Source organism: Lissotriton vulgaris, chromosome 5, assembly GCF_964263255.1.
Source record: "Lissotriton vulgaris chromosome 5, aLisVul1.2, whole genome shotgun sequence".
NCBI lineage: Eukaryota > Metazoa > Chordata > Amphibia > Caudata > Salamandridae > Lissotriton > Lissotriton vulgaris.
This window is the reverse complement of record NC_141693.1, coordinates 240798550-240870638: the sequence shown is the minus strand read 5'-3', so window position 1 is coordinate 240870638 and position 72089 is coordinate 240798550. Positions and strand designations below refer to the sequence as shown.

Below are 72089 nucleotides of genomic sequence, written 5' to 3'. Positions count from 1 at the left end.
TACTTCCTGCATTGCACTGTGTCTCGCCAGCATGATGTCTTCCGCAATAACTTGCTGCGGCTCAGGATTCATGTACTCCAATTCAGGGGCAGTGGCACGAGCACCCTGTGCGTCCATCTGCACTTACGGTGGCCACAGACTCTTCAGGGTGACACACAGTGACGACCCTTGTTGCCAATAATGCCATGTGGCTCGCGAGTGGAGCCCAACGCTATCTATGCTCCACTGCGGCCCAAACTTCCAGTCACTGCATGCGTGCTCTGTGCTTGCTCTGAAATAATACCCGGACACAGTGTTGCTGGTTACTCAGCCCCGGCCTCGATCTCGTCTCCTGATGTCACCTGGGGCCGGGGCTCCTTTTATTGTTCTATGCCCACATGATCACGGACCATCCATTAATCATACTATTACGGGGGTTAGGACATCAACACCCATGAGGTCAGGTGCTACACAAGTTGTGGACTGCTATAGCTTAGTATAGTCTCCGGATTCTGGATATAAAAAATGTCAATTATATTAACTGATTTAGATTCAGTTCCCTACATTACTTCTCTACTCTCCAGGATTAACGCTGGTACCTTGCTATTACCTCTTTCCAGGTTGCTTCACTAGGGGAGTTCACTGGCTAGAATTAAAAGTTGTGCCATAAATTAAGACATATAGTTACTACAGTGATTATTCTTTCTTTCTTTTGTTTTTTTTAAAAAAAACACCTTTATTGTACAGTTCAATAAAATTAAAAGCACGGGCCAACAACCGCAGGGTCAGGCCGCAACACAAGAATAAGACCCACTATACTATCAAATGACACAGCTCTTCAGCCGACAACCCTGAGGTCCGGCAGCGAATCAGGATAAACATTGTATTGAACTCACAACATGTTACAGGATAAGACGAAGGTTTCATTTTATGTTTACCCCCCCCCAACCTAAAAAGAAAGGAAAAAGAAACAGACATATCTGGTGCCATACATTCAAACACTATGATAAAGTGAGCAGGTACAAAAATAGAATAATCACAGATCAATTTAAAGGGGACGACCGAGACGCCTGCGCTAGCAAGCACAAAACAGGATGGACGACAAAGCAATCTATAACCCAACGCAATTGCCCGCACACAGACCCCGTCCACCCATTAACGCCAGGATAGAAAAAGAAGTACGGTTATAAGATACTGGAATACATACGAAATCAGGATAATACCCCAACGTTATGAAAGGAGAGCGAAAGGAAAGAGTAAGATAAAGAAACCATAAAAACTAAACTAACTAACAAAACTGTAGACCCATCCCCCCACCCTGCACCCCTGCATGTGGCTTTCGCCTAACCCCAACTAGCAGCGTGCCTGTCGCCCGACTAACTAAACTACAAAAAGTAAAAGAAGAATGGAGGAGGAGAATGTCATACAAACTCCCGGTCACCTTTCCCCCCGCCAGAAACGAACAACCCCTGTCCTAAGACCACAGAGTACTCAAAAATATTATAGACAGAGCCAGACAGGGGAGACGTTGAACACCGCCCAACCTCCCGCAAGCATTACGTTAGCGAATCCCTTGTCCTTTAAAGCCCCGAAATCAGACCAAGACCAACAGTCTCATCCTTGACCCCACCGATCTTTCATGCGGACTCCGTCCGGTAACACCATCACCGCCCCAGGAGAGACAAAGTTCGTAGGAAGTTCAATTAAGATTAATATGAGACCAGTCGAACACATTGAGTCTCTGCAAGCATCCACCACCGGTAGGATCTCCCTCACCGACATGCAGTCCAGATATCCTTTCCTCCGTAGATGTAAAAGAACCACAAGGGCGGGAAGGGACGGTAGTGACTTTCGGTTTTTGCTAGTCGTAGTCTCAAGGAGTGAAGAACCAGGTAGCTCCACAATAATCGGCTGCAATGGTGAATGCAGCAATACCCCCAGAGAAACAATTCCGCAAGTATTCTGCAAACAGGTCAATGGCGTCAAAACTTTATCACGCACGGGATCTCCATCCTCCTTTACTACGGGCATCATGGAGAATCAGTTCATTGAAAGTCATGCAATAGAACAGAGCCAAGACTCGGTCGCCCAGTTTCGATGTCACCAGCGATCATTTTATGGACAATGGTCTCCAGATGCAATTGAAGTGCCCCGATGGCGGCCATTACGGTCTTCAAGGACGGCTCACAGTTCGTCCGATCCACCTCCACTCGCTCGGTTCCAAGCATGGGCGGGTTCCTCAGAGCTGGGTCTCTCCGGGAGAAGAGGCAGGAGCGGAGCGGACGGCAACGGAGGGTGCATTATCGGTCAGCGGTACGCCACCGCGAGCGAGGGCCCCGGCCCAGCAGACCGGGTAGGTGGCGACCGGGTCGCCGGGGACTCCCCCCCCACAGCCACAGACGAAGCCTATCACCATTCCTTCAGTATAAAACAGACCAGACGCTCGCCACCAAAGACAGGCCAGGAGAACCTCCACTGCAAGAGATCGGACCCTGTCTGAGTCCCACGGCCGATGTTATTCAACTGCAACCCAGCTGGGCAAGTACTCAAGGCCCCGGCTCAGAAGCTGGGTTAGGCCGAGATCTTAAACACGACACAACTCCGTCAGTCTGGGCGATAAAATTCTCGGGACCACATCGTCAGATTCAGCAACAGTTCATCCACATGGGGGTCGGGCGTAAAATCAGGATATCTGGCAGGATCATCAAGCAGCAGACGGAGGTCGGCGGAGCCGGGAGCCTATGCGGCCATCTTGGTTGCTGTGTAGCTCCTCCCTCATACAGTGATTATTCTTGATTGCATTAAACCTTAATTTCTCATGAATCGTGAAATGTTCTACATACCACAGTTACTGCACAGTATCTACTGGAATCCTTGGTGAACATCTTATTACTCTGATGTACCTTATGTGTAAGCGCCTTCGGTTGTAATCAAATGAATTACTGACATCAAATAAACATATGCTACAGTCAAATCTTTAGCAACGTGTAGGGTCTTACTTGTCAAAGAAAAAACACAATGTATGCAAATCAAATAAACAAGTAAAAATCACTCGAGGTTAATTTTGCACTCAATGTTTTTGTTAAACGCACTCAAGGTTAATCTTGCACTCAACGTCTCTGTTAAGCTCACAAGATTGCTTAGGCAACTCTTCTCAAAGTCTCTGATTGTCATATTGCATTTTGTGATTAGTATGCAAAGTCAATAGCATTCATAAATGTTGGACAATTTTTTTTTTCCTTACAGATACCAGAAGCTTTGGGGGTAACGCATGCTGAGGCTCGGGGAAGGTTGTGTGTTGTTATCAAGGTTAGTTTTGTATTTTAGCAAGTGCACTAGCCGGCATGTTACTGCCTTTGATTTCTATCATTTGCCAGAGCAGCACAGAGATCCTTTTGGGTGAGTATTCAGGACTACAAGCAGCTTCTGAAGCTTGGGTACAGTTTAAATAACCGTCCGTACCCAAGATGGCCACCAGATTTGGTAATCTCATTGGATTTCTGAATTTAACGTCTAGACTTAGTTGGACATTGAGCATGTGGTTGAGAAGGCATTGGGCATGTGTTGGACAATGTATTGCACATCAGGAAGTGGATAGTCTTCCTCATCCTCCTCATTCTGATTCTCCTCGTGAGTTCCATTTAGGGGAGGTCAAAGGCTTCGTCATTGTGTGACCTAAAGCAACAGACATGCCTTACTCGTCTGCATGCCACAAACTGTGCAGGGCCGACACATAGCTGGATCAAATACAAATCCATCCCTTAGATTGACAGATGTAATTCATCTCTCCTAAAGAATGGAGATGCTTCAAACCATAACTCTGGATGCACTATGTGACCCCTGTCCCTCATCTGTACAACATGTTCACAATTCTCTGATCAGCTTCCGTCTTGCCCTGTCATTGACTGCCAGCCTGTCTGCTTCCTTCCACACTCTCCCGGGAATCAACTTCATCCACAACACATACATCCCTGCCCATCGCACTTATTCTCCTTCAAGTTTGCCTTCATGACTTTAATCAGTACCAACCCTTCTCCAGCACTAAGGGGCATATGTAGGTAGCCATTTGTGAATCGCAAATGCTTAAATTCTGCAAATTTAAGCGTTTGCGAACGCAAATCCTTGAAATGCTATGTAGGAAAGAAAAGTCGCATGCAAAATAGCTAATCGCAAAATTTGCGATTAGCAAAAATGCGAAAAATTATTTTGCAAATAAATGTGCGAATTCGCAAATATGCGTATCGGTAATTGCGGAAATCGCAAATACCGTAACGCAAAATGCGAATTCGCAAAATAATATGTAGGAAAAATTCGCTAATTGCGATTTTACGAAAATCGCAATTTTGCACTTCACAATTACCACCAACCCTGGTCAGGTGGTAACCAGGTACTACCTATATTAAGTGGCCCATGATGCATCTGTGGTTTCTCACAATGGCTGGGCTCTATGTTATAGCCAGGAGGCTGCGTATTCGTGAGGATGAAGAGAGAGGGAGACGCCAGGAGAGGATTTACAGAGCACGCATCACACTCTTCCAACGCACTGTGGAGGGCATCCATGTGCACTACAGGCTGCATCCAGACAGTATTCTGGAGTTGAAAGAGGAGCTCACACCCATGCTTCAGCACCCCACACACAGGGCCCACACCATTCCCCCACACATTCAGTACGTCGGTGGTTCTATGGGTGACACCAATGGCATTTACTTTGTCCTGGATTTCTCCCCATATCTTCCTCTTCCTTGCTTCAGGCACACGGAGTGCGGCTTTACCAAATAGTAGATCATGGTTCCTCACCACCTCCTCTTTTAGGACCTCTAATTCCCTTTCAGAAAATATCAGGGCCCTTTTCCTGGGAAGTTCTTCAGCCTGCTTCTCTCCCCCTTCATTTTCTGCAGCATTTGGATCCATTTTGTCAGTTTGTGCTCTGAGCAAGTAACACACACCCTCCGCTCTGTCTCTCAGCCAGCAACTGACTCAGGGACAGGTGTAGGCAATTAGGTGCAGCATGGAGACTCACACTTCCTGGTTGTGATGTCATCATCCTGCACCTGAATTGTACTTTCCCGTTTTTTGCGATTCCTTAATAGCAAATTCGCTAATAAGGAATCGTAAAATCAGTTATCGCAAAAAATTCTGCGACTTTGGGGAATCGCTAAATATTCGCAGAATTTTATCTACATACGATTTTGCGATTCGCAAACTGCAATTTGCGAAAAATCGCATTTTCCAATTTGCAAATTCTGGATTACCTACATATGCCCCTTAGTTATTCTCTCCTAAATTAATAGCCAGAATGTCCGGGCAACTACCCCCTCGACATCCTATTTAGCTGCAGTAATACGGCCATAACATACCCCTTCTTCCTTGTCAACGCACCTGTGCCTCCTGCACTCTCAGGCCTCGGTTAATCCCATGACTTTTCCCTCTCACTTGTCTTTCTGCTCATCTCACGAATGAATGTCCCAGAATCTAGATGAGATGATCATATCCTCTTATATCGGGCCCTGAACGGAACCTATGGTGAAACAATACAACAATTATGTATCATTCGCCCTGTGCATCCTCTTGCGGCACATACCTCCTATACCAGTCCGACGACCACCTGCCCAGTTGCAATAACCAGCTCTTGTCCAAGTCCAGCATACCTGCTTCCATTGCTGCCCCAATCGTAACCAGTGTATCCATTTATCCCTTGAAGTTAATTTCAAAACATGCAACTCCTTGTGCAACATAGCAAGTAACTGAAAAGCTGTCACTTTTAACCCATTCTGATGCCTAATGACCTTCCCTGCTCCAAACCGCACCGCTCATGCAGCCACGAATTTCATACAACACTGACGTTTAGCACACGCCTCCAAAGTTACCACACTCCTCTTTCCTGTTTGATCTATTTTCATCTTGCAACTTCAAAGTGCAACTTAAAATTGTTGGTGTATAACTCCACCTCAGATCATTGCATACCTCCTTTCATCCACTGTCCCAGCAATTCTGACACCTGAAATGCCCCAAAAAACATACAACTCATTAGAAAGGAAATAAAACACTCTCCTCTTCCTTGACGCATACTGCAGTCAATATACTCATCGCTTGACAAAACACCGACCACCACTACAGTTCCCTCATCTGCCCCCATTCCCTTTCTGTATTGCCCAACCTTCCAACAGTCATGTGCTCAACTCGCCTGCCAGAGGAGCATTACCCCACAGTAACTTACCCACTAATGTGATAACTGATAGTTTCCCTGTTATTGTCACCTTTGATACCCATACCCATGATGAAATTACCTACTTCCTCCCATCTCATCCACTTTTCATCTTCACAGTTCTCCTCCTCACTCCTTACTCCAGGAACTCCTTCCATGCCTGACCATAGGCCCTCCTCGTAGACTGTTCCAGGGAACCTGTTACCAACTGCACCATCCTCTCACACCGCTGTAGCTCTTTCGGCATGAGAGTTTTGTCTCAGTCCCCTCCTGAAGCAGACCACGGAACCTTCACCACTGTAAACGAGACAAAACGTCCTATATTCCTGGGGTGTGGTGTGCTTTAAATATTATGTTACTCCTCAGAATTTTATGCACCTGCATATCCTTCGCAGATTGCCTATACACACTGCCATAGTGTCTACATTGAACAAAGCCTTTCTGTTAGCAAACTTATCACCCCACAAAAAACTACCACAACCAGTGGAAAAAAAATCCAAAAATGCAATGCTTCTCCCCCGCATTGCCACTACTGTGGCCTCTGTTCTGCACACCAGTGCCCTTGCCAGTATAAGCCAAAACCCATTCCTCCAGTCACATCTATATCTTCCATTCCAATACCTTACACAGCCCAGTCAGTGGAATGGCATTCAAATGCTCTAAAAAGGAGTGCCACATTCTCAAATCTTTTTCTCTCCTGCCTTAAGTCTCACTCTGCGGTGTGGTAGGGCTCTTCCTTTCAGCACTAATTCCATCCTCCTGCAAAAATTCCTTGTCACCTGCACCACTCTACACGTAAAATTCATGTGTCCCAGTAGTACTTGCACTTCCCACATATGCATCCTTTTCTTTGTCAACATCATATCAATGAGTGCCACCATAGCCTTTTTTTTGTCCTCCGGCAACCGGGCCTCCATTGACATTGCACTAATCTCAATCCTCAAAAAAGGTCAGAACTGAGCTTGGCCCCAGTGTTTTCTCATCTGCCAAGAGAAGCTACACATCCTCCATGAGCTCCTTAAAGCTTGCCAATGTCAGTTGAAGTCCATGGAGCCCGGTTGCCGCACAAAATAATATTCATCCTCGTAGTGCGTCACCGTTGTACAGCCCATCATGAATGTGAAAGCTATTGCAAAAACAAACAGAATTTTTCAAATCAGGTGCATGAAATGAAGCATCACCATGGTCAGGGATTTGCCCACAAACCATTACCCCCCCGGTAGACTTATTCTCTGTCATGTTGTGGCACCCACCAAGGTAATATGTGTGCTATCAATTGTTCCAACCATATGTGGTAGGCAGCCCCGGACTGGCTATAGCGGACACCAGGCATTTCCCTGGTGAGCCGCCAGGGTGGAGGCAGGTTTTTGCCCCCTGGGGGACTGTTTTTGTTACCGGGGGCCATCAATATCAGCCCCCTGTAACAAAATCGGCAGAAACCGGCCCTTGCAAAAAGCTTGGCCATACCCCCTCCTACCCCCCATGGGGACGGCCAAGCAGTTTGCCAGGGCCGATTTCAGTTCCCAGTCCAGCCCTGGTGGTAGGCGACCCAAAGCATTAAAATCTCCCTTCGCATTGGTGAAATCCTCCTTTCATGGAAACTATATGAAGCTGTTGATACGTTTCATTATTGAAGAAAGAACTTCTTATAGCACACCACTGAAAGTTTTTGTGACATTCCACCAGATACTGCAACAGTGTATTGGAATGATCCTGGGGCCACAAAATTGAGTACTGTCATTAGTTTCACTATAGGTGTTATTGATGTGGGCTTCCTATTGTGAGTCAGAAGATCTGGCTCCAGCTGATGAGAGTTTGCCTAGTTAATCAGAATGTTTTGATTATATCCCGGTCTTCAATGTTGGCAAGGTCTGGAAACGGTCTCATAACTTGAGCCCGTCTTCTTCTCACTCTGCCTGGGATCATATGTCTGCATTTAAAATTTTAAAAATGGTTACACATTTTTAAACATATAATTGAAATAAAACACAAATTTCATTTACTTTTCGATTTTTTATTATTTTTTTACATTATTTTATATAGCATTTTTTTAATTACATTTTTTAAAAGTCTATTTCAAACAAAAGTGTAAATAATACATTTTAAATGTATTATTTACACATTCTTTTTTTTATTGATCTCAAATTCCATCTACGGAAGTATAAACAAAGCTGTGCAACTACCACCTTTAACCGCATTAATGCATTACATAATACATTTTTGACAAAACAAATATATAACATTAACATTTTGTATATTTAAACAAAGTAGCCACCATTTTGAGCGGTGGTGGCGTACTTAACATTCACAAACAATCTAAAATGGAGGAAGCCAGACCTCGCTGTCAGGACATTTGCAATTAGACGGAAGTCGGTAGAAGTTGACTGTATGGTGGCTGTGAAACTCCACCACGGACACAGCCATAGGCTAACATGTTTGAAAGCAACGTACAAATTCCCATGGATATGTCTGTTTCCACTGACAATCTTGCACACCGTGTAGATGCATGCGGCGTTAAACAATAAAGCTCACTTGCCTCCTAACAATGCCACCTAGAACACCTCCTCAACTGTTACTGCTGTTTCCTACTTCTGGGAGCTACAATGCCTTGCAAAGCTGGAGACAGGGCCCCAAACTTCTGACCAAATGAGCTGGAGATGCTGGCTAATTAGGTCCTGTACAGCAAGTTGTATGAGTTACCAGAGGAACTGGTACATGATTTAAATGAAAATGTCATTATGACTAACTTTTTTATTTTATATGAACACAGGCTAGAATGTCCCTTTTAGTTCCCCTGAGTGAAGTTTAAATTATACAACACTACTACATTAGTATGTGTTGAGTGTTAGGCGCTCCCTTTTTTGGTGTGTATTTCGATGTATATATATATATATATATATATATATATATATATATGTGTTGGACTGTGACTTCACTGTGAGGCGCATTGCATTGTCGTGCTGCTTCCTGGATGCGCCCGCAACAGAGGCTGCAGAAGGTATAGGACACTGAAGGAAGGTCTGTTTAGTCCCAAGGGGTAAGATCCTGGACGCTGGCAGCCTTTTCCAATTATCATCAAGAGGGATGCTGGATCTTGCAGTTCTTTGTCCTCCGTCAATCAGGAATATGCATGAGGCATAAAGGAAGGACTGTAACTGGCACCAGTATACTTGGCATCTGAAGAAGGAAATAATCATAAACGCGTTATACCAACACTGAATAAACCTACCTGATGGTGAGCTGCTGTGTCCCATGTTGTTCTTTAGGGAGGCGACGTTCGTTGGACATATGTGTGTGTATTTTTTTAAATGTCATTTAAATTTTAAGTTAATATATATATATATATATATATATATATATATATATATATATATATATATATCCATCTCTGAGTTGCCTGACAGTAAAGAGGACCCGCACAGGCAAGTTCCGTAGTGTTGCTTCAATTTATTAAAAGAAGGCGTTCTCAGCGTCATATTGCCATCGCTCTCATCAAATTCCATAGTCCCGACGCGTTTCGTGTCTCACCACTTCATCTGGGGGCTTGTGGATCGGCGGTTAGTGAAACAGGCAGTGTCCCAGCATACATATGGTATCCATACTCCGCCCACTGGGCGTGGCGATCACTTTGGCCTTCTGGAACCTGTAGTGCTTGAGTGTTTCCTCATGTGAGTCGCCTGAAATTCACCTCGGTATTTCTTCAAACATGAAACCCCAGTGGGTTAGCGCAAGCAGTTCTGAGCGCCTGGAGCGCCGTAGTAACTTCTTTTAATTGCACTTGCCTGCCCCTGTGCTGGAACGTCTTGTGGCATCCCAGCGGGACCGTGCAAAGCACAATGTGGGTCTCTCTTGCGGCACAGGCTTGCCGCTAAAATCCATCTCTGAGTTGCCTGACAGTAAAGAGGACCCGCACAGGCAAGTTCCGTAGTGTTGCTTCAATTTATTAAAAGAAGGCGTTCTCAGCGTCATATTGCCATCGCTCTCATCAAATTCCATAGTCCCGACGCGTTTCGTGTCTCACCACTTCATCTGGGGGCTTGTGGATCGGCGGTTAGTGAAACAGGCAGTGTCCCAGCATACATATGGTATCCATACTCCGCCCACTGGGCGTGGTGATCACTTTGGCCTTCTGGAACCTGTAGTGCTTGAGTGTTTCCTCATGTGAGTCGCCTGAAATTCACCTCGGTATTTCTTCAAACATGAAACCCCAGTGGGTTAGCGCAAGCAGTTCTGAGCACCTGGAGCGCTGTAGTAACTACTACGGAACTTGCCTGTGCGGGTCCTCTTTACTGTCAGGCAACTCAGAGATGGATTTTAGCGGCAAGCCTGTGCCGCAAGAGAGACCCACTTTGTGCTTTGCACGGTCCCGCTAGGATGCCACAAGACGTTCCAGCACAGGGGCAGGCAAGTGCAATTAAAAGAAGTTACTACGGCGCTCCAGGCGCTCAGAACTGCTTGCGCTAACCCACTGGGGTTTCATGTTTGAAGAAATACCGAGGTGAATTTCAGGCGACTCACATGAGGAAACACTCAAGCACTACAGGTTCCAGAAGGCCAAAGTGATCGCCACGCCCAGTGGGCGGAGTATGGATACCATATGTATGCTGGGACACTGCCTGTTTCACTAACCGCCGATCCACAAGCCCCCAGATGAAGTGGTGAGACACGAAACGCGTCGGGACTATGGAATTTGATGAGAGCGATGGCAATATGACGCTGAGAACGCCTTCTTTTAATAAATTGAAGCAACACTACGGAACTTGCCTGTGCGGGTCCACTTTACTGTCAGGCAACTCAGAGATGGATTTTAGCGGCAAGCCTGTGCCTCAAGAGAGACCCACATTGTGCTTTGCACGGTCCCGCTGGGATGCCACAAGACGTTCCAGCACAGGGGCAGGCAAGTGCAATTAAAAGAAGTTACTACGGCGCTCCAGGCGCTCAGAACTGCTTGCGCTAACCCACTGGGGTTTCATGTTTGAAGAAATACCGAGGTGAATTTCAGGCGACTCACATGAGGAAACACTCAAGCACTACAGGTTCCAGAAGGCCAAAGTGATCGCCACGCCCAGTGGGCGGAGTATGGATACCATATGTATGCTGGGACACTGCCTGTTTCACTAACCGCCGATCCACAAGCCCCCAGATGAAGTGGTGAGACACGAAACGCGTCGGGACTATGGAATTTTATGAGAGCGATGGCAATATGACGCTGAGAACGCCTTCTTTTAATAAATTGAAGCAACACTACGGAACTTGCCTGTGCGGGTCCTCTTTACTGTCAGGCAACTCAGAGATGGATTTTAGCGGCAAGCCTGTGCCGCAAGAGAGACCCACATTGTGCTTTGCACGGTCCCGCTGGGATGCCACAAGACGTTCCAGCACAGGGGCAGGCAAGTACAATTAAAAGAAGTTACTACGGCGCTCCAGGCGCTCAGAACTGCTTGTTTGTATATATATATATACACACACAGACATCTGTATATACATATATATACACATCTTTATATACCTCTATATATACAAAGAAAATGTTATAATCCGACAAATAACTCCCCTTAGATGATGTCACTGACCTGGATTAGTAAAACAAGGGCATAACAAGAGAAATGGCTGCTCAACAGGTTACTACAATTTTTATTTTAAAAAACAATAAAAAAAGCTATGCTGTTTTAAATTTTAAAATTGCTTGTGATTGATTTCTCAAAATTGTGTTGCATCAAAACAAAAACTCACATTTTTTTTCCATCACACGAAGGTGATTTGGAAGGCCATTGGCATGAAGGTGAAGACCTAGGGAGTCTACAAGTGGGGCAGCATCCACTGCCGCAGGTGATGGAAGGAACTATGACGATGGACCAATAAGTAAGCAGAAGTCCAGCTGAGAAAATCCTTCCAACATTTGAAGCGTGTGTGCCGCACACTAACCACACTAATGGCCTGCAACTTGCAGTGGCTTATCCCCAGCTTGATGGATAGCTGAAAGCAAGACAGCAGAATGAAGTGTGTATGATTTTTTTGTGTTTTCCTTTTAAATAACTATTTTTTGTTACAGCAACAAAATTTGGCATCAGCATAGAGGTTGACATGAACAACTTGTAAGAAAAGCTCTTAAAAGTGTATGTTTTGCACAAGATGTATTACGCTTTTTTTCAATATATTTTTGATCACTTACAAAGGACTGTTTTGAGCAAACACATGCCTGCCTAAAATAAATTAAACATGATTTTGTTAGATTTTATAAGGGACAATTGTACCAAACAGGCTAAAAGTTTTATTTGTTAAGGTAAAGGAGAATGGTCCAGAGATCCCGCCAAATGCGATGTAGCGTGCGCTACGAAATTCGTTTTATTTTTTAAATTGTTTACTTACCTGCAATTATCCATATTCCGTTGTTTACCACTGTCCACCCTGCCCCTCCCCCGCACCACCTCCCTGCCCCACCGAACTCCCTCCACGGGCCGCGGCTGCTGGGCAAGCTTTTTCTTCATTATAGGTCCTCATTAGGGAAATAGCATCTGTCTCTTATTATCAAGTCCCAAATAGGACCTGATATATGTAAGTGGTTATTGAGTTTATATTGGCCCAAAACCTCTTGGTTATAATAAAGTTACTGATAATAATGAATTAGGGATAAAGTGAATGATTATAAAAATGTATACAGCTTCCGCTGGATCAACTTGAACATATCATATATGAAAATACTTATAAAGTTGTCTGTGATTATTACACAAAAATGTTCAACTTCAATTAAGGCCTACTACCACAATCTCAAAAAGCATCTACATATAAATTATTTATAAAAATCATTAAAATAAAATTGTTTCTATAGATATAAGAGTTTTATAATGTTAAGCATTTAAACTGAAAGTTTCCGTCATATAACACATTTCACGAACCTATTGTATCATTTTCTAACGTTCTAATGCTAAATTTCTAAATTTCATAATTTTTCATAACGATTTTTTAAAGAAACTTATTAAAATCATTATTTAATTAATCTTTTTTTTCTGCCTATCCAGGCACACTTGTATGGTGCTGGTACATCAACTTTTCTCAGTTTCAGTGTCGTTTTTTTTCTAGACGTGTGCACATTAGAGTTTTCATAGTAGAAGTTCAGGTTGTATGACGTGTACGGGCTGAACAGCTTTTATGCTGCATCGATAGTGAATATACTCAAAAGACATTCTGCCACAAGCCTGAAATGAGACAGATATGCCTCTCCCATTTAATATTCCCTTCCTGAGCTAAATAGTCATAGAATCTCCCTGTGAAAAATATATGCCAGAACAACTTAGACCAAATTCCCACTCCCCATTAAACACACCCTCCTATTCCCTTTAGCTGTCATTTTGTCTATCTGAAACTCACTGGTTGTCTTGATCTGTGTTCTGTGTTCTTCAAGGCCTCCCCTATCAATAAAACCCCCAGGATCCACTCTGGGAGCAGTCAAGATTGCCTCATAACGTGTGCTGATCAAATATATTCTTGTTCGCTAGGCGGAATGCCTTGCTCTGGATCTAACCTCTGTAGCTTCCCCACTTGTAACAGGGGAGCTTTTGTGGTCTTTTCAATCTCGTTGTTGTGCCTAGACCAGTTCTCAAGGCTCTCCTGCTTCAGCAAGATGTTTGTGTATTCGTTTTCCAAGCGTACCATGCCATTTTCAAGCGTACCATGCCATTTTCAATCTGATGTAGTGCCTCCGAACTCTCATCTAAGTTCTATTTCATGTTGTTAACTCACATCCATTTCAAGCAAGTAGTCCTTCAGGTCACCTTTAATCTTGCCAATTCCTCTTTAATTTCCTTTAGGAAATTCTGAAGATAATATTGAGACATGGTAATTAGTGAATCCTCATCCCCTCTCAAGCTGGTGATGACAGGGTAGCTTACTGGGCACTCTTACTTTTATTTCTTTGGCCCCACCGGGTGCTTAGCATGCTCTTGATGTTTTGGTAGCAGTAGCCCCTGCCAGAGGCCATAGTATTGGTGGGAAGCATCCGTCATTTTCAGGAGACGGCTTGCCACTATTTCTTATGGGTCAACAGGGGCCAGCACCCTCCTTCTGGAATATTGCCCAGCTCCTCAGGCACTCCATATTGACTAGCATGCCAAAGTTTCTAGTCACTTGCTGGGCCCAGCTGGGGCATAGAAGCTAGGCTCCCAATGGAAGAGCGACATAAAGTTTGTAAAGTTTGAGAATTCCACTATTCTTAGAATCCCTATTAGTGTTACCCGTGTCCCCAAGCAACCACAACCTAACTGCATTGTGTCCAAGACCCAGTAGTGGTTGTTCTATGAGTGAGTTCCACCTAGCCCATATACTCCATGTTCATAGTTCTCAAATTAGGATTGCATGCTTATTCCATAGTGAGGCGACTGCCCCTTGGCTGTGCTTGTAGAAGACCCACATGTGTGTCGTAGGCACCTGTGATGTGTTGCTAAGCCAGACAAGGCTTGTGTGCAGAAGCAGGAGTGAATTCTCATCTTACGTCTCTCACAAAGGATCCTGGCTACTCCCCTCACCCGAATAAACCAGTATTGTTTGGTCCAGGCCAGCAAGGAGACTGCGCTGGACTTTAATTCAAAATGGTGGCCAGCCACACTGCCTATACAGTAGGTCCCTCGGTTTCCTGCTCCACCTTTTAGCTGTGCTTTCGGCAGTGCCGGGACTCCTGCTCAGAACCTCAAGCCCTTGATAAATTCTGGTAGGAAGTAACAGGCCACTCATAATGAAGACCCCTGTGCACTCAAGGGGTCCTGTAGGGATTTTCAAGAACGAGTAAGTAAATGAGCTGATAACTATGCAAACACATGAATGCAATAAGAGACCGATGAAGATCTATTAATGCTACGCAGTGCAGCTGCTAAATCCAACAAGTTGCATTGAATGCACTGAAGTCTAGAAGGCAAAAGATGCAGTTTCCCCTTCCCCAAATGAACATGTAATAAAATGATAGGTTATCGGTTAACGGCCTACTCTATAGGGCTGATACCTACATAAAAGACAGTTTGTGCTGGACTCTTATCATCTTGTTACAAAGTAAGAATTGTGTAAAGCACCATTTTAGGGAATTATGTATACAGAAAAGATAATCTAGAGTAGCTAGCAAGGATTGCATAAGAACCTAACTGTAGCATGCTAGAGTAGAGATATTTACATAAGTATAGCTAATCCTTAAACACTTAAAACCAGAAAGGTGTCCAAAGAGGCCGGTTTGGTTTATGTGAATCAACACTTTGTCTGCACCAGACATCTTTCTGGGCTTCAGGTCATTTCGGAACTACTATGCTAATACTACTTTTTGATTCCTTACTCACATAACACGATCACATTCCTGCATCTGCCCACATTGTCTACCACATATTGGATACAGGGTGTGGCAAATTTCTTTGCAACTGAGCCTTATGGTGTGTTTAATCATGGAAAATAATTATCACGAAGAACCAAACTCCTCTGCGTTCAATCTGTGCATACTGATTTCATTCTGTATATCCTTGATTTTGTGACACAAGTGACTCGACCTCTAAAAATATCTGTCAGGCACAAGGCAACCTCAGTAGCCAAACATTATCAAGAGAACCATTTGGTCATCTGAATTGCTCTGGAAAAAACACACTATCTCCAACCTAACATCACGAATGCAACTGTGCATATAACCTCAAGAAAACCCTTTCAAAGGCCAACCTGACCACTAGATCCTGACCATCTCTTGGGGTAGCAACAGGAGATGGTTCTGTTCAAAGAAGATGTGCATTAATAACTTCTCCTATTCACACTCTATTGAGAAATCAACAGGAATCAATGATAATTTAATTAGACAAAGATCACTGATGAACAGTCCATTCTATCCATCCTTGATCTACCTCCATGATCCACTCCTTCCACAAATTTTGCTCTGTCATCATGCAAACATAATCCCCTACCTGGACTTGTTATCCTACGAAAATGGCATCCTCACCTCTTCCAAAATCAAAACATCCTACAATCAGCGGTGGAGAAGTGTGGCTCAAAGGTTGGAGTGGCAGACCCTGATTCAAAATTCCACGGACCTGATAATTCTCTCCTCGGTGCCTATTCCAATCATGGAGTCCCACTCTGCAACTCTGGGCAATAGCTTGCTTAATCTCCACAACGACCCCCACAATGCTAAGGATGCTTGGCCTCCACCTTGGGGGTGCCCAGGAGTGGACGCCTCACAGGGAAAGCCAGGATGGGTTCCACAGCGGTATTCGTACAAGCGCCTTGAGACCCTTGCGGTGAGTATGCGCTATACAAGTATCAATTTACCTTTACATTACATGACGGTTTCGCCAGCCGTCTCGGGCAGTCTAAACCGTCATGCCCACTTGCATGTTCTCCACAGGCTGTATTGTACAGCCTGGGTGGAGAACATACACAGCCTCCCATTCTCTCTATGAGCGCCGAACCACTGCACTCAGACCAATCACAATGCTGCTGTAAGGCATCGTCGTGATTGGCTAGGAGATTCTGGGAGGCTGTGTGCTTTCTGCTGCGGTGAAGAGGATGGAGGAGAGGTGGCGGCCGGCAGTATTCAGGTAAGTGCTTTTATTTATGTTTTATTCCCCCCCTCCGCTTACACCCCCTGCCTAACCAACCCTGTTCAGTAGAAGCCACTACTGGCTCCAGCAGCATGTCTCACATAATTCCACATTGCGAATCCATCACCCAAGATAATTTGCCTCTTCTCTTTCAACAAATAATTTACCTCAACTCTGAAAAAAGCCTATTTCTACCTATTTATAGCAGTAGTAGTTTATTGTACAGTTAGTTAAAACCTTTACAAAGATGTATCTCATTAGCACAAATTTTAAACAAACAATGTAAAACAGGGATTAAGAATACATCATAGAGAAGTTGAAATGTGCTGCCGAGAACCCAAAGGAGTTAATTAGGGCCTAAAAGGAATAAAGAGAGTATCATTGGTACAAGTCAAGGCAAATAGTTTAAGAGTTGGCATGAGAAACGGTTGTAAACGCATTAAAATGAGCTGCTAGTCTCCTACAGGTTTAGTTGAAGGCTGTTAGTGGTACATGTGCGACAGTTTTTAGCAGTTGCAAATGGAGATTTTGGAGATTTACGACTGCTACAATTACTTTTTTCATGTACAAACCCTATTTTGCACGTCGGTAACCTATTTCCGACAGGCGAAATAGGGTTTGCAAGTCACTATTAGGAAGGGGCGTTCCAAGGGCGTCCTTCCCTAATAGCGAATCACAGTGGGATGTATGATTGTTTTGCAACCTGAATGCGGTTCCAAAGCAATTGCAGTTTACTGCCTACTTCAAGTAGGTGGGAAGCCAGTCACAAAGGGGAAGGTGTCCCCAAGGGACCCTTTCCCCTTTGTGAATGGCAGCGAAAACGTTCAGACCACTGCCAACTCCTCAAAAATTAAAAGGGAACTTTTCATTTTTCTTTTTTAAATGTATCCCATTTTCCTTTAAAGGAAAACAGACTGCATTTACGAAAACAAAAATGCTTTATTTAAAAAGGAATCACAGACATGGTGGTCTGCTAACCCCAACAGGCCACCATGCCTGTGAATACAGGCAATTTCCAATGGGTTGCAAATTGCGACCTACCTCATGAATATTAATGATGTAGGTAATTTGCGACCCCATTGAGAATCACTAAATGTGTCTGAGACACATTAGTACATATCATTTTGTGACTTGCAAATTGTGAGTCGCTAAAAATAGCAATTTGCTAATCGCAAAATGAAATGGTCGTATATGTGGCACTAAGGAACTATGGGCTAGATGTAGGTAATTGCAAATTACCGATTCTAAAATACCGAATTTTACCGATTCTGTATTTTAGAATCTGTAATTGCAATGTAGATAAAAATTCGGTAAACAATACCAAATCGGTAAGATTCGGTGTTTACCGAATCGGTATTTACAGATTCAGTATTTGCCATTGATTCCTATGGGCCTGGAGGCCCATAGGAATGAATGTCAATTACCGAATCGGTAATTACCGTTTCGGTAAATTTAGAAAAAGTCAAGGGTGGCAGGGTGGCACTTTGACACCCTGTTGCACCCCTGTTTAGTGCTTGTGTGCCACATGGCACAGGTGTAAATGCACATATTTGCATTTACATAGGAATTTGTTATTTGGTAAATAACGAATCCTTAAAGCCCTGTAGCACTGTTTACAGTGCTACCTACATTACAAAATACAGATTCAGTAAATTTACTGAATCTGTAAATTTACCTAATCGGTAAAATTACCAATTCTGTACAATTTCCGATTTGGGTAAAATTACCGAATCTGTATTTTTTCATTCCCTACATCTCAGTATCCAAATACCGGTCGGTAACAGCCGAAAATCGGTATTTTTGGCCGTAACCGACCGGTATTTGGATACCTACATCTGGCCCTAAAATGGAAGGCAGATACTCAATATTGTGAGAACTCAACGACAGGACCCTGTGTACACGCAGGTGAAGGGAGATTCTAACTCGACTCACAGAGCTTGCCGGACGGAGCAGCAGTTGTAATACCATTTACACTATCCACAAGAAACAAACAGGACCTATCACAATAAGTGATGACATCTATGAGAATTTTTCTAATATACAAAGACCCCTTTCGGGTTGGAAATATCACCAAAATCAAGAAATCTCAAGATACAGATCATAGCCCTGAAGAAGTCGTTGGGTAATCCCATGTAACACGTGGTGGCTAAGAAACAGAATTAAGTGCAGAACGGACTTCACTCACAGAAGGAGGTAAATAAATCACCTTGAGATACACATGAGAGACAAACTGTGATTTGTTCATGAACTTGTATTTGTATTGTTTAGCGTGTGCAGAGGACCTGTAAGTATAGCTGGGTGGCCTCGACCACAAACTTGGGGATCTGGTGGTTTTTCCCTACCTCACTGCACCGTACCAGATTTCAGATTGTGACCTAGTTTATAAGTGATAAAACCCTAGAGTGTTATTTTCCTATTATCTAAAACCAATCCTGTACCAGATACTCGATATTGGTCAAGAACTTAGCAGCTAAGGAGGGGGAATGATCAATGTTAATAAAGTGCTTAATTACAAGGTGCAAGACTAGCAGTTACTCAATCAAGCTTTGTATCAAAGAGGTGGCAGCGAACAATCTTAGTCAGATGCTGAGCAGTAGAGCAAGGAAAAGAAGCAAATGACGTCAGCAACTACTTTCCTAATACAGGGCAATCACAAGAAGGAGCAGAGGGGACATGATGCCACACTTCCTGCTCCCACTGTTCTGCAACCAAATGCATTTACTGAATTTTTATTGAAAGCAAGATTGTTGTCTTTCTTATTAAAGAGGAAGCTCTGCAGACATTGTTGATTTTTTATACTTCCTGCACCGGGCAAATACACGAGAAGCATTTAGATGATACTGCATTAAGGGCCACAAGTACGACACTTTTGAGTGGTTGCAAACAGAGAATAAGGCCATTTGCAGCCGCGGCCGGTGGAGGGAATTCCATGGGACAGAGAGGCGGGGTGGGGGAGGGGCAGGTTAGGGGTTGCTAAAAAACGGAATATGGATAATTGGAGGTAAGTAAACAATTTAATAAATAAAACGAATTTCGCAGCTCGCCCTGCATCGCATTTTTCTATGCTGGGTGCGCTACGAAATTTGTTTCATTTATTAAATTGTTTACTTACCACCAATTATCCATATTCCGGTTTTTAGCAACCCCCCAACCTGCCCCTCCCCCGCCCGCCTCTCTGCCCCATGGAACTCCCTCCACGGGCCGCGGCTGACCATTTGGGAACGCTAAAGATTCGTTTTGTATACACTAACCCTATTTTGCAAGTCAGTAACATATTTCTGAATCGCAAAATAGGGTTTGCAAGTCGTTATTAGAAAGGGGCGTTTCAAGTGCATCCCTTTCTAATAGCAAGTCCCAGGGGCATGTAGGAATGTTTTACCACCGTATTCCGGTGGCAAAACATTAATATTTTACTGACTCAGTGAAGGAGGTGGTAACCCATTCGCAAATGGACCCTTTCTCCTTGAATGTGGGCACCAACATTTTCTAAGAGCAGACAGTGGTCCCACGCACCACTGCCTACTCTTAAAACATGAAAAGGTAGCTTTTCAATTTTATTTTTGAAATACATCCAGTTTTCCTTCAAGGATAACAGACACCATTAAAAAAAATGCTTAATTTGAAAAGCAATCACTGACATGGTGGTCTGCTGACTCCAGCAGGCCACCATCCCTGTAATTACAGGCCATTGTCAATAAGTTGCAAATTGCAAACTCCCTAATGAATATTGATGAAGCAGGCCAATTGTAAACCCATTGGGAATTGCAAACAGCGTCTGAGACACTGTTGTACATTGCATTTTGTGAGTTCCTAATTGCAAGTCGCAAAATGTCACAATTGAGAACTCACAAAGGGCCAGATGTGCATAGACTTCCATTTACGATTTCCTAATAGCGAATTTTTGCGATTTGCTATTTGGAAATCGCAAACATCTATGTACAACAGTGTGTTTTACACTGTTTGCGATTCCCAGTGAGTCGCAAGGGATCTGCCTCATTATTATTCATGAGGAACTGGCTGGCACTCACAGGTATGGTGGCCTGCTGGGGTCAGCAGACCACCATGTCTGTGACTGCTGTTTAAATAAAGCAGCGTTTTATTTTGAAATGCAGGCCGTTTTCCTTAAAGGAAAATGGGATGCACTTAAAAAAGAAAAATGTAAAGTTTCCTTTTCTTTTTTTAAGAGTAGGGCCTGCTCTTAAAAAATGTTGGTGCCCACATTCACAAAGGGGAAGAAGTACCTTGGGGACCCCTTTCCGTTTGCGAATGATTACCGGTAACTGCAAATGTTTTGTGACCGCACTCTCCATCGCAAAAACACTATACTTATAGTGCGACCTTGCTGTTAGGAAGGGACGCAGCGAAGGGACGCAGCGAAGCGATGGGGCACGCGGGGAGGGGCTGGGGGGAGCAAGGGGAGGAAGACTCGCCCGCCGTTGTTGTTTGTGGATGGGGCTGAGGGAGGGGAGGGGCGTATGGGGGGGGCCCAGTGGGACAGGACTTGGATATTGGGGCTGCTGAAGGGGGCATAGTGGGTGACCTGGGGGCAGGGGAGAGGGCATGGCTGCGGGGGTAAGTGGTGGCCTGGGGAGGGATACAGGGGTGCCACAGGGCCAGGGGGATAAGGGGGAGGGGCGGCCGGAGGGGGTGGGGCGTGAGGCTGGTGGGGGCAGGGGCCCCACTTTTGGTGAAGGGGGACTGGTGGGTCCACAGTGGTTGGAATGGGGGGAGGGGTGGGGGTGGAGGGAGTGGGCAGGGGCCCGGGCACCCGGCATTGCGAGGAGGACACTCTGCGGGGTTGGGTCGGGCGCACAGCAGGGTTGGGGCAGGGGCAGCGCGGGGGAGGGGATGAGGGGCCTTTTTACCCCGGCATGCTGGACTCCACCTTCTTTATTGTATTTATTTATTTATTTTGAAAGTTTTATATAGCGCGAACAAGATCTTCGCAGATATCAGAGCGCTTTACAGAGGAGGGGAGCATATATACACAGATACATCAATAGTGTTAAAAGTACAGTGTAGTGATATCATAAACAATCAAGTAAGTCAATTTCAAAGTCATACAAAAATGCAAAGGGTTCGAACAAGTAGTACAGATCAGTATCGAGTCTTTGAAGTTGATCCCCAGTAGTGGTTCAAGTGTATTTAGCCATGAGGATCGCTTTTACTTCTTTCTTGAAAAGTATGGTAGAGGGGATGAGCCTGGTTTCAGGGGGGAGTGAGTTCCAAATCCTGGGGGCCATTCCTGAGAAAGAGCGTTTATAGGTTTTTTCCTTGCGGAATCTTTTAGGCTTTAGCAAAAGATTGTTTGTGCCTCTAGTGTTTCTGGAGCCTCCAGAAATCGTCAGCTTCTGAGCGAGGTATCTAGGTGAGCTCAGGTGGACAACCTTGTGCGTCAAACAAGCGATTTTCAGGTGTATTCTGGCTTCAAAAGGCAGCCAGTTCAGGGATTTGAAGTCAGGGGAAATGTGTGAGTGTTTTTTTGATCCAGTGATAAGTCTCGCTGCGGCGTTTAAAGAGGCTCTTATGGGTGCCGTAGTAGCTAGGGGGAGACCGCAGAGGGCGGTGCTGCCGTATTCTATTCGAGGTATGACTAGTGATTGTACCGCAGTTTGGAAGTCTTTGGCTGGAAGGAAGGGTTTAAGTTTCCTAAGGGTGTTGATTTGGTAGTTCGCTCCCTTAGTTGCTTTGTTGATGTGTTCCTGCATGCTGAGATTGGTGTCAAGTGTTATGCCCAAAGATTTTGCTGAGTCCACGATGGTGGGTTGAACATTGAGTGCCGTTAGGTGTTTAAGCCACATTTGTGCGGTAGTGATCTTCGCAGGAGGTGAGATCAGAAGGAACTCTGTTTTAAGGGCATTGAGTTTGAGATGATTAGCGGCCAGCCAGGATTGGGTGCTTCTGATCGTTGAGTTCAAGAGCGTGATGTCTTTGGGTGATTGTAGTTTGAGATAAAGTTGGGTGTCATCAGCATACATGTGGAAGTGCACATTGGATTCTTGTAGCAAGGTGGTGAGAGGTTCCATAACTAGGTTGAACAAAGTTGGGGATAGGGAGGATCCTTGTGGTACGCCTAGCGATACAGGTCTTGGCGCGGACATCAAGTTGTTGCTCTTGAATTTCTGCGACCTGTTATGCAGAAAGGACGTGAACCATTTGAGCACAGTTCCAGATAGGCCCATTCTTGTGTTTAATAGTTTGAGTAAATTCTCATGTTTGACGGTGTCAAATGCGGAGGAGAGATCAAGGAGGATGAGAAGGCAGGTATCGTTATGATCTAGGATTTGAAGGGCATCGTCAATTATGTGAGTCATAGCAGTTTCAGTACTGTGATTTGCTCGGAAGCCTGATTGATGAGAGTTGAGGAGATCAAACTGAGTAATGTGTTTAGTCAATTGTATTTGTGCGCATTTTTCCAGTTCCTTGGCAGAAACTGTTGGCGAGGCGCTCGGGTGAGTAGCATGCGGATCCGCTCTACCGAGGGGATGGGCCGGCTCTGCCTTGTACGGGCGGTCGCGCTCCAACGCGGGACATGCCAGGGGACACCAGCCGATGGAGGCGGGATACATCCCCGCCAGCCCCCCCCAAAGGGTCGCGACGGCCGCCGGGGGTAGGGGGGTGCTTGTGGACAAAACTACTCCAGCGTTTGGTGCGAGTGCAGCGGAGGGGCGGAGAGAGAGTGTGGATTTGGTGGATTTGATGCGGGCGTGCAGGGAGAAGGCGGGGTTGAGCCAGCTGGAGCCCCTAGGGGGCAGCCGGGAGTTCCGGGATGTTGGTGCGGGGGAGTCTGGGGAGGAGGGGGAGATACGGGAGGGGGAGGGGGGACTGAGTAACCTTGTTGACAGTGTGTTGCAGGTACGGTCACGGCAGGACGCGCCCAGAGTGACGGCCCCCTCAGCTCCACTGGTTAGGCGGCAGGATCCAGCGTGGACGCCGACCTTGATGCCAGGCGAGGTTGGAAACGGAGTGGGGAGAGGTGCGGGCAAGCGGCGCTGTGCGCAGGTGTCGGTGGGGACGGACACTGGGGTGACGATTGGGGGCGGCTGGTGAAAGGCCGCTACGTAAAAGACACGGGAGTGGGCACGGAAGGCGGGGCAACAGCGGGTGGCGTCGGGTCAGGCATTGGAGGAGAGACGGCGGCACCGGCGCGAAGGCAGGGGAGTCCGCGAGTGGTGGGAAGCAGAGTTGTGTGGTACCGGTGCGCAAGCTCCCATACATGGGGGTGACAAAGCCGCTGGGGGCGCACCTGTCGCTGGCTACAAAGGAGAAGAAATTGAAGGGGGAGTACATAGACATTTTGAAGCTGTTGCACAAGGAGCTGACTTCCAAGGAGGGGTCTAAGGAGGAGGAACAGGAGTTGGTGAGGCGTCCGAAAATTCCCCTGACGACTGACAATTGGTCGGCGGCCTTCCTAATATACGCTAGCGTATATTGCGAAAAGTTTCCGGATCGGTCCATGGCGCTGTTTAAGTACATGGACGTGGTGCAGAGGGCGCAGGTGACATACGGTGGGTACGCCTCGTCCCACTATGATGAGGAGTTCTGGGCGCGCATGGCGGCCGACCCGGACGCAAAATGGGGGAGCTTGATTCTGACCTATACCAGCAGACGATGGGCGGGACCAAGTTTGGGCGCAACATCTATACGGCCATCGGTTTGCCGCTTGTGCCGACCCCCTTTTTGGCCCGCCCCACCCGTCGGTGGGTGGGGCAGAGTGAGTCAGCCAGCCAGAACACGGTCGGGGCTTGCTGGGATTTCAATAAAGGGGTGTGCGGTTGGCAAGTGTGCCGTTTTAGGAGCGAGTGCTCAAAATGTGGGCGGCGTCTCCCCGTGGTGCGCTGCTGGGGGGTCAGAACCCACCGGGGCAGCAGCCTGCGCCGGGAGGAGCGCAGAGCGGGGGGACACAGAGTGGGGGGCAGGTCGGAGGTCGGGGGGCCGGAGCCCTGGGAAAAGGCTCATACTCTGGTTAGACTGGAGCAGATGGAACCATGGCTGGCGGTGTATCCACGGGCGGATGATGCAGCAGTTTTGCGTCAAGGTTTTCGGGAGGCATTTCGGTTGGGCTATGAGGGCCCGTGGATTGCGCGCTGGGCGGACAATCAGAAGTCAGTGAATGCACATAAAGGAATTGTGCAGGAGAAGCTGTGTAAGGAGGTCAGGGAGGGCCGGATGGTGGGCCCCTTTGAGGAGCCTCCGCTGCAAGGTTTGATCATCTCCCCGATCGCGGTGGTGCCCAAAAAGGAGCCGGGGCAATTCCGGCTGATACAGCACCTGTCATGGCCGGAAGGGGAGTCGGTGAACGATTTCATCTTGGCTGACTAGCGTCAGTGTCTTACTCGTCGGTTGATGTGGTGCGGAGGCTCGTGGCGGAGGCTGGGCAGGGCGCTCTGATGGCGAAGTGTGACATTAGGTCGGCATTCTGCTTACTCCTGGTGCACCCGGAGGATCACCAGTTGCTGGGGATTCAGTTTGACTGTGGCATTTTTGTGGACAAGGCGCTGCCTATGGGGTGCTCTATCTCATGCGGGATGTTCGAGCGTTTCAGTTCCTTTCTGCAGTGGGATTTTTCCAGGCGCACAAGCTCTGAGACAGTGACGCACTACCTGGATGACTTCTTCCTGGTGGGGTGGCCCGGTTCGACGGACTGCCAGCAGCAGCTGGACAGTTTGACTGAGATGATGGGGGAATTTGGGGTTCCCCTGGCATCAGAGAAGACGCATGGTCCCAGTACGGTTTTGTCTTTTCTCGGTATAGAGCTCGACTCAGTGGCAATGGAAGCACGCCTGCCGAAGGACAAGAGGTCGGCAATGTTGGCCTTGGTGGGCGGCATGCTGGCGAAACGGAAAGTGACGGTGCGGGAGGTTTAGGTCCTGTTGGGGCATCTTAACTTTGCGTGTCGCGTAGTGCGAGCGGGCCGGACTTTCTGCCGGAGGTTGGGTTTAGCATTGTCAGGTTTGACCCTTCCTCATCACCATGTGTGTATATCGGCAGGGATGAAGGAGGACTTACGCATGTGGTGGCCGTTTCTGGGACGTCTCAATGGCGTGCCCATGGCGCAGTCGGAAGACTAGGAGTGGGACGTCACGCTGTAATCTGATGCGGTGGGTGTTGGAGGTTTCGGGCTGTACTGGGCCAGTAGATGGTGCGCCGAGCAGTGGCTGTCGAAGTGGCAGGCGGGGGGGTCGTAGCATCACTTTCTTGGAATTGTTCTCGTTGGTGGCGGCGGTCATGGTGTGGGCGGCCGAGCTGGTGCACAAGAGGGTCTTGTTCCGAGTGGACAACATGTCCGTCGTGCAGGTGGTGAACAGGCAGTCGGATCGGGATCCGCAGGTGTTGAAGTTGATGAGAGTGTTTGTGCTGCACTGCCTGGAGAATGACATTTTGTTTCATGCTCGCCACGTCCCGGGGGTGGACAATGACATTGCGGATGCTTTGTCTCGTTCACAGTGGCGGAGGTTCCATGGGCTAGCCTCGGTGGCGAAGAAAGGCCAAGACGCCGGTCCCGAGGGGGCTCTGGTCAGTGGGAGATGCCGGGTCGTACAGCTGGTAAGGGTGTCGGTAGCCGCGTCCACTTGGAAGGCGTACGTGCAGGCCTGGGAGGAATTTTGATGGTCTGGTGAGATAAGGCATGGGGACCGGGGGCAGCGGGAGGAGCAGGTGGTACGGTTCATGTTGACGTTGATAGAGAAAGGTCTGTTGCGGGTGACGATTGCGGGCAAGTTGTCGGCAGTGGCGTTCATGGGGAAGCTGTGGTGGGGGTACTCTCCGTCGGCGGGGAGTTGGGGGCTCGATTGCTGGAAGGGTGGGCGAGGGAGAGAGGTGCGAGGGTGAGTTAGCATCGGCCGATCAGGATGGCATTACTTGGGGGGCTGCTTAGTGCGTTGCCCTCGGTGTGCAGGGATGGGAGTGAGACAGTTTTGTTTTCCACCCTAATGTCCTGGCTGTTCTTTGGAGCGTTCCGGGTGTCGGAATTGGTGGTTCCAAAAGCGGGGCGGGGATCCTGTGGGAGGATGTGGAGATCCGGGCCCGGGAGGTGGCGGTGCGCTTGCGAGGCTCCAAGACGGATCAACGGGGAGTGGAGACATGGGTGGTGCTGGGCCTGGAGGGACAGGAGGGGGTGTGTCCCGCGGCGTGGGGCCGGCAGTTGGCGGCGGGTCGGTGTTCGTTGGATGAGGAGGTCTTTGGTCGACGAGAAGGCGGCAGGGTGACAGCGGCTCAGGCTTTGTGGGTTCTGCGGCACGCTCTGCGGTATATGGGTGAGGACCCGAAGGCTTTTGGGACACATTCCTTTTGGATCGGGCGGCGACGGAAGCGGCTCGGCAGGGGTGGGGCAAGGAAGAGATCAAACGGTTGGGGAGGTGGAAGTCGGATTGCTACCGGACATACGTCAGGATGCGGGGGGTAGAAGGGGTGCTTTGAGTTTTCTGTTCGCCCTCTTACATGTGTATCTTTGCAGGTGCTGTGGTGGGGCCGGAGGCGGCAGTTTTGGAAATTTACATTGTGGGACACACCTTTGTCAAGCGGGCAGAGACGGCTGAGTGGGACAGACATCGGAAACTCAACTTGGAATTGGATGACAGATTGTTTCGATGTCATTGGCAGGGAAAGGGGGGCATGTGTTGGCATGAGTTGATGCCTTTGCTGAATAATGTAGTTGGGGGGGTGTGTGCCCGGATGTGGTGGTGATCCATTTGGGCGAAAATGACCTGGTGCAGTGTAAGGGCTTAGCGCTGGTAAAACAGATGAAGAGGGACCTGTTGGAGATAAGGAGGCAATGGGCAGGCTGTCACGTGATCTGGTCAGAGTTTATCCCCAAGCGGTTTTGGAGGGGAGCAGAGCGCCCAGGGGCCATTGATAGGATGAGGCGGAAGATCAACAGGGAGATGAGGGATTTCTGTGCTAGGGAAGGGATAGGTAGGATGGAGCATCCTGAGCGTAGGTACGGGGCAGTGCACTTTTTTAGGGAGGATGGGGTTCACCTCTCTAGGTATGGGATGGAGTTGTACATCAATTAGTTGAAGGAGGCGCTGGATGTGGCTTTAGGGGTGCGCAGGTATCCAAGGGGGCTGGAGTCCTATGGTGGGGTCGAAAGTCGCTAAGCGGCTTTCGACTGGCGCTTCTCCTATTTAAAAAGGGGGGTATTTGCAGGAGGCCTGGGCTGTTCCGGTGGGTGGTGGGGGACACTGAGGTCATTAACAGTTCATAGATAGGGGAGTATGTTACAGATGGGATGTTGTATGATGTTGCAATGTTGGGGATCCAGTTTAGGGGTGGGGGTGGGGGGCTGTCAGGCATTTGTTTATTAAGTGAGGTATAGTTTTGTTCGGCACAGGCCAAGGTGGGGAATTGCAGGGTGCACCTGATTCCAATAAAGCAGCCTTTATCACACCATTCTGTGGTCAGTGCTCCCCCCCCCCCCTATTGGTGGGCCCTAAATCGCATTGTTTGCAAGCTAGAAAAACCTTCATACATCTGGCCCAAAACGTTTCTATCGTACACGTGACCAAAGGTTTTTCCTCAGGCCTTGCAAAAACACCTGGTAAGCCTTCTCTCATTCCAATGCCTTGATATCCTGGTTGGTATTACTGACCTTCAATACATGTTGGGTCTGAGCTTTCAGAACTACACATCCATTCGAAGGCAGCAGCACCTCAGGAGAGCTGTTTCGAATTTCTACAGGTGAGCTGCGTTCACAAATCTTCCCCAAAGGGCATTTCTGCAGAAGAGGGTGGTTAACCCTCACTCCTACCCCCACGTCGTCCATAGAGCCAACACAGACCTCTTTGAGCTCTCAAAGAAAAGTCTTCTGAACAAAAGAAAACATTAATGTTTGCCCATGTGACAAAATATGATTAATAAAAATCGATCCAAGTGTTTTAAGCCAAAGCCAAACTGAATAAGGTGAAAATTGGCTAAACAAATATTCATTACCCAGGCTGCAAAAAGCAATGTTCTGTGTCTATTTTCGGAGATAAATAGGATGGAAAGCCACCGTCCTTTGAGTGCCAGCCTGTGCTTGAACACGTGAAACAAAAACCCAGTTCTCCCTGGCGAGCACAGGTAATTATTTCAGCAGGAATCCTAATTGTCCACAATACTTGCACTGCATTGTGGGAACAGCGGCTCGGATGTGGGGACTATTCAGAGGCGTTCATGAACATAATACATACAAGTGGCTGCAAAGGGTTCTTCATCCTCGCATTCTGAAAAAAATGTACCTTTCCCAACAAAGCACTTTGCAAAAACATGCTTCTGAGAAAACTTTTAATGAGCTTTGTAGCTGGCAATCGATTTCCGTGGGAGAATGTTACTTGTGTAGAAAACAGGTTAAAAATATAACGCTGCAATTGCCAAGAACTAATTAAAATTGAGAAGTGAGAGGGCAAGAGAAATACAGTGGGTGTGCACGGGGAAATGCATGATGGGAGCGAAAAAGAGTCAGGAGAGGAATGGTAGTGGGACCTTTAATATTCAGAGCCAAGTGGCATGGTTCCTGGTTCCTAAAAACAGCACCCAAGAAGTGGCTTCGGTTGTGGGTGGTCTGCACCGGAAGTAATTTTTGGGATCCGGTAAAGATTTGCATTATCAGACTTTGACCCAGAGCAAGAGACAGAATGGAAGAAAAGTGAGAAAAAAGGAGGATGAAAAAGATAAAATGTCAGAGATAAAGGGAAAAAGAATGGTTAAAAAAGGCATATATGAGATAAATTTAAAATAAAGATTACAACATTAGGGGCCATATGTATCAAGCCTTTTGGGAATCGCAAAGGCCGTAATTCGCTGAATTTCAGCCTTTGCGAATCGCAAAAGGCTATTTTGCATGATTTGAAATGTATGAAACATTTGCATCTTAAGGAATCGCAAATACTTGTGATTCCTTAATTTGCCATAGCATTTAAGGAATCGCAATTTTGCGATTCCTTAAATGCTATGTATGAAGCTTTTAAGAATTGCGATTTGAGGTTTAGAAATCGCAAATTACCACCAACTTGTAGTTGGTGGTAATTTGCGATTTATTGTAAATATTCTCAATTGTGCATTTGTGAGGGTGGCATATGACGCACAGACATGCCCATTGGGTATGTATGTGCGCCATATGCACACACATGTAATTTACAGGGGTGCAGCAGGGTGTCCTTGAGACACCCCTGCACCCTTGCAATAATTCTCAAATTGCGATTAGCAAATTGCGAATTCGCATTTTGAGAATTAATTGGAAATCATTCCTATGGGCCTCCTGGCCCATAGGAATGCATTGGAAATCATTCCTTAATTGCAAATTTGCAAAATGCGAATTCGCAATTAAAGAAGCTTAAGGAATCGCCAATATTTTAATAAAAAATTTCAACACAAAAAAAAAGCAATTTTCTTCATACATACCATTTTGCGATTCCTAAATAGCGATTCCTTAAAAATCGCTATTTAGGAATCGCAAAACTGAACTATGATACATATGGCCCTAGCACTCTAAAAAAAATCGTATTAAAAAGTATTCACCAATTAAAATTATATTTTTTTAAACACCTCCCTCTTACTAACTTAAAAACCCAATACTCTCAAAAACAAATAAAAATAATAGTACACAATAATAAAAAAAAAATGCTATTAAGTTATTATATGTTATGCTATGTTATGCAGTTTTGTAGTGCACATTTTCACCCTGGAGGGTATTCAGGTGCTAAGCAGATGTGTGTCTAGGCACACTTAGGGTCTTGAGGGACTACTCGAAAAGTCAGGTCTTCAGCTTCTTGCGCAATTCAAGAAGTGAGGAGGGGACTTGTGCGTAATGGCAGGCCGTACCATACATTATTAGCAATGTAGGAGAAGACTCGACAGCTAGATCTGGTTTTCCATATGCGTGTGATTTGTGCAGGTAGGAGTTTGGACGATTGGAGGTATTTGTAAGGTTTGTGAAAGCAGATGCGATTGTCGAGTTATGCTTGCCCATTGTTATGTAGTGTCTTGAAAGTGTAGATGAGTTTGAATTGTGCTAGTTTGTGAATGGAGAACCGGTGGAGCTCCTTCAGTTGTGGTGTGAGGTGGGTGCGGCATGGAAGGTTGAGAGTGATTTTGGCTGCCGAGTTCTGAATGGTATGCAGTCTTATGGTGAGTTTGTTGATCCCAGCATAAATGGCGTTTCCATAGTCCAGCTTGCTTGTGACCGGGGCGTGTATGGCGATTTTCGGGTGCTGATTGGGACCCATTTGAAAATCTTTCTCAGCATCTTCAAGGTGTGGAAGCATGAGGTGGTGAAGGCATTGATTTGGGCAGTCATGTCACGTTTGCTGATGGTGATCCTGAGGTTCTTGGTGTGGGTGGTAGAAGTGGGTGTCTGTCCTAGCTCTGTTAGCTACCAGGTGGAGTCCAACGATGATGTGTTCTTCCTGAAGATCACCATTTTCGTCTTGTTGGTGTTTAGCTTTAGACAGTTGCAGGCAGATTTACTAATAAGTAGTGCAACAAAATGCAGCAAGACAAGTTGCTACACTGCGTCAAATGGAAAGGGCAGGAAACTGCAATATTTACTCAAATATGGTGCATTACTGCTCTCCGCTTGTGCTTGAGCACTTGTGGCCACGTTCCAATGCAGGTAGCCTTGAACCATGATGCAGGGTTCCTGTGTGACAGTCAGGATTGTTTTTGTGAAGGAAGGGGCACTTTTCTCTACAGAAACGATCCTCTTAGGCTTTTCATCTTTTTATGTGAGCTGCAGCACACATAGAAAGAGGAGAAAACAAGGAAAAATAAAGACATTTCTTCTTGTTACGCTTCCCCCCGGAAAGGAGTACAATTTTGATGCATTTTGAGGTTTACAACTATTAGTAAATACGGGAATGTGCAAAAAACATGAGTGGATTTGTGGGAATACCCACACTCCAACACCTTCTCTGAGTGACATATTAGATGTCACTTAAGGACTTGTATTGCTCTTGAATCACCTTGCGTGACGCAAGGGCAACGCAAGCCCTTGAAAAATCTGGTTCTAAGTCTTCATCCAGTGGGCAATGTCAGTCATGCAGACATTGAACTTGATCCGGGTATAGGGCATCTTGTTTGTGAAGGAGAGAATCAGTTGTGTGTCATCAGCAAAGGAGAGGATGTTGATATCTTGAGTGTTAAAGCAAACAAATGATGGAAGGAATGCTGACAATGCAAACATTCTCCCCAGTCAAAAGATCTGGGTTAAATGCATTGTTCTTTTGCTCACTACGCCACCCCAGTTTGGACCCAGCCATATTCATATCAGTCTTGACCCTGTGGCCCATGGGAACAGTCCAGACCGATCTGCCAGGCCAGGTCCTCTCTGGACTGGAAATAAGTATCCTGGGACCAGTTTCAGGGTATGTCACCCTTCTTCAGCCAGGCTAGCTTTAATCCAGTGGCACAGTGAGCAAGGGACCCATGTCTGGGCATGCCCATCCCACTTAGGGTGAAAAGTGTTACAGCAAACAAATGATGGTGGGAATGCTGACAATGCAAAACATTTTTCCCCAGTCAAAAGATCTGGGTTAAATCCATCGTTCTTTTGCCCACTACACCACCCTTTGAACGGTCAAAGCTTCACACACTCACATGTAGATTAAAACAACTACTTTCTGTTCTAAACATATTTTAAATGGACATAAGATGACATACTTTTCAAAGGTGGCAATCAGGAAACTCTCTCTCCTTTGTTCTACCTGCAGTACCTTGGTGCATGTCTACTAACTTTTCCAAGTTATGTGAAATCCCTTTTGATTTCAGCAGTTTGCCTTTGTGGGATGCCAAACTCTGCCCGCATCTTTGGAAACCTATCCTACATCTGGACTTTCGGATTCTTTGTTGATTCTCGTCCCTCCGCTCTCCCGTTTGCATTGGCTTCTGTCCTTTTTTTGTTTTTCCTCAAGGTGGACCTGAAGTTAATGACTAAGTTGGTTCGAAGGTTTCAGGACCTTTAAGCATGTGAGCCAACCCTCCCTGGAAGAGCTCCTTTGTCTCTTTCAACCAAGCATCTATACATTCATCCTTTCACCCTTCTCTCCACCCGCTGATATCCACCATTTCACCTTTAGATTGTCATTCATACATTCTTTCATCCACTATTCCATCTTTCACCATTTCATTCTTCCTGTCATTCTATTCATTCATCCATCCGCTAAAATCCACCGTTTTGCTATTACATTCTATCATCCATTCAGTCTTTCAATGCTCATTCAATATTTCAACGTTCCATCAGTCCATTGGCAATTCAATTCATCCACTCACACACCCATGTATGCTATTCACCAGCCATGCATCCACTCACTCATCTATTCACATGTATCTTCCTTCTCCTCCATTCATGCTTCTTATCACCCGTTGTTTAACTGTCCTTAATTTCAAACTTCAATCTTTCTTTCATTTTTCTATCAATCCGTCTTTCCTCCTTACCTCAATTATGAGCTTTTGTCTGTCTTCCCTATTGTAGCTGCTAAAGCAAAAGGGGCCAAGGAGGGTTCACCATGCCCACACTCACCACCACTTCCGTAATAGGAGTCTATAAAATTACAGTAGCTGCACTGCATGCAGTGGCGGCTCCTCCGATAAGACGGAGGAGTGTTGCCTCACTGCACAAAAAGGAAAAACTAAAATGACAATAACAAAGGTTATTGTCACTCTATTTTTAGGTCGCTGCGCTAGGAGAAGGCCTCTTGGAAGCACTTGAGACTTTCTGCAAACTAGTGCGTATGGTGTTCGATTTTCCACTCATGCTATTGGCCTTTGCGTGTGGCTTTCAAAAATGAAAGCACGCAATTGGCCACAGGTGGTGCATGTTCCACCTTTTCTGAAAATGTTTACTCCCACAGCGTTTAGCTGTTGGGAGCGAGCAGCGGCATGCAGCGTGTGATCTGTTGTGGATCATGTTTCATTTCAGCACATTGCAGCTTTCCTTACAAGGTGCGTGCCCTCCACCCCAGCCAAGGGACAGACCTCACCGCCACAAGAGTGCGTGCTTCTTTTCCAGCACTCGCATTCATGACAATAAGACACCAACAAGGCGCATCCCCTCCATCCCGGCCAAGGGATAGACCCCACCACCACAAGAGTGCACGCTTCTTTTTCCAGCACTCCCATTTCATCTATGTCAGCAATCTCTTTGAGCACCGTTATCTTTGTATTAGTATGTTATTGTCAAGACATTTGCTGTACTCTGTAGTTGGCCTCTATAGTCACCTCTTTTTCTGTACCATCTTAAAAATTGACCACATCTTTTTACGTTAGCGTTTTTTCATCACTGTGGTACGCGCTTCCTTTCACACCTCTGCGCAGCTGTGGTGTGTGCTACCTTTGACATCTCTGCATAGTGCACAGCTGTGGTGCGTGTTTCCTTTCCCCACATTGTGTTTGGTGCTTGCTCGTTCCAGGGGCCTAACGCAGGCCCTTGCTGGGGGCTTACTTTGACCCTGTGTCTTTCGTTGATCACATGGGCACTTAATTATTAGCACTTGCTTTTTGTTTGTGCTTGCTGGCACTGGCTGCTAAATAATGCCTGTGCTTAGCTGTGGTGCGTGCTACCTTTCACATCTCTGCACGGTGTACAGCTGTGGTTTATGCTTCCTTCCCCCATTGCACATTACACAGCTTAGAAATTGACCATACCGTTTAACATTCACGTTTTTCAGCACTGTGGTGCGCGCTTCCTTTCACACCTGCGCAACTGTGGTGCATGCTACCTTTCACATCTCTGCACAGTGCACAGCTGTGGTGCGTGCTTCCTTTCCCCATTTCACAGTACACAGCTTAAAAATTGACAGCACCTTTTAACATTCACGTTTTTTCGGCACCTTGGTGCACGCTTCCTTTCACACCTCTGCACAGCTGTGGTGCGTGCTTCCTTTCCCCCATTGCACGGTACACCGCTTAAGAATGGACCACATGTAAGAAGTTGGCCTGGCATATGCTGCCCACTATTCTAGTGGGCACCTTGCACCAGTATAAACGACCCTTATTGATGGTAGGTTTAAAGACAACCTAAATAGAAAGCTATCCTAGTGGTAGCTGTGGAGAGCAGCCTTCAGGCTAAGTTTTGAAGGAATGTAAAGCAGCTTGTTTTACCAGTCTATAATGTCATGAATGACCAAATGAAAGGAGAACCACACCAGGTATATATATATAAAATATATGTATTTATTCTAAACACATCCCTCTAGTCTCTTTATGAGGCTATAGGCAAAAGTACATTCAGTAAACTTATTTAACACACAGTAAATTAGCACAATATATGATTAGCCCTAGGGGCGTACCAAACCATATACTAAGAAAGTGGTATAAGAACGGCAACTGACATAGATACAAGGTATGGAGCCTTTAGAACCACTGGGGCCACCAGGAACCACCCAAGGTAGTGACACAGGGGACCCACAGGGGATGCGTGCAGTGCCTAAACACAGCCACGAATCACCATTAACTTCTATGAGGAAAGTCGCGGTTGGAAAATTACAGATTAAGGGCACTTAGAAGAGGACTTGGGCAAACCCCTTTAGAACTAGGCAGTTATTGAGTCAATACCCATGGGAGCACCGGAGTTCTCGAGTTACCTCACCCAGGGAAGACAGGTGCATAGGTGTCTTTTGGTGTCGGGTTTCGTTGTCGTTTTCAATGGCGAACTGCTGCAAAGTGCTGCTGGCCACAAAGTCGAAAGTGTCTGGGTGGATCTAAGGGTTGATTGAAGATCTGAAGAACCTGAAAGCAGAGTGGACAGAACAAGGCGATGAGAAGATGCCAACCAATTTAGGGTGATTTCAGGTGAAGAAGGTGAAGCTTGACTCTTCAGCCACGGGGACCAGGAGGTGTCGACCACATCCTGGAGCTGGATTCGAGCTGTCCGACAAAGGATGTCGAGTGCTGCGTTGTTGGTTTCCGGATTGGACCCAACAAGCTTTGGCAACAGCAACCCACGTAGAAAGCAAAGATTGGCTTCGGTGCAGACCAGCAAAGTCTGAGGGACTCACCCTTTGGAAGGGAGTCAGGGCACATCTGGAACAACCAGGAAAGCCCAAGGAACAGAAGAGTTACCTTTGTGGGGACCCACCAGTCGACAGACAAGGGATCGCGAAGGAGCCTCAAGCTGAAATGCTAGAAGGGAGCCCACGGAACACTTGTGGAGTGTAGGCCCACAATCTTCAGTGCAAATGGTGCTTGGGGCTTGGACTACAAGTAGCCCAATGCACAACTTCGGGAAAGCTCGGAAATTTGATGCACTTTGCAAACGTGCACGGTGTCCAGGAGTTCCGGTTCTACATCTCTTGTGAGGGCTGCAGCTCTCAGCTTTGCTGGGATCTCGTGTCGGTCTTTGAGAAGACTGAAAGTCTGTGTCCTGAGTCGCAAATCCATTGGGATCTGGTGGGAGCCTTGGAAATGCAGACCGGCAAGATTCTTCTTTGGTGCATGTTTGAACAGGGGAGTCACTCCTTGACCCCAAGGGAGATTATTCCATCTTCTAGTGGAAATAGAATGTCGAAGTTCCAGGATATATGTTGCAGAGTTTCATCCAGGTGTAATCTAAAGTCCTAAGGACTGGGTTCCTATACTTATATTAAGTTTAGGGGTTGGACTTACTCTAGGGTCGCACCTATGGGAGGACCCAGTGAGGGGGTGCCAGAGCAGGGGCTGAGTGCCCCTGCAACCGGTTTGAACTGGGGTATGCACAGGGACACCAAATGAGCCCCCAGCCCCAATACACTAAAGCCTGTCTGTGAGGTGGTTACACCTCCCTGTGACAGGAAACCTATTGTCTAGGCCTCCCCTGCCGGAGTTTCGTCCAGCAGCAAGAGGTCAGATCTGTGGCTGTGGCATTCATTTTGTGCTGCCAGGGCTCTTTTAAACTATTACCAGTTAAGTAAGTGTGTACATGCCTTCTCCCTCTAGAAGGGTGGAATTCTACCCCTGCTGCTAGGATTGGTGGGGGTGGGGGTAGGATTCCTAAGTATTTGACACCAAACACGACATGTTTCCATGCAGCCATTCCAAAGTTAGCATTTACCGCGAGGTTATAATGTACGTAAGAGTATATGGTCTGGCTGCATCCCAGAACAGCCTCAGAGAATAGATTCCGAAAGCTGCACAGGGGCTCAGCTCATGCTTGGTCACCCTCTCACACAAAACCAAGCACTCTGCCTTCAGGAGTGATAAGGCCTGCCATAGTAGTGACTTATAGGTTTATATGTGTCAGTGATTTAAAGGTAGATATAGGTAACCTATATCTTAGTAAGGGGTGCATGCACCACCTTACCCAGGCTGCAGTAGCAGACCTGTGTTGCCATTTTGGAAGGCTTCCCAGGGGTGGCATAATACATGCTGCAGCCCCTGGTAGGCCTCTGGGGTATCTATGCCCTTAGTACCTATGGTACCATATACTAGGGACTCACAAGAGTAACCCAGTAACCAATCTGGAGTGTATCTAAAGTACATGCAATCAATTTAGAGAGGAAGCAGCTAGGCTGGGGTTCTGAATAGCAGGGCCCCAGCCAGATTAAAGTTTCAAAACAGTAAAACACCAGCAAAAAGTGGGGGATAACCATAGTAAGCAGATCCTACTCTCCTACACCGCACATTTTAACATTCGTGTTTTTTGATCACGGTGGTGCGTGCTTCCTTTGACATCTCTGCGCAGCTGTGGTGCGTGCTACCTTTGACATATCTGCGCAGTGCACATCTGTGATACGTGCTTCCTTTCCCCATTGCACAGTACACAGCTGTGGCGAGTGCTTCCTTTCACCCCACTGCAGAGTAGTGGCGCAAGCTTCCTTTCACAACACTGCACAGTGCAGATATGTGGTGTGTGCCTCCTTTCACCCCAGTGCACAGCTGTGGTGCGTGCTTCCTTTCACCTTATTGCACACTGCACAACTATGGTGCGTGCTTCCTTTCACTCCACTGCACAGTGCACAGCTGTGGTGCGTGTTTCCTTCACCCCACTGCACGTGCCCCCTCCATCACACCCACGTGGTTCTCTCGTTTTCTGTTTAATAAACAAATTTCACACACAGATGCTCAGGTTAGCATTTTTGAACTCACTGGACCTTGCAGATTTTCTTACAAGGCACATCCCCTCCACCCCGGCCGAGGGACAGACCCCACCGCCATAAGCTGGATTATAAACCGCCCTGACAGAAGCACCAAGGCGCTGGACACCTAAAAATAAAAACTGTAACAAAAATTAATTACAACAAGCAAAGAAAAATGTACAGCATTGCATAAACAAATAAACTAGAACACATGTTTTGTATAAATTTTGGGCTTTTAGTACAATACTTCAGTTGCATATAATATTTTTTCGGTTAGATGTAAGGTGACAGAAATAGTTACAACACTTTTTTATCACAACTTATACATTTTCAACATGATGCACAACATTCACAATGCTCTACAACACATATTAAAAACTTTAACAAAGCCAATAGCTCTGTCTAAAGACTTATAACGCCCCAAAGGTGAGGTCTATTGTCTATGCCAATGCTTGCTCCTATTGCATGCAGCCTTTGTGCATTGTGGGGCAGGACTGGCCAGAGCAGGGGAGGAGTGGTTTGCACTCCCACAGTGCGCATGAACTAGGGCTGACCAAACAGTTCATGCACACTTTGCATGTTCCTACCAGGCTGCATTACACAGCCTGGTGAGGAACATGCACAGGCTTCCTGTTCGAGTCTGAGCGCCGATCCACAGTGCTCAGACCAATCACAACGCTGCATTGCAGCGTTGTGATTGCCTCAGGGGAGCCTGTGTGCCAGGTGCTTCCTGCTGTTGGCCGGACTGCAGGAAGGAAGAGTACGCAGGGGAGACGGTGCCCACCAGCCAGCCGCTCTAAGGTATGTTTTTGTTGTTTGTTAAAACAAAGGAGGAGAAGGGGTTGCCGCCTTCCAGCAGCAGGTGAGTGCACATTTTTTCAGGAGGATGGCCAAGCTGTTGTAACGAGACGTGACCGTATCAGTTTTGGAGCACTTATAGATGCTTACTGCAACAACTTAGGATCAGTACAATGTTTGGGTGGAACTTGACCAAACCATAGAAGTTACCTGAAGCAGTAAAATAATGAGGGCAGGCATCATTAGCTAGGGAAAACATTGGTGATCACCGGTAGAGAGAGTTATGCTCTTTGAAGAATATAATATTGGATCAGGTTAAATTTGGCATTACTGAATGCAACTTGGAGGAAAGCCAACACCTGGGACCACTCTGTGTTGTGGACGGCCCAGCCCCCGTCCTCTCCCACCTCTCTTTCAGGGAATTTAGGGAGTGGGTTGTATGAGGTTGAAGTCCTTTGTAAATCCAAGAGACATGACTGCACCAAGACTCCATGTTATAAATAGCCTGGACAAAAGTGTCCCAGGTTCTGTGTCTGTAATGGACCAGTTGCATCAGAGAATGAATTGTATATGGCAGCAGGTTAAGTATTGCCCCCTATGTAATGCAATTGGTCCAAGAGGTCCTCAAACAAAAGGAGGCAGCTGTCTTCAAATAGACTACCTGGGGTGTCAAGGTTGGAATGGGGGCAATGTGTCCAATACCTGTGGGAGACCTCAAAGAGGCATGAATGGAGTGTACGGAAGGGTGCCTCTGGTGTGACGCAGAGCCTGAGCATAGCATAACATGGCAATGCGAAGCAGGCAGGGGAGGGCAGCAAGGCACCAGGAGCTGGATATGAGAAGCTCATTAGGAATTCTGGTTCAGAGTGGGGGTCTCTACACACATATCTCCCCCAAGGAGAGCCCTTCCAGCCAACGGCTCAGCCACTGAAGTTGAGTGGAGAGGAAATAGAGCTCGAAGTCTGGTGTACCCATGTCAACCTTATCCATAGGGAGCTGCAATTTAGAAAGCGCCACCCTATGACGACCTGTGTGCAAGAGAAGCTCTGCGAGTGCTGCATCTAGGGCTGTGCAGAACTTACGGGGAAGAGTGATAGGTAAGATGGTAATTAATATAAGAGGAAAGGCAGGATAATCATTTTAGGGTTGGTGATTTGCCCAGTTGTGCCAGAGTTTTCCAAAACGTTACCTTAGAAGTCGGGGCAATAACGGCCCTCGTCAAGTTACCATCCAACAAGTCCTGATCTGAGTGGTGGATTTTGAACCCAAATAGAAAAAGGAGCTACCCTCACAACAGAGAGTATTTTCTCCCAATGAGAGGTCACCTACTGGAGCAATGAGAGCAAGTGTGAAAGTACAGGGTTTGCTTTCTTCACACACAGATCGAATACACTTGAAGAGTACAAGGATCTGACCTATTTCAGTGGTATCACAGTGGAGGTACCTGAAGTATATCAGGAGGAGGTCTGTATAGAAAGTCACAGAGAGAGCCCTGACTTGCAGCAGGATTCCCCAAACCGCTCCTGCCGCCCTGAGGAGCACCACTAGAGGCTCGATGTTGAGGGTGAATAGCAGGGGTATGGGGAAACCCTGCCTCATTCCCCTGCTGATCCAGAAAGAGGAGGCAATGAGCCCTCCAAACCTGGTACGCACCATTGGGAAGGAATAGAATTAGCTAACATATCGTATGACAAGGGGCCAAAACATTGAAGAATAGTTAAGGGGGCGCCAGCCTACCGTAGCTGAAGCCTTTGCTGCCGAGGTGCCGGAGATCACAGACGAAAGGGAAAGGTGAAAGCGGTGCTGTCCTCAAGGACGCTGGAATACTGGTTGCCAAGCAACGCCGGGATACAGTGGTGCAAGCTCGACCCGGTGGTGATCAGAGGAGCGGGAAGGCAGGCACTGAGTTCTGTGTCCTGGGACAGGACGGAGGAAGCCAGAAGGAGCACCTCAACAATAATGGAGATCCTGCCATATCTCTTGCGGTCAGTAAGGCTGAACTAATAGCTCAAACCTTGGTGGGAGCCGAACTGGGTACACCAAACAAAACTATGAGTACGTGGGGAAGTGACCCCCTTTTTGGTATTCCAGGATGATGTAAATGCTCTACAACAGCAAGGAGCTCAGGAGAGAGGGGGGGCTAGCTCACCTGAGGGGGACTGATTTTTTTCTTTAAATGAGGACTCGGAGTCTGTGATATCTAGCGAAGAGAGCTCAGTTGAAGACACAGACTCAGTGAGCAGTTCTTCTACTAGAAAGAGCACACAGAAGAAACACAGATCTGAAATAAGAGCTAACTCACCTGGGAGCCCCTCGGATATTGCTAAGAAACTGATTTGGGACTACTCAGCTACCTCGCAAATGTATCAGGATGGTGTCAATCCATTTAGCCAAGGAGGGGAGCATGCATCTAATACCCCCCCCCCCCCCCCCCCCCCAGCATCAGCCCGCCTCACTGGAGCTACTGTTTAGTACATTAAAGCAGATTCAGGGTGAAGCAAATATGGAGTGCCGCAAGGCTAGACAGGCAATGAAAAAGATACAAAGTTCATTGAGGAAAATGATCAAATTTTATGAAGAGGTGTCAGATAGAGTGGCACATGTGGAAGAAAGGACAGGAAGGTTGGAGGACGACGTTAGCAGCGGGCAGACTTTTAAACAAGCACAAGAAAAGATGGCCGAGGATGTTCAGTGGAAGCTGGGGGATTTTGAGAATCGGCAGCGGCGGAACAACATAAGACTACTGGGGTGGCTGAGGGGATGGAAGGGCAGGATGTCAGGTTATTTGTTGTCAATTTACTGAAGGGCGCTTTGCCCGAGTCACCATCCTGGCAGTGAGAGAATGAAGTACAGAGAGCGCATCGGTTTCCCCTGCGACTGAGGAAAGGTCACGGGGGGCTCAGGAGGGCAGGCCCAGGGCAATCTTGGTCTATGTGGGTAATTACCTGCTTAGGCAAGAAATTATTGACAAAGCGAAGCCGGAGTCTAAGGACTCATTTAAAGATGTCACATTTTTTGCCAGACCTGACTTCTGTCACGCTACTGTCGAGAGAAGATGGAGGCTAAGGCAGATAGTAGCTCCCTTCCAGGCCCTAGACTCAGAGGCATAACTACTATATCCCGCCAGGCTCAAGGTGATTACAAAGGGACAGGTTAAAATGATTTTTTCAGAGGTTAAAGCACAACAATATATGGAGGAATTAAAGGGGCAGAAGGGCAGATTAAATGTTTAAGATAAGGCATAGGATACATGTGAAGGGGCCTTGGTTCGCACAGGTGCTTTTATGACTGGGGCAAACCAGCTTTTTTTCTCAGTTGTCCCCCTTTCTTTTTTCACACAGGCAGGCAAGTCGGGGCAAAAAATACGTGAATGTAAAGAGTAATATGAGATCTAATCAATGGGGGTCCTCACAATGAGATTTTGATTGGCATTGGGGAGGGAGGAGGATGCAATGGCTGCAATGTAAGAGGCCACTCATTGGTCATGACTGACCTATTTGCCTGTAAAGGGGGGGCAGCTCTGGGGGGAGGTTTGCTGGGTGGGGTGGGGGGTGGGGGGAGGCGGCATAAGGAGACACACACAGCACAGCTTAGCACACTTTTCAAGTTCTTTTAATGTACTGGCAGGAAAGGTAGGACAGCTCTATGATGTATTCTAATGAGTATGCGGATTGCGTCAATTAATGTTTGCGGGTTCAATGATTGTACAAAGAGGCAGCGGGTGGCTGCATTCCTTAGGTCAATGCGATTAGATCTTGTTTGTCTACAGGAGACACATATAGAAGGGACAAAGGGATATCTCCTGGAGCAGCTGGGTTTCTCACTGCTTGAGCATACTAAGCAAGGCTCAAAGACTCGGGCGTGGCTGTACTAGCTAAAGGAAGGGAAACAATAGTTAAAAGAAAGAGGGAGGATCAATGGGGGAGATGGGTCCTCCTCGAATGTACAGTTAAAGGCGAGACATTCACTATAGTTTCAATATATAGGTCAATGGAAGATGACCCAGATATTTTCGAGTTCTTGGTTTCAGAATTAGCCCTATGGCCAGAACCTATCATTTGCTGCGGGGACTTCAATATCAATGGGTTGACTGGTTTGGGAACGGAGGTGGGGCAGGTATAAACTGCCCGTAAAAAAAAGACATGCCGCACACTAGTCGACTTGGCACATCATAATGCACTAACGGACCTTTGGGCTCGGTTAAATCCTGTAGGCACCGGCAAAACATTCTATTCAGCTCCACACAAGATCTCCGTGAGACTGGATTACTTTTTAGTGTCTAAATATTTAACTGCATGAACTCAGATTGAAAAACACCCACGGATAATCTCTAATCATAACCCTCTAATAATCACTCTTAAGCTCGGGAGGGTTGCTAACTGGGAAAACAACTGGACTTTTGAGAGGGCATTACTAAAGGATGAGGAATATATTAAACATATGAGTGGATCAGAGTGTACTGGGAGATCAACAGAGGAAGCACCACCTCCGGTATTGCATGGGATGCATTCGAAGCAGGGGCACGAGGGGAGACTTCGAGCTACACATTATATAAGCAAAAACAGGAATAGGGAAGAGTGGAAAAACGTATTAAAACTCTGGCAGAGGCAGAGGAGGAGCTGAATGTAGCAATACAGCAAAAGGCGCCGCTGGAGCAAATCCTTCCTAAAATTATAGTTGGTAAAGCCGAGGCAATGGAGAGAATTGCGAGTAAAGCGGCAGCCAGTTTCCTGGTTAAGATAGAAAGGTGTTATGAATTATGCTAGAGGGTAGGGCATATTCTAGCAATATGCACGAGGCAGAAAATGTCGGCAGGGGAAATAAAGGATATTTTAGATGATAGAGGAGATGTAGTAACAGACTCCGGGGCAATACGGGAGCTCTTTAGACTCTTTTACGCGGGATTATATAACCAAGATCAGATAAGCGACGAAGCAGCCATTCAGGAGTACCTAAAGGATATCTTAGCCGTGGTTCTTCCTGAGGAGGAGAAAGTGGCTCTTGATCTCCCTCTAACTCTTGATGAGATGGTTGCAGCACTAAATAATCTCCCCTCAGGTAAGGCGGCAGATCCGGATCAGATTTCGGCCGAGTTTTATCAAGTTTTTCAATGGGTTTTAAGCAGGGATATGCAGGATACAATGGTACAGGCCCAACAGGGAGATTCCATACTAAGCTCCTGGGGGGGCTGATATAATAGTAATCCTGAAAAAGGGCAAGCCACCATTAGAACCAGGATCTTATAGGCCCATAACTCTTATGAACGCTGATGCAAAGATTTTTTCCAAAACCCTTCGCTATGAGATTATGTAGGGTGATTGAGGACATGGTTAGCCCCACGCAGCATGGCTTCATACCAGGAAAGGGCACTACACAACATATAAGGCAAGTTCTCACCCTCTTCGATGCAGCGGAGGTCTCAGGGGATCCTATGGCCGTTTTTTACTTGATTCAGAAAAGGCATTCAATAGGGTCTCCTGGGACTACCTCTGGATGGTCATGAGGTGGAGTGGTATAGGGGAGGGGTACATAAAAGCTATTCAGGCTCTTTATAGAGATACTACAACCCGATTGAGAATTAACAATGGATACACCGCCCCGTTGCAGATTAAGTGAGGGACTAGACAAGGGTGCCCATGCTCACTGCTCCTTTTCGCTTTGTACATAGACCCACTGTTACGCAGATTGGAATATAACAATAGGATCTTCCCTTTAGTAATGCACGGGCAGAAGTTTAAGATGTTTGCCTATGTAGACAATGTCACAATTGTTACCTCAGCCCCAGTTCCCGCTATCGAAGAGGTGGAGGCAGAAGCCCAGGTATGCGCTTAATAGGGCTAAAACTCAGATAATTAAAAACGCTAGTGCGGTCTGCGAGGATAATCGGGTGGTTAGTTTAGCCATTTACTTAGGGATTAGCATCTCGGCAGACCTGGACAGCTCAATAGACTAGAACATCATGCCATTGATTACTAAAGTGAAACAAGATCTTGAAAGAATACATAACCTTCAGTTGTCATTGGTGGGCTGTACAAACGTGATAAAGATGATTATCTTGCCTAAATTTCTTTATTTGTTTAGGGCGATTACACTTTTCTTTGAGATTCATATGGGACACGGCAAAACAAGGAGGGCACCTCGATACATTACTCTTCCCAGGGACAGAGCGAATGGGGGGCCCCGGATTTTAGAATGTATTACTGGGCGGCGGCACTTCAGAATATGCAGGGGCTGCCAGGCGGAGCGGGATCCTAAAGTTAGATCTAGCTCCACCAATGTATATGCGACGGTGCTGGGGGCAGAAGCAGGAAATTGCTTTCCTAATTGCACAGATTTCAGTTATTATAAAAAAAACGAGGTTCAAGACGCTGCAAGTGGCTTATAAAATATGTGCAGCCTTCTCGAAAGAATTTGGCCTTGGAAGATGTAATAGATATACACGTATGTTTAAGAATGCATCCCTTCCAGGGGAGATATTTGCGGACTCAGTCATGGCCCATTGGGGGAAATGGGGAATCCTGAAATTAGGCGACATGAAGGGTCCCAGCAGGGTACTTCAGTTCACTGAACTACATGTCATTTATGGCATTGATAGGAGGAGCTTTTTTAAATACTTGCAGGTATGGAGCTTTATCTCCAGTAAACACTGTCGGCCATCAGGGTTTAGTAATAATAAAATCTTGGATCTTATTGAAAAGGGGGGAGATTGTACTATTCGTAGATTTTATTCAGAGCTCGTCGCAACCAAGCCCGATGATTTAGGTAAATGTGGCACAAACTGGGCAGAGAAATTAAGTATCAAGCAAGAATATTTTCAGGATTCACTGGACCTGGGACAGACAATACTATGCTCAGCCGCGCTGCAGGCCCAACACTACAACACAATATACTCCCTATACTATACACCTGCAAGGATAGCTCAGTGGGGAGGCACCTCAGGTATTACTTGCCCTCGCTGCGACTATTCGGAGGCAGACATAATCCATATATTTGCTACTTGCCCGCAGATGCATACACTTCACAGAGCAATTGAATCATTTCTTGATAGATCTCTGGGGATAAAAATTACCCTCTCACCAGTTTGGATCATGCTCGGGGTCAATGCAAACTCTGAGGGGCGCCACGGGCAATTCTTATTTATGGCCATGTCTGTCCTACAAATGTGTATTGCTAAGGCATGGTTAGACAAGGCGCCCCCTATACTACATCAGTGGCTAGCCAGGCTGCTTGCTGTCTTTAATCTGGAGAAGGGAATCTACGCAAGAAAAGGAAAAAAAGGTAGATTACTTGGGAGGCGAATTTGGGAACCCATTCAGCGGTGGAAAGAGGGTCTTAAAAATACACAGTATTGTATTTTTATTTGTCTATAAGTCGCCCTTCCTATTAGGGTAATTTTTTCTTTAAGGAATTTAACAGTGTACGTTGTGATGGCTAAATGTGGAAAAAAATGTTTACAATGTATAGAAGTCAGATTTTTGCTGTGCTGCACACAAAGGGGTCGATTCCGATTTGGGAAAAACTGCTCCGAATAGCCAAGCCCGGATCGTACTCGTCGGGTCGTACGGCATGTGTACGAGTCGTACGGCTCACTGTTTCAGCCTTGCAATACGTATGGATTGCGACGGATTGACGGAATAGGGATCGTACTACGTGACTCGGATGGACGGGTACGAATCGTACGGCGATGGCTCCAGATGAAAATCGTACGGACATTTTTTTATCCAGGATCGGAATCGGCCCCAAAATCTTAATAAAATATTTTTTTTTTAAAAGAAGAATAGTTAAGAGGTGAGCCAAACGAAGGATGTCAAACATCATTCTGAGGTCTCAGATGTGGTCTACTGTTTGAGGCCAAACACAGGGAGCCGCTTCCATGAATATGTTTAACTAACAGAGGTTTGAAGACATGTTTCTGTGGGAAATTAATCTGCTATGATTGGGATGAATACGATTGGGACGTAGGGGCAATATCTGAGTAGACAGGATTTCTGAGAGAATCTTATAGTCTGAGTTAAGTATGGCAATCAATCTATAAGACACGGGGTTGTCTGGGGGAACTCTGTTTAAGAATTAGGAAAAGTAGCGCCTACCTAAGGGACGGGGGGCAAAAATCCTGCTGTCAGATCCGTATCAAACAGCTCTGGGATCTTAGAGGCCAAGACCGCAGAGTATGCATGATAAAAGTCGAGCAGGAGTCTGTCTCTACCAGGCATCTTACCAGCCCCAAGATCCTTGATGGCAGCCCAGACTACTGATCATGTGATTGGAGCATCTACTTCATCTCGAAAGTCTACTGGTAGTTGCGGGAGTGGGAGATCAGCAAGGAATTTGTTGAGTGTTTATGCGTTCTTAGTAAAAAAAAATCAAGAAAATATGTGCAATTCACAAAACATATCCCTCTGCAAGTGTAGTTGCATTCCAGTTGCCTCTTGCAGTATTGAGGTTGGGGTTTGGGCCATGTCCCAGGAGGCTAACCAAGATAGGAACTTGACAGTACAGTCACCTTCTGAATGTATGTGGACAGTTTATGGAGAGTAATGTAGGCAATTAAGCCTCTCCAAGTGGGCAGCCTCATAGGTAGAGGCAGAGAAAAGTAAAGAACAGTGGGGGGACCAGAAAAGCTTGACCATGAGCCTAGAATGAAAGCGTCAGGTCAGCATATAAACCCTTTCCCACATTAGACTGGGGCCTAAAACCTATGCGCATGAAGGCATACATCATTTTGGTATGAGGCATAAACTTAGACCATCATATCTTGACATTCGGCATAGAACGGAACATCACGGCCTGCTATCAGACATCAACACATTTGCCTCAAGCCTGAAATGGAAACATCATGGCATGAATACATTACGCATACATTGCAATCAGCATAAAAGTATTAGGCATATCAGTCTGAGTTACATTATACCAGCAGAATGGCACTTCTCAGAATATCGGCAGAGCACCAATAGTCTGGGGCATAACCCATAGGCCCCAAATTAGCATGGGCCACCTTGGGCATGAAGTAGGAGGCAGCAACATGAGCATAAATGACATTAGGTCAAACATAGCAATGCATTAGGCATAGACATAAACCTTAGGTATAAGGGCCACATTATCAGCCTAGGCCTTAATCACATACGCTATGCACCCATCAGCAGGGAAACATTAGGGCGCTGCTGTGCATATTATAAATGTCACCAGAACCCTGGCCCGATGGAGTCCCCTCCAGGACTCTGAACTTGAAGCAATTCCCCAAGGCGTTGCAGCGGCCCGGTTCTGCGTGCAGCTGGGTTCAGCAAAGTTAGGCCGGGAAATTGGAGCTCCCCTCTGGGGCTCGGAAAGTACAAAACTGCCCAGGACGTTGCAGTGGCCACTGTCAGGCGGCCCGCTGTGGGAAACAACCAAGTCCAGACCACAAGTTGGAGACCCACTCCCGGCTGTACCGTCAGAAAAAATGCCAATGTTGCAGCAGCCCGCACTTGCGGCACCGCTGAGGACAAATGATCCACTGGCACCAGGGGCGGGCACCGGCAATGTGCCCTGACACTTCCCCCCACCACCACCAGAAGACCAAGCCCCACTCACCAGCAGCCCGGGGCTTCTCTCACCTTCACTGGAGGGCTCTGGCAGATTCTCCACACATGCAGGGCTCCCCTCCGTGCACAGGGAGCCCGACCGACGACAGTACCTCCCTCTGCTTCACCCGGGCCCCCTCCTGGGATCCAGAACTACGGTGCAGAGCCCACGAGGCTCCAGACGTCTTCTTCTCCTCGCGGCTTCCTGGGGGCGTGGCCGATGAAGCGGCTGGCACCTCAATTGCCTAGCAATGTCCTGTAACGGCGGTGATCTTGGACGCAGCACTCTTCCTCCCAGTGCCGCCAGGAGAATCCCCGGCCAGCAGCTGTGAATTTGTTTCTATTAGTGCCAGTGTGGGGTGGGCACCCGCTTGTTTTTAAATATGCTGAAACACGGGGTGGGATCCCGCCGTTTCCAATAAGCAGAAAGCCGCAATAATGCGGGGCAGGCACCTGTCAGCAAAAATAGGCAAACAAACACAGGCAGTTGTGGGGGAACTCAAATATAGCGCCTAGATAGCACAGCGCTACAGGAATCAGCTCCTCTTTTCCTGGGCCGGGGCTGGAGGCAGCGCTCACGAGGGCACAGGAATAAAAAAACAGCGCTCCTCTCTCCTGGCATTACAAATATAGCGCTCCTCTCGCCTGGCATTACAAATATAGCGCTCTTCTCACCTGGTATCAAAGCAATTGGTGCCCACGAGACGCTTGGGGAGCAGGCAGGAAACAGCCCATTAAAGTATTGCACCCACCAAATATAGCGCTCACCTACCCCAGGCAACTTGACTATAGAACTCTCCTTACGCAGGTAATGCAGTCAGGGTCCCACGAGGCGATAGGGTGCAGGCCGGGAGTACAGTCCAAGTGTAGCGACCATGCTCTTCACCTCCTGGCCAGTCAGGCGGACAAAGTAGAGCGCTCACGAGGCGCTAGGGCGGGAGAGCAGGCAGGCAATGCTGGGTCAGATCAGCAGTCAGGGGGCACTCATCAGTATAGGACAGCTGTTCCTGGAAACAAGCAACCCTCATAGCGTGGCACTCCTCCTGGCATACAGTTTGCACTCCAGTACAGTCTCTCACTGGCCCTGTGGACAGCAGAGGGGTACAGTTGGGCACAGGGGCCAGCACGCAGGCCCTTGCGGCGGCATCACCTGGCAGAGGGTTCCCCTCACTTCAAAGTCCACACTCAGTCTGAGCACATGGCATCCCAGCTCCGCTATTTATACACCCCTCACCCCACCTACCAGAAAAGGCTGGAATCTTCTAGAAGGCTCCTGGCAGTTCCAGTCCCAACTGTCACTGTGAGGGAGGTGTAGGGCACTCTGTCACTTCAAACCTTTCTTACACTAGACCTCCAACCCAGCTCAGGCAGGCGGCACAAGCAGACAGAAATGGCATCCATTTGAAAAGGGACATTTACACAATGGTAAAAATAACTCGTGTACACCAATGGGCAGCATGTATTATTTTCCATCTTACACATCAAACGTAAATCTTTATTGTGTTTCCTTTCAAACCACCAATTCCAAGTTAGCAGAAAACTAGGGGGGAAAGGCAAAATGTTTCGGGACGACCCTGCAAGCAGGGCCAAGTCCAACACACATGTACAAGTCGTGAGGGGCAGGATAAAAGGAATATAGCCTGTGTACTGGTTTGTGATATCACTAGACATCCAGGAGCAACCAGTGAGTGAGTCAGGTGGTCAGAGATTTGATGTTGCCAACCGATTAGCCCAAAGAAAGGAGGGGGGAGAAACCTGTCAAGGGTGAAATCAAGGACCGCAATAAAGTTAACACCAATGACCCAGGAGCGATGTGCCAATTGGGATAAAGCAAGTGAAAGGTTAGCTAAGAAGGCAGGCTGCTCCACGTTACCGGTGTAAATGCAACCGAGAACCAGGGAGCCTTTCACAAGGATGAATCTACCACTAGGGTTTACAATGGTAGTCTTAGGCGTGAAAGAGACTCCTGAGAATACCCGACTCAGAGTCCATCAAGCGAACGTAAAACAAGTCATGGAAGAGATTTGCCCATGCCATCTCTTTTGGAATCAGATCAACTCAGGGGCATAGTATGAGTCTCCTGAAGAAATGCAACATGAGTATTCTTGTTCTTTAAAACTGAATACATCTTTTTGTGAAGGTTAGCAGTGTGCGTAGCCTGAATGTTCCAAGATAAGAGGGTATAATGCAGTTGCGGCTGGCATGGCTTCCGGGTGGAGAGGCGGGTGCGGTGGAATCGTGGGGGTTGTTCACGGGGGGTCACGGGGAGGAGTGTCGTGTGGAGGGGGTCGCTGAGAGGTCATAATACAATAAAAACGTACATTGAGGCTTGGTCCTTGGTCTTCTCTGCTCCTGCTCTCCTGCCTCTGACTCAAAGAGAAACAGGAAGCAGGCAGCCAGGCTCCCTCCCCTAAGCCAGTCACAACACTGCAATGCAGTGTTGTGATTGATCTGAGCGCCGTGACACAGCGCTCATTGAGGGGCTGGAAGAGTGGGCATGTTCTCCATGCAGGTTGCAATGCAGCTTGAATGGAGAAGGGGAAAGTGCCCATGACTGGTTTGGGTGGCCCGAGAGGGCTGACCAAACAGTCACTGCATACTCATGAGTGGGCAAACCACTCATCCTCTGCCCTGCTCCATAAGCAGAGCAGCCCCACCCACCCGACCGCCCGCCAATGAAACATAAAATTGTAATTAAAAGTTATTTCCATTTTATGTTTTTGCTTCTTTCACTGTGAGAAAGCAATGGGTTGACGATCCTTCGCCATAGAGGAGAAGCCGCCATTGGTATAATGTGTTACATGTACCACAGACATGATTGTGGAAAGGGTAGACCCACAACCCCTGGCTGAGGGAGCAGGAAGATCTATAGCTGAATGGTTGCATAAAGGAAATAGTAAGAGCAGTGGAATATGGCAGATGATCTGCCCACGGATAGGAGCCACAAATGGGGGGGAGGAGAACCAAACCAGGTTGCTCGCAAATGGCAGGCCACCCAAACCAGTATTTGAACAAAAAGATCATCATAATAAAAATGGTGGGGGGGCTCGGCAGCAATGATCAAGAAGTGGGACTCAGGGGCACCAGTTCAGTTAAGGAAGTATGGGTGGGTCAGAGCCCTGCACAAGCTAGACGAGCCAGGGATAGTGAGGGCATTTGGGGTTTATGAAGACAATGAGAAATATATTGGGCTGGAAGAGAAACCAAATAATGACACAGCCCACCTACTTGCAACAAGGTCATCTGAGCGAACAGAAAACATAATTGCATATTGGTATACATAACACAACCGGAGACTATAGAAAATTGTCCGCTGTCTTGAAAATCACCAAGGGAGGGGGAACAGAGATGTGTAGTGAGCCCAGTACTGAAGAGGCATCATCACTATCTGAAGAGACAGACATAGCTGATGGCAACTCTGGAATAGAGTTGCGGAGAGCCACAGCCTTGTATAGGGCTGCTTGTCTCCCATCATGGGCTTGCTCTGGTGAAGGAGTAGTGAGAACTGGGCGTGGGAGGGCGAGACTGAGACGAGGGTGCTAGTGGTGAGTCATGTAGTTGGAGGATCTTTGGCCAGAGTCACCCATCTGGTAGGAAGTTCCTTCATCGTCAGCCCGATCCAGGCTGATTCTGAGTCAGTGAGGAACAAGGTGTCTCAATTGGTCATCTTTTTAAGTTTAACTGGGAAGAGAAGGCTGTATTTAACCCCCATTTGTCCAAGCTTCCTCTTCACCACCAAGAAGGAAGTGCTCCAGGGTGTAGCTGGGAAAGACCAGGATTTGTTTATACTCATATTCATTACATGCTGCCAGGCGAGCAGCCCGAATGGTCTCGTCTCTGTTCTTATAGTGCGACAGCCTGGCCACTAAGGGCCACTGGGGCACACCTTGAGGAGGGTGTTTGGATGGGAAATGGTGCACTCTTTCAATCATAAAAAAGGGTGAGAGATTCATAGCTGGCATGAGGAATTTGATCCATCATTCCAGAAAGTCTGCTTCATTTCAACTCTCGCAAAAAATAACAGTTGATGGACAGAATGTAGAACAATGTCATATATTCACCCCAGTACAGAGATCTGGGCCTAAATCCATCGTTTTTTGCACTCCACGCCACCCCAGTTCAGACATGGCCATATGCAAATCAGTCTGACCCTGTGCCTCATGGGAACACCCCATCCCGAACTGCCAAGCCATGACTTCCCTGGACCGGAAACAAGCTTCCGAGGACCGGTTTCTGGCATTCCAGCCGTCTTCAGCCCGGCTTGCTTGAATCCAGTGGTGTGGAGAGCATGGGACTCACGTCTGAGCATACCCATCCCACTCGGGGTGACAAATGCAAAAACCACAGTTGATGGACAGAATGCAGAACAATGTCATACACTCACCCCAGTACAGAGATCTGGGCCTAAATCCATCGTTTTTTGCACTCCACACCACCCCAGTTCAGACATGGCCATATGCAAATCAATCACATCGATGCAGGGAAAGCCGGTACTCAAGGAGCCCCTAGCTCTACCAGAACATGGCCCAGGCAAAATGCCACCCTGGACCTCTGAGCTTATGACCAGAAGAAAAAACTCAGACAGCGGTACAGGCGCACCAGTGGTGGATCGGGTCCCTAAGAGGAGCGGGCTTTGATAGGCTACCAACAGGGACAAAGAAGACCAAAGTGAGGTTGCTTGTGGAGAGTGCCCAATCGGATGTTCCAAGAGAGTCCACAGCTTCGTCCACAAGAGTTAGCCCAAAAGCTCAACAGTTCACAAAGAAATAAGACAATGACTATGGAGCACTAGGATGAACCTCCATCATCTGATAAGTTAGGATTTTCTTGGGTAGAAGAGGAGGAAGAAGTGGGATGAGCGGACATGGTACTGGACCTCTTCTATGTTGCACCCACCAAATTAGATGCGCTATTTTTCATCTTCATGGGTTACCTCACACATTTATTTCTGTGTATTTATGTGTGCAGATTTTTCACCCAAAGACTCTACAGTCGGAGAAGGGGAACTCCGCACACATAAGTATAGGGAGTGCAGAGCCATAAAACTCCACATGTAGTTTGTGAATACCAAGATGTTGTAAACTTACTCAACGGTTTAAGTTTAGCTTTGGGAATCAGGATCTATGTATTTGGAAAGTGCAATGATTCCGAAGGAAAATGGGGGGTGAAGTCTATGAACTACCCTTCCCAAGATTATGTATTGTCCAGAGAACTCTACTGGAGGTTCTCATTCTAAGATGATGTATATATATATATTTCCTGTGACATCAATTCATGTTTTAATCACATAAAAAGGAGGTTGAGGGGGGGCGAGCCTTGGCAGATGACCATGGCAGTCGCGTAAGCCTGTAGCTCCGCACCGGCTCGTAATCATCCTGTCAGCCTGGCGGCAGACGGGATCCCGAAACTCACCCAGAGACTGATTTGGGGATCGGAGACGCCCAGGAGGGCACTTCTGCAGCCGACCTGCTGATATCAAAATCGGGGCATTGCTTTTGCAGACAGAATGGAGACAAGGCCTTGGAACATCATAGGGCTACTTCCGAGTGGAGAAGTGGAGCGAATGCTCACTGCAGGCTCCGGTGAGCTTTTGTGGGCCCTGACAAGAGATCCGGAACTTCGGCTACGACAAGGCACCGTGTCGGAGGGCCTGGGCTGGCTCCAGCAGAGAAGCGGTGAGGCCCAGTGGCTGCAGGGACTGCGGGGCAGCGAGATCTTGCGCCGGGGGCTGGAAGCTGTCCCTGGAATCTTGAGGGCTTGCTAGAGTGGCCTAGGGGCTGCTGCGTGCCCAGGTGGACTAAAGTGGAGCCCCTGAGCAATGTGAGGCCCGAGCTGTGAAGCCTTAGCCTAGTGGTCCCGTTTATGACTCACCTGATGGCCAAGGGAGCTTGAGAGGAATTCTTGCTGTGGAGAGGCAGCCGTGACTGTGCACCGGCGAACTCTGGTCTCCTGGGCTGTGGGTAACAGCCTGGGTGCACTGCTGCAGCATCTGATGGCTGGACTGAAGAATCCGGGCCCCTGCATATCCTGGTAAACTGGTGAAGAGCCCTGAGAGGTGCGAGGCCTGCGCACTGCATCCCTGGATTGGTGGTTCAGCCCCCGGCCCGCTTTGCAACTCATACGACCCGAGGCGGATCCCTACGACAGATAGGTGGTGCCTACGGACTTGGGCCACCAGAAGTGCGGACTCATCCCTGAGCGCCTTGCAGTGCTGTCTGGTGGCCATGCAGATAGCTGCGTCATACCAACAGCGCTGCCACAGTGGGTCCCCGGAGGAGGTGGAGCATTGCGACCCAGGCACTAGGGTACTACCGGACCACTTGTGAGTACCTTAACATGACCATGTGGCAGACTAAGGTGAGAGGACCCTGCATAGGGAAGATCCACTGTCTGCAGGGAATGCCTGGAGGGAGGGTCTGACCACTGGACATAATTGAGGAACCTGGTACGGCCCGGGAGCTGTGGTCCAGGGTGGTTACGACAAGGGTGTGTCTTGCATATACACCCACGAGGAGCGCGAATTGTGTGACTGTGCTTACTAGTGAAAAACGTTAGAGGGCAATTATCCCTGAATCGAGGTGGAAGAGATTTCTTGGGGTGCTGACCAGTGGCAGTGTGCAGCTGTGGATGGAGTTGCATTCCACGTGAAAAGCATGAGACCATATGGGAACACTTAAGGAAGCCACAATTAGTGCCTGGGTGAATTCCCGCTAGAGTCTGTTGGCAGTGAGAGAGAGAAGGCAGCTGCAACACCCCTCGGTGCTGGGATAAGCCCCAGAGGAAACCCCTGAGGGCATACCATCATAGGGGTGAAGAAACTAAGACGGTCCCGCTGCGATGAGGAAACCGCGAGTGAAGCCACCTGGGACTGCCCAGGAAACCGAAAAAACTCCTCAAGAAAAGGCGCAAAATGATCTGGGTGACCCAGTACAGTAGAAACTGATGAGAATTTTAGACGCGATCGCTGACACTAAGGCCACTCACCATCAGGTCATTAGGACGGTGTCGGTGGGCCTAAGCCTGCTCAGGGAGGAGCATAAGAAGTTAGCCGAAAGAGTGAAATACACAGAATCTAGAACCACAGTCCTTGAACCAGCACATCACTCGGTGGTGGAGCAGATGGGAGATTTCGCAGAATCCAGAATCACAGTCCTTGAACCGGTGCATCACTCGCTGGTGGAACGGATGGGAAACCTCACAGACAGGGTCCACACCATAGAGTGCAGAGCAGAACATGCTGAGGGGCGTAATAAGAGGAACAATATACAGGTTCTGGGCCTGCCTGAAGGTACTGAGGGTAACAATATGGTATCCTTCCTAGAACAATTGGTCCGAACTGCGGAGACCCCCGTGGAGGGGGCCTATCGACATTCTATACCTTGGAGAGAGTGCATCATGTCCCAGCCAGTCAGTCGGACCGGGGTCGACCTCTGTGACCAGTGGTGACTAGACTCCTCCACTTTAGAGATCGGGATGCCCTCCTACATAAAGCCTGGATGAAAGGCCCATATACCATAGGTAATAGCAGAGTCTCCATCTTCCCTTCTACACCTTGGATGTCCAGAGGAAGCGAACCTCCTTTCTGGAGGTCAAGAAATCATTGAGAGAGGAAGGGCTCCAGTACTCTTTGATCTGCCCGAAGGAGGCCAGCCATTGGAGGCGAGAGCTGTCCCTCCGAATAGGCTCCGTCCTTTTCGGATTTGGAGGTGTGTTCAGTGTTCTTCTTTCCACTTTTAGGCCACGCCATTCTGAGAACACCGAACACGCCCCCAATCCGAAAAATTTGGAACGTTGTTTCCGCCATTATTTGTTTTGTCTTCCCATGAGGATCGTCTTGCTTTCTCCGTGATGCAAGGACCGGCAGGTAAGCCATATTGTTTTTTTTGCTTACATTCTCTCGTTTTTTGTGTTTTCTTTCTGTGTTTCCCTGTGTCCTGTGAGCTGTTTGTCCCGTCCGATGTGTCCTGTGTGCTGTTTCTCCCGTCCGATTTGACAGCGTCACCATCCCGTCGTGTATGGTCCCCTTTTCCCGGTGTGCCCGTGAGCTCCGTTTGCAGTAGTGGCCGTCCCGCTTTCTCCGTGATGCAAGGACCGGCAGGTAAGCCATTTTGTATTTTTTGCTTACATTTTCTCTTTTTGTGTTTGCTTTCTATGTTTCCCTGTGTCCTGTGAGCTGTTTGTCCCGTCCGATGTGTCCTGTGTGCTGTTTGTCCCGTCCGATTTGACAGCGTCACCATCCCGTCGTGTATGGACCCCTTTTTCCGGTGTGTCCGTGTCCTGTGCCCTCCGTTTGCAGTAGTGGCCGTCCCGCTTTCTCTGTGATGCAAGGACCGGCAGGTAAGCCATTTTGTATTTTTTGCTTACATTTTCTCTTTTTGTGTTTGCTTTCTATGTTTCCCTGTGTCCTGTGAGCTGTTCGTCCCGTCCGATGTGTCCTGTGTGCTGTTTGTCCCGTCTGATTTGTCAGCGTCACCATCCCGTCGTGTATGGACCCCTTTTCCTGGTGTGCCCGTGTCCTGTGAGCTCTGTTTGGAGTTGTGGCCGTCCGGCTTTCTCCGTGGTGCAAGGACCGGCAGGTAAGCCATTTTGTATTTTTTGGCTTAGATTCTCTCTTTTTGTGTTTGCTTTCTGTGTTTCCCTGTGTCCTGTGTGCTGTCCCGTAGTGTATGGACCCCTTTTCCCGGTGTGTCCGTGTCCTGTGCGCCCTGTTTGCAGTAGTGCCTTTCCCGCTTTCTCCGTGATGCAAGGACCGGCAGGTAAGCCATTTTGTCATTTTTGCTTATATTCTCTCTTTTTGTGTTTGCTTTCTATGTTTCCCTGTGAGCTGTTTATCCCATTGTGTATGGAACCCTTTTCCCGGTGTGCCCGTGTCCTCTGAGCTCTGTTTGCAGTTGTGGCTGTCCGGCTTTCTCCGTGGTGCAAGGACCAGCAGGTAAGCCATTTTGCATTTTTTTTTCTTAAATTCTCTCTTTTTGTGGTTGCTTTCTATGTTGCTTTCTCTCTTCCCCACACCACTCTCTTCCACACACCACTCTCTTCCCCCACACCACTCTCTTCCCCCACACCACTCTCCTCCCCCACACCACTCTCTTCCCCCACACCACTCTCTTTCCCCACACCACTCTCTTCCCCCACACAACTCTCTTCCCCCACATCACTCTCTTCCCCCAACCACTCTCTTCCCCCAAACTACTCTCTTCCCCCAAACTACTCTCTTCCTCCACACCACTCTCTTTCCCCACACCACTCTCTTCCCCCACACCACTCTCTTCCCCACACCACTCTCTTCCCCCACACCACTCTCTTCCCCCACACCAATCTTCCCCCACACCACTCTCTTCACCCACACCTCTCACTACGTCACTCTCTCTCTCCCTAACTCTCTCACTACATCTCTACCTCTCACTACCTCACTATCTCTCACTACCTCACTATCTCTCACTACCTCACTATCACTCACTATACTACACTCTCTCACTAACTCTCTAACTCACTACTCAACTCTCTCTTTCTCACAGCAACACAATATCACTACAACAGTAACTATCTCTCACTCTAACACACTACTCAAAATTCACTCTCTCTCTATATCACAACCTCTCTATCACTACATCACTCTATCTATTTCTATCTTACTCTCACTACCTCACTATATCACCACACACTCTCAAAAAATAACTACATCACTCTCTCACTACCTCACAACTTCACTCTCTCTTTCTAAATTACTAATTCACTCTATCTCACTACCTCACTCTCAAATACACTAAGTCACTTACACTCTCTCGTTCACTACCTCACTATCTCACTACATCACTCTGTTTCTATCTTAATACCTCACAACATCACTAACACTCACTACTTCACTCTCTCAATACATCAATCTTTCTCTATCTCACTACCTCACAACATCACTCTCCATCACTACCTCACTCTCTATCTACCTCACTCTCTCACTACATCACTCACTCTCTATTTCAATACCTCTCTATCTCGCTACCTCACTCCCTCTCTGCTAATGCAATATGTCTAATGCAATATGTAACACATATGCAAACACTTAAGCTATTGACAATAGAAATGACAATAACATTTACTTAGGGATAAAAAAAATATAAAAAATAATAAGCGATGCCGATAGCTCTACCTATAATATTGCCGAGACCATTGCATTGTAAATGCTTGTTTTGGTTGTTTGCAGATTCAAGTGGTTTCACATGATTATAGGAATGGGGCGGGGGGAGCTTACCGGTTGGTTGGTGAAGGATCCACTGTCATCATGGTACACGCACATCATACCATAAGGTTTTTGACCTGGAATATAAGAGGAATGGGGACCTTGGCTAAGCGGCACATCATATACTCTTATCTAAAGCGCTGGGATATACACATTGCCCATCTTCAGGAGACTAACTTGGCCAAAGATGAAGCGTGGAATCTTTGCAAATGGTGGAGAGGTCAGGGCTTTGCAATAACCTTCCCGGCCTTCTCGAGAGGGGTGTTGATCTGGGTAAAACCTGGAGTCCCCTTCGACCTTACCCACTCTGTGATCGACACAGAGGGTAGGTATATATTCCTAGTGGGTAGATTGGTGGGACGAGAGATAGTTATGGGTAATGTTTACGCACCCAACCAAGATCAGGTTGCATACTAGGCTTCACTATCCACTAAAACTGAAGTGCATATGAATTGGCAGGTACTACTAGGAGGAGATTTTAATTGCGTAGCGGATGTTGCGACTGACAGTTCTCATCCGCCACTCCCGGGGGTGCAATCTCACCGCACAGCAGCTGGGTTCTGGGATGGGATCCAACACCGGGGATTAGTTGATATCTGGAGATGACAAAATGACAGAGACAGGGAATACTCTTTCTTTTAACCGATTCACCAGGTGCACACCAGACTAGATACCTTTCTCTGTGTGCCAACGCTTACTAGCTCCGTTACACATACGGAATATTTGGGGCGCACCCTGTCTGATCCTAGCCCACTATTGTTGTTTTAGCAACCTACAGAGACAACACTCCCGATCCCTACCTGGAGACTTAAAACGTTGGCATTGGAGGATGTCCCATATCGGACCTCCTTGACAAAGCTTATTGATTCCTTCTTCCTCACGAATGCACATACGACGTCCTTGACCTTGGTGGAATGGGAGGCCTTCAAGGTGGTGGTGAGGTGGCATTGCATGGGAGAGACATTCGGAGCGCAACGGGGAATACCCAGTGAGATCCTAAAACTAGAAGGGAAACTATGCCGATTGAACAATGCTCAGGCTGCTGATCCTACCTCTCTGCTTGAGGTTCAGAAGACGAGGGAGACCTACCTGGAGGTACTAAATCAACTTTGGTGCCATAGTTTCAGGGTCTACCTGGATAGGATGCAGAGGGAAGAGGGGAGGGCGAGAAGGCTTCTGACATGGCTGACCCAACCAGTGACCCGTGGTTAACCTGTCACCCAGCTACGGCAGGAAACGGGCGAGCTCCTTTATAGTCTGGACGATATTAACAGTGCTTTCCACAGTTATTATGAGAAGTTGTATGCTCCTGCTACAATAACTGACCAGTCCCTTATTAAGTACTTTCTAGACCCCTTGCCATTTCATGCTCTGGATCGCCAGACACAGGAAGAGTTGGGAGGCCCGGTGACAGTGCACAAAATTCGGACGGCCATTGGAGACATGGCAACGGGTAAAACACCGGTACCTGATGGTCTCCTGGTGGAATTCTACAAGCGTTATGCCACTAGTCTGGCGCCCCCGGCTGGACGTTCTTCATGCTGATTCTCTTGATAGGGTTGAATTACCCGGTAGAACATGGGATGCACTGAAACAAAAGAGACGACTTCCAGAGTGATGGATTTTAGACCCCTTATTAATGTTAAACCTGGCAAATAGGTCACTCCCCCACATGAAAGCTGTTGTAAGTGAACTCTCCAACGCCTGTAGTAGATATAGTGGGTTTATTTGCAGAATAAAGCAGAGCACAGCAGTAGAAGAACCCAACGCTTGCTGACCAGTAACCAACTGACTCAACAGAAGCATAGCCCCCCCCACAATAATATAGCGTTCTAGAATAGAAACAAGACCATAGAGAAAAGAGATGATCATAGAGAAACAGTACAATGATAATAGCATAAATCTATAACACATCTCCCTTCTTTACAAAACAAAGAAATAAACATTAATTGCAAATAAAATCATTTGAATAAGCAGGAGGTTTACGATACCTTAGAGGCTTAGAGTTGAGATCAGTAAGAGGTCCTTGAGAAGAAGAAGAAGAATCAGTGATGGTGCTGCGAATATTAGTAAAACCAGAATCAGAAACATCACCACCACCATCACCAATCCTGTCAGAAGGAAAAGAGAATGAAGCAGGTTCATCAACTGAATTAGTTAACATGTAACCACTACCCCTCTCTTCATGAAAATCAACATTTGAATCATTGACCACATTGCCAGAAGATGATCCAACATTTCTCTCATACAATGCGACTCTTCTCAAGTTCCACTTTTCTCCATTTTCTTTTTAAAAAAAATATTTTTATTTATCATTGAAAGAGAAACATACATAAGGAAAGAAAAAAAAGACATAAGACATTCATAAAGCATTAGTACCTTATATAGTAATTATTAGTACGGAGGGACACTTAAAAAGCAATCCATTTTACCAATATTCAAAAATAACTAAATAATGAATGTAGCCAGCATAACACAAACGATAATTTTTTACATGAAAGGTCTCCAGATTTTCTCTCTTTTCATCAAAGATTGAGGTCCCCTTAATTTTGCTAATGAAAGCTCGATCAGTTGTATCTCCTTGCTTAAAGCCCACCATTCCGAGATGTGCGGGGGATTAGGTGATATCCATGTCCTAGCTATGACCAATCGTGCACAAGCCATTAAGATGGTAATGAGGTCTTTAAATGTATTACTTATGTCCTGCAAGTCTAGTAAAATCAGCGGTGCAGTACATTTTGGGCAAGTTATTTGTTTATGGGAAAAAATGTCTTCTATTTTTTTCCAAAATTTGGCCAGTGAGGGGCATGAGAAAAACATGTGCACTAGATCAGCGACATGTAGATCACATTTAGGGCATTTCATACGACAGCTTACGTCGTTGTTACCTGCCTAGCTAGATATTCTTTGTGGAGTATAGAACCCAACGCTTGCTGACCAGTAACCAACTGACTCAACAGAAGCATAGCCCCCCCCCCACAATAATATAGCGTTCTAGAATAGAAACAAGACCATAGAGAAAAGAGATGATCATAGAGAAACAGTACAATGATAATAGCATAAATCTATAACACATCTCCCTTCTTTACAAAACAAAGAAATAAACATTAATTGCAAATAAAATCATTTAAATAAGCAGGAGGTTTACGATACCTTAGAGGCTTAGAGTTGAGATCAGTAAGAGGTCCTTGAGAAGAAGAAGAAGAATCAGTGATGGTGCTGCGAATATTAGTAAAACCAGAATCAGAAACATCACCACCACCATCACCAATCCTGTCAGAAGGAAAAGAGAATGAAGCAGGTTCATCAACTGAATTAGTTAACATGTAACCACTACCCCTCTCTTCATGAAAATCAACATTTGAATCATTGACCACATTGCCAGAAGATGATCCAACATTTCTCTCATACAATGCGACTCTTCTCAAGTTCCACTTTTCTCCATTTTCTTTTAAAAAAAAATATTTTTATTTATCATTGAAAGAGAAACATACATAAGGAAAGAAAAAAAAGACATAAGACATTCATAAAGCATTAGTACCTTATATAGTAATTATTAGTACGGAGGGACACTTAAAAAGCAATCCATTTTACCAATATTCAAAAATAACTAAATAATGAATGTAGCCAGCATAACACAAACGATAATTTTTTACATGAAAGGTCTCCAGATTTTCTCTCTTTTCATCAAAGATTGAGGTCCCCTTAATTTTGCTAATGAAAGCTCGATCAGTTGTATCTCCTTGCTTAAAGCCCACCATTCCGAGATGTGCGGGGGATTAGGTGATATCCATGTCCTAGCTATGACCAATCGTGCACAAGCCATTAAGATGGTAATGAGGTCTTTAAATGTATTACTTATGTCCTGCAAGTCTAGTAAAATCAGCGGTGCAGTACATTTTGGGCAAGTTATTTGTTTATGGGAAAAAATGTCTTCTATTTTTTTCCAAAATTTGGCCAGTGAGGGGCATGAGGAAAACATGTGCACTAGATCAGCGACATGTAGATCACATTTAGGGCATTTCATACGACAGCTTACGTCGTTGTTACCTGCCTAGCTAGATATTCTTTGTGGAGTATAGAACCCAACGCTTGCTGACCAGTAACCAACTGACTCAACAGAAGCATAGCCCCCCCCCCCACAATAATATAGCGTTCTAGAATAGAAACAAGACCATAGAGAAAAGAGATGATCATAGAGAAACAGTACAATGATAATAGCATAAATCTATAACACATCTCCCTTCTTTACAAAACAAAGAAATAAACATTAATTGCAAATAAAATCATTTAAATAAGCAGGAGGTTTACGATACCTTAGAGGCTTAGAGTTGAGATCAGTAAGAGGTCCTTGAGAAGAAGAAGAAGAATCAGTGATGGTGCTGCGAATATTAGTAAAACCAGAATCAGAAACATCACCACCACCATCACCAATCCTGTCAGAAGGAAAAGAGAATGAAGCAGGTTCATCAACTGAATTAGTTAACATGTAACCACTACCCCTCTCTTCATGAAAATCAACATTTGAATCATTGACCACATTGCCAGAAGATGATCCAACATTTCTCTCATACAATGCGACTCTTCTCAAGTTCCACTTTTCTCCATTTTCTTTTTAAAAAAAATATTTTTATTTATCATTGAAAGAGAAACATACATAAGGAAAGAAAAAAAAGACATAAGACATTCATAAAGCATTAGTACCTTATATAGTAATTATTAGTACGGAGGGGCACTTAAAAAGCAATCCATTTTACCAATATTCAAAAATAACTAAATAATGAATGTAGCCAGCATAACACAAACGATAATTTTTTACATGAAAGGTCTCCAGATTTTCTCTCTTTTCATCAAAGATTGAGGTCCCCTTAATTTTGCTAATGAAAGCTCGATCAGTTGTATCTCCTTGCTTAAAGCCCACCATTCCGAGATGTGCGGGGGATTAGGTGATATCCATGTCCTAGCTATGACCAATCGTGCACAAGCCATTAAGATGGTAATGAGGTCTTTAAATGTATTACTTATGTCCTGCAAGTCTAGTAAAATCAGCGGTGCAGTACATTTTGGGCAAGTTATTTGTTTATGGGAAAAAATGTCTTCTATTTTTTTCCAAAATTTGGCCAGTGAGGGGCATGAGAAAAACATGTGCACTAGATCAGCGACATGTAGATCACATTTAGGGCATTTCATACGACAGCTTACGTCGTTGTTACCTGCCCAGCTAGATATTCTTTGTGGAGTATAGTAAAGCTGACAGATAGTTCTATAGTGCTGTAATCGTAGGTTTGAGGACTGGACCACATGATTGATTTGTTGTATAGAGCTTGAGATTTGGTTTGATGTCATATTTATACCCATCCTATTAGTCCATTTAATAGCAAGTTTGTCACAATCGTCCATTTTTATATTTATTAGACATGTGTATCCCTCACTAATAATCGATTTTGTTTTATCGTGGTATAAACAATTTAAAATCTCTGATTGGCTAACTTCTTTAATTTTCATTTTTTGGACTAGATAGTCTCTAATTTGTATGTATTTAAAGTACATGCCATCATTCAGTTTATATATAGTTTTTAATAAAGTAAAATTTAAGAGGCCCTCGTGCCTGAAAAAGTCTTCTAATTTATGAACCCCACATCTAGCCCAGGAAGACCCTGCCCCGTCTGAAAAAATTGCAGGAACACCTGGATTATCCCATAGAGGTAAATCTGCGTGAAAGAAAGAGAATTTCCCATAATTCATAATGTTGTTCCAAATGGCTATAGTTTCTTTAGCAGTCTTAAATTTGACCCGTTTGAAATTATTGGGATCATGGACCCTTAATAAGAAGTAGTTGCTATCAGAGCCTAACATGAATTAATAGAAAAAAAATTGAGGCAGTTCAGTGGTGAGCAAGCTTCGGAGACGGGAAAAAAAAAGTAGCAAAAAAATATTATTTAAAATCGGGGAACTTCAATCCACCTTTCTCAGTGGAGAGTTTCAGTGATTGGATTGATCTACAAGCTTTTTTATAGCCCCATAAGTAGCTACTACATAACCCATCAAGTTTTTTTAAAAAAAACACTGCTAAGTCGAAGGGGGATACATCTAAATAAGTTGAGAAATTTGGGGACAATTTTCATTTTGATTAGGTTAATCCGGCCAATTAGACTCAGTGGAATCTTGTGCCATTTTTTAAAAGATAGAGCCACTTCTTTCAGAAGTGGATTGTAATTAAGAGCGGTTAGATCCTCAAGATGCGCTGACATTTTAATTCCAAGGTACGTGGCATTGTTACAAATACCAAGCACTGGGGACAGTGTTTTATAACTAACTATAATTTGCGTCTTGTTTAAATTCAATTTATACCCTGAGACGTTCCCAAATTCTTCAGATTCACTCGTAATCAGGGGTAATGATTTAGCAACATCAGTTGTGAAGATGGCTATGTCGTCCGCATATGCGGTTATTTTTAAAGCATGTCTACCAAATTGAAAAGGAGTAATATTTGTTTGAATCAAGAGTGCATTTAAAAATGGTTCTAGAGAGAGAGCAAACAGCATGGGTGAAAGAGGACACCCCTGCCGAGTTCCTCTTGCTATTGGAAATTTAGTAGAGTCCAAACCTGCATAGTTTATCTTAGCAGTGGGTTGATCATACAAGGATCTGATCCAGCCAATATAGTTACTTTGAAAACCGAATGCCCTAAGAACAGCCCACAGGTAGTCCAAACCCACTTGGTCGAACGCTTTTTCTGCGTCGAGCATTATCATACCGAGTGAGGAGAGATCAGTAGAGGCTACATCGAAGGCTGTAATAGCCATGTTGACATGGGCCGTTGTGTCCCTCCCTGTGACAATCCCATGTTGTTGGATGTTGACTAACTCTGACATATGAGGGGCTAACCGAGTGGCCAGTATCTTTGCAAAAGCCTTGGCATCGGCGTTTATCAAAGAGATGGGCCTGTAAGACCCACAATCGTCGGCTGGTTTCTGTTTCTATAGAAAAAATAAAATTTTAGCCATATTCCATGAAGCTGGTGCTTTCCCTGTTTCCTTAATGTAATTGATAACTAAGCTAAAAAGGGGAGCAAGTTCCAGTATGCATATTTTATAGAGTTCGATTGGGATTGAGTCTTCCCCGGCAGCTTTACCGGACGGAAGAGATGCAATTGCTGATCTTATCTTCTTAATGGAAATATCGTCCTCAAATTGATTGAACATTTCATTGTCATTTTAATTAACCAGGTTTTTATTAATATAAGATAAGATGTGATCACTAGAGGGGGAGTTCTCATGTGTGTATAGCCTAGTGTAATAGTTAACAAATTGATTTAATATATCTTCCGATTGAGTGTAACAAACCGCATTGCCATCTTTGATGACTTTGATCATAGTCTTAGCTTTTTTGTCAGCAACTTTGTATGATAATAATTTGCCTATTTTGTCCCCACTTTCGTACTGCGAAAGATGATACTGATGCAGTTTCTGGCTATGTCTCTCAATCAAGTTTTTTTTAATGACAAGCTTCCGATTCATCAAATTTGTCTTTATCTGATTCGCATTCGATGTTTCTTGCAGCAGTGCTTGTATTAACTGGTTTTCCAAAAATATGAGTTTTGAATTCAATGTTTTCATCTCTTCCCGTCTTTCTGAATTTATCCGTAAGACAAATTGTTGTACAAAGCCCCTAATGCTAGCTTTGCAAGCAGTGTATTACTGCCACAGAGTTTAAATTAGTCTGCACAAATTCAGTAATGTGTAGCTTAAGCTGGTCAGTGAAAGCTGTGTCTGTAAAAAGATATCTGGGGAAAGCGAATTGTCTGAGCTCTTGTTTTTTAGTCAGTATATTGATTTCCATCAGTATAGGATTATGGTCAGACGTCACTCTGGGACATAATGCTATTGTGCAGTTATTCGTGATTCTATCTGTGGCCCAAACCAAATCAATTCGGGAACATAGTTTGTGAGGTGCTGAATAATATGTAAACCCAGCAACGTTGGGATGTATAGTTCGCCAAACATCTTTCAAATTATGTATACTACTTAATTCTAGTATCGCTGCTCTGACTTTACACATCCGTTTTAGAGCATGACGTCGAGTAGAGTCTAAATGATAATTTAACACACAATTAAAATCGCCCATAATGAGTAGTTCACCTTCCCAATCTAATAGTTCAATAGTTAATCTGTCATATATAGTTGGTTCATCAATTTTAGGGCTGTAACCCACACAAAATACATATTTATAATGTTCAAGTTTTGCCTGAATACTGGCCCATCTACCCTTTGAGTCGGCCTTTGTCCGTGTAATCTCCAAATTCAAATGTTTATATTTCATTATTGCGACCCCCCGTATAGAAGCGCCCAAAGTTGAACAGATAATAAGATCATACCCCAATTGGCCGAGCAATTTTTTGTCTTTTACACCAATATGAGTTTCTGTAAGCAACGCAAGATGTGGCTTGTACATATTAAGCTCTTCCTGAACTAATATGCGTTTATTTTTACTGTTGAGGCCGGCTACATTCCAACTTAAACATCTAGGGAGAAGCATTTTTCAAAAAGAAAACGATAACACAATAATATATATATCCCTCTGTTTTAAAACATTATATGAAGTAATGCTTATATTTTGTCCTTGCTTCCGAACTAGGTCTCGAGCAATGATTATTTTCTCCCTTTTTTTTAACACCACCCAAACCACCCCCCCACCCACCCTCCCTAGTACAATTGGGGAGAACACCCCACTAACCTTGCTGCCGTTGAAGAGGCAGCGCTTGGGAGCAGCGACAGTGAGGCTACTACTGAAACCCTTGCCAAGAGTGAAAAATCAGAGAAAATAAAGGGGAGAGGAGAGAACTTAAATCAACGATAAGAGAAAAAGGGGAAGAATAATGACAAAAAGATCAAGATACCGCTAATAAGAGAAAGTGGTATACTAGAGACCTATCATATGTCAGAGTTCAGATAGTATTCAATGTATCTAGTAGGATCCCCTTCTGTGCCCTCTTCTCTACTCAATATACCTAGATATTATTCCTCGCTTTTTCTTCCTCTCTCTCTCTCTTTTTTTTTTAACATATTGCTAAATCATAAGCTTAATCATTGGCTAAACTTCGAAAGTGCAATTTCAGCTTCTTTTAAATCCGTAAAGAAGTAAGATTGGCCAGTCTTAATAACCTTGAGACGAGCAGGCTCTTGCAAATATACCTCACAACCAATAGCTTTTAAAGAGTCAATCAACTGACGAAACTTCCACCTTCTATCCATCGTACTTTTGCTCAAGTCAGATCTAACAAAGAATGTGATACTCTCAACTGTAACAGGAGTATTTGGTCTAGCTTTTAATGGGACAGCCTGTCTCAATAAATAGTTCCCAAAGTAAATCAAAAAGGGACGAGGAAACTTGCTGGTCTTATCTTAATCCTAGTCCGAAAGGTCTATAAAGGCTTTTTGAAGTAATTTGACACTTTTCTCCATTTTCAAGTACAATATAGTGTGGAAACACATTTTTGACACGGAAAGGCCCCCTAAATTTAGTCAAACCCCTCGAAACTCCCCCTGGTTTGACTTTTACAAGAACTCCTTTTTATAATATTGCTTCTCACATTGGTCATTTCAAGTACCTGACTTCCACCCATTAAGTTCTTAATCCACGAAGGGAGCAATTTTGTTCCAGGAACCCCTCCCCGCATGATCTCCAAGGGAGCCTTAGACATACCAGAATGAACTGTGGTGCGATAAGCACACAACATCTCCTGTACCAATTCCAACACATTCCCCTGACCAGAGAGTGCGAGTTGAATAGTTCCCTTAACTAACCTGTTCACTCTCTCGCAGAGACCATTGCCCTGTGGATTGTAAAGAGCAGTCCTATGGTGTGAAACCCTACAAAGTGACATAAAGGTACGCATATTATGAGAAGTTAACTGCGTCCCATTGTCTGTCGCCAAAACACTTGGATAGCCCTCAACTTGAAAAAGTAACTTCAAGAACTCAATTGTGTTGTTAGTCGTGATATCCTTAACAAACTTGACCACAACCCATTTTGTATAGACATCCACACAAACAATAGCAAAACACAAATTCTCACTAAGTTCAACCATTGGTCCAATGAAGTCTAAGCACACAGTATGCCAACTTTCACTCAATGAAGAAATACGTCCTAAACTAGCCCCAACAGCAACCTTTAACCTCTTTTCACCTTTACAAGTGACACAATTCTCTACCCACATTGAAACCTGAGCATCCAACCCAGGCCACCAAAAATTTGCCTCAACTCTTTGCTGAGTCATAGTTTGTCCAAGATCCCCCTGGTGGGCAATAGCAATCAACTTCCTCCTAACGTCAAAAGGTGGAATAAATTTGTCATTTCGCATCAGAACACTGCTGCCACATACTGAAAGCTCATCCAGTATCTTAACAAAAGGACGTGCTTGAACCTGTAGACAACTCTCCCTTTTAGCACCATTTTTAACCATGAAAATAACATCTTTTAAGACAGAATCCTTTTCCATGGCTGTGGTCCATTCCTCTCTAGAGAATGCCCCCTCACAAATGCAGACTACATCTAAAAAATCTTCACTCAAATCTTTTTGCAAAATTTTGCTTGGCAACCTTGAAAAACAATCAGCCTGGATGTTCCTCCAGCCTTGAACATGTTGTACCTCAAAATGAAAATCCTGCAGTTTCGCTGCCAATCTCGCCAACCTAGGTGAGCCACGAGCTGCACCTCCCGGAGACGAAAATCCTAATCAAAGGTTTGTGGTCTGTCTCGAGGATAAAACCAATGCCACAACAAGTATGTCCGAAAATAGTGCGCCCCCCATGCAGCCGCCAAGCTTCCTTCTCAATTACACTGTAATTGACCTCAGATTCTGACAAAGTGCTAGAAGCAAAAGCAATAGGATGCTCACACCCCTCATGCTTCTGAAGTAGAACAGCGCCTAAGCCTAATGCACTCGTATCAACCATTAGTATAGGAACCCGCCTTGTGTCAAACGGTGCCAAAAGGCCAGCAGAACATATCTCACTTTTAATTTGACCAAAAGCCAAGTCTTGTACAGGTCCCCACAAAAAAGTGCACCCTTTTTTAAGAAGAGATCTAAGGCAAATAGTTTTTTCCAAAAAACTCTTTACTAACTTAGAGTAATACTCTATGAGTCCCATGAAAGACCTAAGTTGATCTTTATCAACAGGATGTGGAGCAGATTTAATCGCCAACAACAAATCTTTCTTTGGCCTAATCCCTGAAACTGAGATCTCATGTCCTAAGTATTCAATTTGTTCCACCAGAAAAACACACTTTTCCTTACGCAACGTAAGACCTGCCTCTGAAATTCTCTTTCAAACACCTCTGAGTATCTGATTATGTTCCAAAACAGAGCTCCCGAACACCAGAATGTCATCTTGGAAATAAACTACTTTATCCAGCCCTTGAATATCTCATTCACCATTCATTGAAACACACTAGCGGCGGAGATAAGGCCGAATGGAAGCCTGGTGAACTGAAAGATACGCTCAGTTGCAATAAAGGCTGTGAGGTGTTTACAACTCTCATGCAATTTTCTTTGATGGTACGCACTCTTGAGGTCGAGTTTTGAAAAATACATCGCACCATCAAGAGTGGAAACCAACTCTCCAATATTGGGAAGAGGGAAAGTGTCAGCTATGACACACTTATTTAAAGACCTAAGGTCTACACAAAACCTAAGTTTGCCATCCGATTTTTTAGAAATGACCACCGGAGAAACCCACTGCGACCCTTCAACTGGCTCAATAACCCCACTTTGTAACATTTCCTCTATTAGGGACTTGACCTCACTCCTAATAGCTAGGGGAATCCTCCTCAACTTATGCTGGATGGGAATGGAATGATCTTTTAATTTAATCAAGTGAGAGTACCCCTTGAGCTCCCCCAATTCTCCATTAAACACAGAATTAAACTCCTTCAAGATGAGCTCAATAGAGTCATCCTCCAACACCATAACTTGTTCTGGTGCTCTCGGATTGATGATGATGTAAAGATCAAACTGGTGTACCCAGCCTAAAATAGGGGATCGAAACCACAGACACGTAAACCTTACCATTTGTGGATCTTTTTTTAAATACTATATCTGACTCAAAATAACCCACAATTTCCATAGTCTCTCCCTGAAACCTCTTAGGAGAAATGTCACTACAACATTTTGAAAGTTGAATTTGGAATAATTGTATAACGTGAACCAGTGTCTACCATCAATGAAACTTCACGCCCATCAATCATGAAATCAGCCTTAGGCCTGTTTTGTCTTTTGTCTTCTATATTCGCTACAACAGTATCATTCGCAACAAGTAATCTGTCCCTAACCAGGTGGTACATTGCTGTTGTAATCTTCTACTACAGCAATTTTTTGTTTCCCTTTTGCCCTACACATCTTTGAAGAATGGCCAATACGGCCACATTTCAGGCATTCCTTGTTAGCCACAAAGCAGAATCTGGCCTCTGCAGTATGAGAGGTGCTGCCACATCTTGAACACAGTTTACCTGAAGACGAGTACTTCTTAAAGTTACTTTTAGGTTTGTTTTTTACCACAGCAACTGACTCATCAGATACACAGTTCACCTCACAGTCAGTACTTTTCTCTGACACTTCTGAAACTTCCTGTTCCATGGACTTCTTCTTCGAATTCTCAATAACCTTAATACATTTTTCTGATTCCTCAACCACTTGAGCAAGATCTATTGCCACTTTGAGTGTGGGATTCTTAGCCGCCCAAAGTCTTTCCTGTATCTTGCGATTGTTACACTGAACAATCAACTGGTCTCGTATAAGCTCGTCACGCATGGCTCCAAACTTGCATTTTATGGAGAGTTCCCTTAACCGTGTGACAAAGTCATCTATGGACTCCTCTGGTCTCTGTTTTTGGGTGTAAAATTTGTAGCGGTTCATCACAAGATTCTCTTCCTTGGCAAACCTGACTTCCAATCTTGACACAGCTTCTTTAAACTGGTCAGGGATTGCCTGGCCATTAGCTTGTAGAGCAATAGGCAAGAATCTAAAAAGTCTCTGACCTTCTTTACCCAGAGTGCTGAGTAAAATGGCCTTCTTTCTTTTAGCAGAAAAATCCTGCCCATCGAGTGCCTCCAGGTAGTTATCAAACATTATGTACAAGTCCTCCCACTGTATGCTAGGATTGCCTGGTTCTGACAAAAAGGGAGGTGGAAGTGTTACCACAACTTGCTGAGCCATACCTTTAATAATCCACCAAAATTTACACAGTCAAAAGTTATGAGCCTTTTAGACTATGAGTCTTTGGCTTCCTTCCAACACAATGAGCTGTTAAGAATACGACTCACAAGTTCAAAGAAAATCTTACAAAAAAATATTATTATAATGATTTTCCTTTCCAAAGTCACTTCCCTGGTTATAATTTGTAAAAATAGACACTCGATACCTTTTTTCCGCCAACCGCTACTCAAAACACCTTCATTTAGGAGCACTTCACTCGAAAACGGCAAGTTTTACTTGGTGTCATCTTCCGATTCTCAAAATGGCCGCCGGCTTCCAAACGGAGGCTTGGAACACAACACTAACCTCTTGCACGTCGCGTCGGACTTCCGGATCCAAAATGGCCTCTGTAATTGAAAACGTGGCTTGAGACGCAGTGCAGAGCTCTTCTTTGTTGCGTCATTTCCGCCCTTCGACAAGGCTGCGCGATGCTTGTAGAACAAAAGGAGATCACCAAGGGTTTGCCAGGC

At 45.9% G+C, this 72089-nt stretch overlaps 1 long non-coding RNA gene across 1 annotated transcript; it reads right to left on the bottom strand.

Moving 5' to 3' along the window:
* Positions 1 to 11924: 11924 nt before the first annotated feature.
* Positions 11925 to 61626, bottom strand: LOC147710584 (uncharacterized). The gene is made up of 3 exons (XR_015295638.1): positions 61518 to 61626; positions 60356 to 60475; positions 11925 to 12160 (listed from the first exon to the last, which is right to left on the bottom strand). It is a non-coding gene; the product is annotated as an uncharacterized LOC147710584 (long non-coding RNA).
* Between the last annotated feature and the right edge of the window lie 10463 nt (positions 61627 to 72089).